Below are 53,073 nucleotides of genomic sequence, written 5' to 3' on the forward strand. Positions count from 1 at the left end.
TCGGCTCCCTTTGAATGGGTGAGTCTTCACTCATAGGGGATTCCATAGGCGAATCCAAAGCTTGTGAATCATGGAGTAGCGTCTCGTTTAACACCACCATTGGAGCCGTTGGAATAATGCTAAATCTCTTACAATGCTTCACCACCTCCCAACATTGGGTATGGTTGAAATTTTTTTTCCCTTGTCCAGTAGCACCATAGCACATTTGAGCTTGCACAATCTATATAAAAAAAATTGAATAAGCAAGGAACTTAAAAAAAATATTGGTAATGCAAAAAAGATAAACATATGAATGAAAATCCAAGAAATATTAACAAAATATAGATAATGCAAGAAACATTCAAATAAATATTAGAAGTACAAGAAATATAAAAATATAAAAATTGCAAGAAACATTCAAATAAATATGGAAATACAAGAAATATTAACAAAATATAGAGAATGCAACAACCATTTATATAAATATTAGAAATACAAGAAATAATAACAAAATATAAAAATTGCAAGAAACATTTAAATACATATGGAAATACAAGAAATATTAACAAAATATACCAATTGCAAGAAACATTAAAATTAAAATTAATAGGACATTAAAATTAATAAAATGAAAATTACAAATAATTTACCTCATCGCTTAGATTTTCCCCGCTTGCATGGTTATTCATCGCTTTTGTGAGGGCATATCTCCATTTCCCCAACTCTTTGTTGAGAAGTTTCCACCGATTTGACAATGCGCTTTCCGTACGGGTGGAACCCGATCTTTCAACAAATTCGTGAAGAATTTTTTTCCACATTTGACTGAATTTCATCTCATTACCCGATATGGGATCATGACTAAGTTGGACCCAACACTCACACAACAAGACATCTTCCATGATGCTCCATACTCCTCCGGTTTCTTGAGAAAAAGCCATAATGATAGAGAAAAATTAAACTTGAAAATGAAAACAATTTAGAGCAAAAAGTGAAGAAAATATTGAATAGAAAGTGAATAATAGTTTGAGGGGGCTGCTGGAAATGGCCTAAATATGCCCCCATCATCCTTCCTCTCTCTCTGCAACCAACAACCACCCCACCATCATGACTAAGTTGGACCCAACACTCACACAACAAGACATCTTCCATGATGCTCCATGCTCCTCCGGTTTCTTGAGAAAAAGCCATAATGATAGAGAAAAATTAAACTTGAAAATGAAAACAAATTAGAGCAAAAAGTGAAGAAAATATTGAATAGAAAGTGAATAATAGTTTGAGGGGGCTGCTGGAAATGGCCTAAATATGCCCCCATCATCCTTCCTCTCTCTCTGCAACCAACAACCACCCCACCATAAAAAATATAGAGAAATAGAGATTTCAAAACACGCGTATGGGGTTTCGAACCCCCATCATCCTCATTACTCTCCAACACCTTATCCATCATCCTAGATACAACTTTGTGATTATATACTATGTCTTTTTATATTTATAATGTTTCTTTTTCTTCTTTTGTTTTTCCTTCTTTTCCGTCTATCTTCTCCTCTCTCTTTTTTAATTTCTTTTCCTTCTCTCTTTTCCCCTCTCTTTTTTTACTTCTCTTTAGTTTTCTCTCCTCTCTTATTTTTTTCCTTTCTTTTCCTTCTCTTTAGTTTTCTCTCCTCTCTTTTTTTATTTTTATTTCTTTCCTTCTCTCTTTTCTATCCTTTTTTTTCTTTTTTTTTCCTTATATTTTCTCTCATCTCTCCGTTTTTTTAATTTAAATTTTTCAGTTATGACTTTTGTAATATGCGATGTTATTATTTATTAACCTGCTATACGACTAAACCCGCACAATTAAAGACAACCCGACACTTACACGCGTTTATTAAATGTATTGTGTTCGGATTGAACATTCTTGACACGTTTAATATTCCGACACGACACCCACCCAAATCCACCACAAGCCATACCCACCGCAACCAAAAATAAAATAAAATAGGGATACAAGAACAACGAATACATTTTTGGTGGGGATGGGTTTGTGGGTTGCGGGGGCAAAAAGTTTGGTAAAGAAGACGACGGCATGGCCTTGGTCTTTCAGGGTTGGATCTGGTATTGCGATTAGATTCAGTCTGTGACGGATCTAAAGTGGTGATTGGGTTGATTCCTCGGTGAATCTGGAGTTTCGGGCTTGTCCGATCTGAAGAGAAAGAGAGAGGTTGTCTTGAGGTGGGGAGACGTTAGGATGGAGGCCTCCTCCTCTCAGTCGAGCCTGTTAGACCAGTATCCTCCTCACCATCATCAAAATCACAACAATCATGGGCAATATTTTAAGGCAATTCCTTATTACAAAGAGACCACATTTTATAGATATGATTTTATATAAACTGGATAAAAATAAAAGGTTGGCTAGGTACGAAGGGAGGAGATTTTTTAGTGGCGATGGTGGAGGGGTGTGGAGAAGACGGTGCTGTTAGTTTTTTAAATTTCCTGTTAATTTTTTCTTTTGTTTTTCTGTATTTTTATGGTTATTTTTCTTTTATTATTAATAGTTGAGTTGAGTTTTTTAAAAGAAAAGGATATTTCTTTTTATTTTTTTGCACATGACGCCTACGTGGCATCCAATTCAACAAACTTGTAGGTCCCATACATGCCACATCAACATTTTTAACAGAATTTTTGATTGACTTGAAGGTGGGGGGTAAAACATCAGTCAAGGAGGTCAGTGGGTCACTTCAACTTTCAAATAGTAAGTAAGATTTACCATAGTTTCAAGGGGCACTACAGTAAATAAGCATTTTTATTTTATTTTATTTATAAGTTTATCAAATACACTATTTCGTTAGATTTATTATCCAATTGGTAATTAGTATGTCTCCTTATGCTTCCTCGGCTATGAGATTTGGACGTGAAAGCGACATTCACTTGCATTTGTGATTTGTTATAGATAAGAATACGGTCCCCAAATTTAACTTTGGAGATTTGGTTTTTGTAGGGCTAAGATTGCTCCCTTTTAATTTGTCTCTAAATCGGCCAAATCCATCAACAAAGCGACCAAACAAAGATGCCCCCACAAAAGAAAAGGACTTGTCAATTTGGCGGGTAGGCCAAATGCCAAAAATACTCTTAACTAAACACCTCAATTTTTAAGTAGGAATATGACATGGAAATTTGGCCGGCTCTATGCTCTATATGTTGGCACCCTATCATGGGGACCAAAGTGGGTTCTCCATTTCCATCATGGATATGACACTTGTTTAATCATCGTTGCATAGACGGTCGAGATTCAATTAATGTATTATTCTTTTTTTAAAAAAATTTGATAAATAAATAAAAAATTAGGTTTTGGGTTGGTATATGGAGCACATTACCACTTTCCAATTAATACAAAATTAGGCCAATGGGGTTTAGCCCGGTGAAAATGGACATTAACTTGTAGATCAGTAGTCTCATATTCGAACACTTTGATAGTGTGTGTGACTTTGACAAACTAAACACCAGAAGAAAATAAATAAATACAAATGTGGGCCTTTGCCTGCCCAAAAATGCCCACAGAAAAAAAAGAAATAAAAAATGAGCAGATATACATGGGTCTTGCAGCACTTTATGGGCCTGGGCCCAAGCAGAAGCCTGTACCAGATATGACCCATCTAATGTGAATTCATTTAATCAATTTTTGTATAGCAGTAAATTCATATCACTAATATGATTAGGTGTTGATGATTCTCGAATGTGTGTTATTTTCAATTGGTTTTATTTCTCTGGCACTTGTAAATATAATTTATTTAGTAAAATTTTTGAGAAGTTAGCAATGCAACGCTGAACAATTTCAAGACATAGAGAAGTTAGCAATGCAAGTTCTGAAGAAGTGACAGGTTTAGTAAGGTGAAGATGATCAAAATTTAAATGACTGTCTATGTCCAGCCATGAGTAAGTATGATGCTGGCCAAAGAAAAAGAAAAAGGATGAGTATTATGACTTATTGGTTTAATGGAGAAAAAAATTACCTAGTCACGTGACGAGAAAAATAGAAAGAAGGGGCATATGAAATCGTTTCAATTCTCAGTTTGATGGGTTGGCTGAGTCAGCTTGTGATGTGGCAGAGCTGGTTGGATTGTTGGTTAGTTTGGGAGAAACTGTTAAGACAGTTGGGTACTTAAAAGACAGAATTGTATGAGTAAAAATGCAATGCATATTTTCAGTACACAAGCTTTCCAGTGAGAGAAGAGACTCAACTAACAAATACTCACACCATTACACACACATATTATCATTAAGATGCTCCCTGAATGTAGTGACTACTAACAATACATCTCGTCCCTCATCTTCCTGAAGCTCTGCTGATATTTTCTTCACCATGGCATGCATCGCATACCACACATGTCAAACCAGTAAAACTGCGGTTTTTTGGATCGGTTGTGGGCTTGGGGTACGAAGAGAGGGTGATGTGGTTACTGTGAGACATTGGAATAGACTAAATCCTTATTCCCAATGACCGTGATATTGGAAATTTCTTTAACAAATTAGGGGTGGAATTTTTGCTAATTGAAGTTTTCTTATTTTAATCGACTTGGGTCATTTGCTCTCCCTCATTCAAACCAACTTGAATTTTGTTACTCCATGCATGAACCACCCTCCTTGTAGGTCTTGAAACCATGTCGCTAGCACTTTTATATAATTTAATTGAAAGATTAAGCACAATAGAATTCTAGCATACAGTATTCCAATAAACATTGCGCAATAAAAATTTGGTTGTTCTTTTTGCAATTGATAGATAAGCAAATTTTTAAAGAAATGTTTCGCAATTATTTAAGTACGCCTCAAAATTATTAGTAGTGAACTACTTACTTTATTTATTTATTGTAAATTGTTACGGTGATACATTTTTCATTCACATCCACAGTTCCTATCTAGCGGCTAAGGAATATATACCTAGCGAAGAAGACGACATTGGTTTGAATTATTGAAGATGCACAACTTTGACATCACGGGTTTAGCAGTTGAACAACTCAAAGCCCTCAGTCTGGCGAAGGGGCCCGTTTTGTTGTGGTATCTGATGGTCCATTCAAAGCTACTGATAGAGTTGAAAATTTGAAATCCTTTGAAAAAATTTCAAGTATTTTCTCAGAATATAAAGTTCAGTGGGTCCATTGCAACGGAGAATCAGAGAGTGGAGGAAAGCTATTTTTATCGCACTGCATGCAGCTCATGGAGCTTTCGCCTTTTTGGCGTTCTTGTAGCCTTTTGAGAAAAAAGAAAAGCAGGAAGCAAAAGATGAAGAGAATCTCTCTCTCTTTTTTTCTTTTTTTAAAAAAAATAAATAAATAAATAAATATTTTGGTTATGGCTTTGGAGATTATCTTCTTGTTCCTTTAAACTGATCGATATCAGATGTGGGTGGGTGAGTCTGTGACTTCTGCGTCAGTTGTCTATTTTGTTAATCATGGAAAGCTTGACTTCATGGAAGGACAGCTGGGCCTCCTCCAATGTTTTTGTCGTGGTTTTATGATATATCATAGTTAATAGGATTTCAGATCAACTTCTCTGCCTTCGGTTCTTGGATCCTATGCTTTTTCTACACTTTGCTTGCTGTGTTTTTTAATCAATTGCATCATTACATAGGAGATATTTCACCTTCCTCATATCCCAACTTTTAACCTTTTTTTTCTCCGTCTTGAATCATTTCCTACGCCAGTTGATTAAGACAGTGAATTCATCCCTTACATTCAAGTTCGAATTCCTTTTCTCGTAAATTAGATTTAGTTATAATAATCTAGAGTACGGTTTGTTTAAAAAAAAATTGAAATTCATTAAATCAGTGTTCTTTCCTTGTTAATTAAGTAATCGTTGTAGGGTTTGGGTGACAGAATGATAATATAAGGGGCTTCTGGATTAAAGTGGGATGAAGAAGTGGGGTGTACAAAGATGGGATGAGATATATTTGGGTGGGAAACTTTATATTTCATTTTTAATCTTTTCTAAAAACAGAATAGACGCAAATTGATTAAATTTTAAATATTCCCAAAAAATATGTTCATAAAATTATCTAAACAATGCAACTTGGTTGAAAAAGGAAAGAGCGGCAACATAATAATCTGTGAAATTAAAAGATATCACGTTTTCTCAATTCATTCCTTCTTAGTTCTCCCCCATTCAGCAGATCATAAGAAAATTAAAAACTTTCTTATGGTTCTTCTAATAAAAAATAAAATCTTATAGTTATACTCCTTTTGCTAGGTTTTCATACCAGGGTTTTTTGAATACACAGTTTCAAGAGTATAAAGACTTTGACATATCAGTTGGAGATGCTCTGAAGTAATAGCCATTATGCTAAAAAGGTATGTTCTTTAATTTCTTCATCAATTTTCATTGGGTTTTGGGTTTGTTATTGAAGTCAATGAATAATGATTTTATGTTTCTGTTTTTGTAATATTGTAATTTGATCACATAGGTGAGGTAACATAGCAATCTGTGAAATTAAAAGATAGCAATCTGTGAAATTAAAAGATATCATGTTTTCTCAATTCATTCCTTCTTAGTTCTCCAAAAAAGAGAAAAAAAATCGTCTTATAGTTATTACTCTCCTTCGACTAGGTTTTCATACTACGGTTTTTGAATATACAGTTTCAAGAACATAAAACAATTTGACATATCAGTTGGAAATGCTCTAAAGCAATAACGACTCTGCTAAAAAGGTATGTTCTTTAATTTCCTCATCAATTTTCGTTGGGTTTTGGGTTTTGAGTTTTGGGTTTGTTATTGAAGTGAATGAATAATGATTTTGTGTTTTTGTTTTTGTAATATTGTAATTTGATCACTTGGGTGAGGTAATAAGGGTACATAATTTACTTTTGTTCGTAAGTGGATTATGCGTTGTCTTCATTTTTGATGTAACCATTTTCTTTTTGTGCTTTTCCTTGTTGATGTTTGCTGGCTACACTCATCATGAATATGAAAGGACAAATTATAATCATTTGTAGATTTGATTAGAAATTTTCCTCTTCCTAAGAGACTATGCCTTTTTCTAGTGTGCATTTCTGATATCATTACAAATTTAAGATTTTGGGGTTCATGAATCATGATGATGGAGATATCTGTTCATGAATACGAGAAATTCTTCAATTCGGTAGCCAGCCACCTGGACTGTGCGACCATCCTCACAGAAGATTAGTGCTCCCATGTATTTTGGTCACACCCAGCCTCACGGTTGGTCCATATCATGTGAGTGTGTCGCCGGGCCCGTATACGACAGCCGCACGTAAGAATCTCCCCTATAAAGACGTATGAAATTAATAAAATAAAAAATTATTCATTGGAATGCAAAATATTAGAAATGTGCAGAATATTTTAAAGAAAAGATAGGCTGTAACTTTTACAATGGATAAAATAGTTGGATTCACGTGTGGAATATACTGGGTGCTTTTCCCTCATTTCTTTTTATCTCCCATAGAAAACAAAACCAAAAAAAAAAAAAAAAAAGGAAAAAAAAGAAGAGAGAATTGGGTGCCTTTCTTTTCTATAAAATATTATGTTGACGTAAGGAAATGAGCGAGCCTAGCCTACCCAATACAAACATGACATGTGGCCATATCTCTCTGCATAGGGCCGGGCCTTATAGTAAACCTCGAAGAGCCAACCACGAGGGGTGCTCTAGTCATACAAATGACAAATCATTTGCTTGTGGTTCAACCACTAAACTCCTAGGATTTGACTAAAATAATAGCAATCCATTGACCTTCTGAATCGAGCAAAGGTGAGTCGACTACTAGTGATTGTCTGTCATCACGATTCCCTTGCGTGCCCATTGCAGAAATTTTCAATTAATACGTTAGCTCGAGAACTTAACCAAGAACGAATACTTACCCTACGCTTGGCCATGGGAGAGCCACGTCAATGATAAGACCCGCCTTAAAGAAGGAGTACATCCCCTTTCAGAGCCGTCGCCTCAGTCACCTCCGATTCCATGTATAAAGTGGCCATTCACTCCTAGGTATGATATGACATGAGTTAGAGGCTGCTATATGCATCGTCTTTATGAACATCATAAGGTACTCATAATTGCTAAGTGACAGCATCCCATTGGTCCTTAGTTTAGACACAACGAGCGATCAGAACTGATGTGATGTGACAGGAGTCATAGGCTACTCTATGCATTGCCCTTATAAACAGCATAAGGTACTCATAACGGCTAAGTGACGGCATCCCATTGGTCCTCAGTTCAAACATAACGGGCCGTCAGGACTGACGTGATAGGCTCAATAAGCGGAGCCGCTGTAGACAACTCTAGAAATATCCCATGTACCTCTATAAATAGAAGGTAAAAGGGCACCGGCTCCTTAATAGAAAGATAGCTTAATTCATATGCAATACCCTTGTAAACTTATTAGCTAAAATCAATCAAAGAATACTTTTCCAATCCTTCTAGTGTTCTTCCTTTCTGTCATCACTCAAGCCGTCTTAATCTTCACAATACAAACATGACATGTGGCAATATCCCTCTACGTAGGGCTGGGCCTTATAGTACTCCTCAAAGAGCCAACCACGAGGGGCGCTCTGGTCATACAAATGACCAATCACCTGCTTGTGGTTCGACCACTAAGCTCCTAGGATTTGACTAAAATACTAGCAATCCACTAACCTTCTGACCTTCTGGTTCGACCACTAGTGATTGTCACTCATCACGGTTCCCTTGTGCGCCCGTTGCAGAAATTTCCAACGATACCTCAGCTCGATAACTTAACCGAGAACGAATACTTATCCTACGCTTGGCGATGGGAGAGCCACGTCGATGATAAGGCTCGCCTTAAAGGAGTACATCCCCCTTCAAAGCTGTCGCCTCAATCACCTCTGATTCCACATATAAGGTGGCTATTCACTCCTAGATGTGATGTGACATGAGTTAGAGGTTACTATGTGTATTGCCCCTATAAACATCATAAGGTACTCATAACTGCTAAGTGACAACATTTCATTGGTCCTCAACTCAGACACAACAAGCGATCAGGACTGACGTAATGTAATAGGAGTTAGAGGTTACTCTGTGCATTGCCCCTATAAACAGCATAAGGTACTCATAACGGGTAAGTGGTGGCATCCCATTGGTTCTCAATTCATACACAATGGGCAGTCAGAACTGACGTGATCGACTCAATAAGCCGAGCCACTCTAGATAACTATAGAATATCCCATGTACCTCTATAAATAGAAGGTAACATGGCACTGGCTCCTTAATAGAAAGATAGCTCAATTCATATGCAATACACTTGTAAACTTATTAGCCAAAATAAATCGAAGATTACTTTGCCAATCCTTCTAGTGTTCTTCCTTTCTGTCGTCACTCCAGCCGTCTTAATCTTCACATCTCACTAATAGTGGGTGGTCAAAGTCCTTACGTTGACTACTGAATTTGCACTGGTTAACATATTCTTTATTATTTTTTTGGGAATATTCTTTATTTGAATGAAGCCAAGCAAAGTAACTTTTTATTTTTTTTGGCCATGCGTAAATGTTTGTTTACCTTGTTAAAAAAGAAAAAGAAACAATTAATCCTGAAAACCCTTTTAGTAGCCAAAATCTTTGCTTTCACTCACTACCATACAATTCTCCTCAGTCTTTCTTTCCCAATATGGTTACTCTGCCTCTTCTCCGGCGACTATTTGTCACCATCTCCGGCTACATCAACCCCCCACCTTCCACTTTCTCACTTTTCTTCAGTAGAATGCTTTCAGTTTAAGCAGCTTCATCCCAATCCTTCTCCATTTCAACCCATTGCCTACTCTCAGTCTGCCCCACTTGTTCTCTCTTATCCACACAGCTTTTGGCCCCTGGTTTTCATTTCTTCAACTGTTCAAGAAGAACCCATTGTCTGTTTTCAGTGTAAAAGTTTCTGTCTTTGGGTCCTCTAGGAAAAGTAGCCCTTGAAAAGCTTTCCAGGAAAAGAAGTAAAATCCTTCTGCAAGCAGAATTTTGAATTTTTTTAGGAGGCAGTCATCGTGGAATGATTCTACTTGGAGATAAGCTGGTTAGTAAATGTTTAAAGTTTCATTTATTTTTCTTTTCCAAATTTCACTCAGCATAGTATAAGTGAGAAACAAACCCATTTCATATCTGTTTTAGTTGCTGCCAATCTATGGTTTTAATCCATAGAAGAAGCTTGTTCCAGAAATGGGGTTTTCTCAATTTCTTGTATTTTTTTGGGGCAGATTTCTGAATTTCTTGTGTAGTTTGTGGCTTTGTAGATTTCCTACATTTATCATCTTTTTAATATTCAGAGATGATGCATCTGCAGCATCATTGTCCAGAGTCTTTAACCTTTTAAGCCCTGAAAGTGATTGCCTTGCCTAATTTGGGTCCCATTTATATCCAGGAATCAATTCAACGCCCACTTTATAATCCCCTAAAATTCCAATTTTTTACTCCTTTACAGCTCATTTTTTGTCACTTCGTTCTCCTGCCTCAATCACTTAGTCAATCTCTGTTTGATTCTACAAATATTGACTGCTCACATGTCAATCTTCTTATGGCCCTTAGAATAATAATGGGATCTTTCTGAGATGGTCATGGTGGCAATCCACACCGGTTTGTTGAATTTCTGGGATTTAGACTGTCTTTTCAGGTACTGAATTCTGAATATTCTGTTCTTTCTTGAATTGTAGGAAATTCATTTTGGTGGTTGTTTCTTTGAGCTTATGATAGAAAGTTTTGAACTTCAATCTTCATTTGGCCTAGAAACATTGAAATCTATCCAATGCCTACGATTCTCTTTTTCTTTCTCTGTCTCCGAGTCGTCTTTATTCCTGCCATTTTAACTTTGCAGTGGGCTTAGTCTTGAAAAGGTTGGAACTAGCCAACCTTTTTTTTTCTTCACATGCGTCTATTTCTACTCTTAAATTTCCTAGTGATTCAGTACTTAATGGCAGGCATTGTTAGGAATAAAATTCCGTTACTTTAGCAATTGTATCTTACCTTATTTGTATTACACTCCACCTTTCGTGGGTCGACCCCAATTATAGCCTAGATTAGATTATAGCCTAATATAGTTTATTGTAATCTCCATATATACTTGTGTCCTTTACAGCAAATTTCTCAAAGGAAAATGTTCATATATCTTTTCCCACTTTGATTCGAAGGCATAGTACTCATTTATTGTTTTTTGTAGGATCTATAAGCATATTCAGATATGCCTGAACAGGACAGACTTCTCCTCAAATTGTGTTTCTTGCTATGTATCTTTGCTGGGTTCCTGCTACATTCTCTTGGCGCTTCAGAGATTCCCTTGGATTCAAAACTTTCTATAGTTGATAAAGACATGTGGGTCTCTCCAAATGGTGATTTTGCATTTGGATTTTTTAACAGTCCAGATGAGCCAAACTATAGTGTTGGGATCCGTTCCAATTCGAAGTCTATTCCGCTTGATAAACAAATTGTGGTGTGGATTGCTGGAGCTGATCTTATTCTTGGTAACAATTCTTATGTCCAACTGACCCAGGATGGTGAACTAATTTTATTTGATTCCTTAAAGGGAGTGATATGGAGCAGTAAAACAAGGCAGTTATCTGTTGTTTCAGCTGCTCTGAATGACAATGGAAATCTTGTCCTATTGAATAAAGAGAAACATATTGTTTGGCAAAGTTTTGATACACCTTCTGACACACTTCTTCCTGGACAGAACTTCTCTATGTTTCAAACACTCCGAGCTGCAAGCAAGAATTCTGTGTCCAGTTACTACACTCTTTTCATGAATGCTTCTGGTCAGTTGCAACTGCGATGGGAAAGTCATGTTATCTATTGGACAAGTGGAAGCCCTTCTAGTTCGAACCTCAGTGCTTTCCTCACCTCTGATGGAGCCCTACAACTCCGCGACCAGAACTTGAAACCTGTTTGGTCACTGTTTGGAGAAGATCACAATGACTCTGTAAGTTACAGATTTCTTAGGCTAGATGTTGATGGTAATCTCCGGTTATACTCATGGGTAGAGCCTTCAAAGTCATGGAGATCAGTCTGGCAGGCTGTTGAGAACCAGTGCAATGTCTTTGCAACCTGTGGCCAACATGGCATCTGTGTCTTTACTGAATCTGGGTCCCCTGATTGCGAATGCCCGTTTAAGCATACAAATGAATCCATTTCCAGATGTTTGATTCCAAATCATCCGTGTGATTCTGGTTCTGACATGCTTAAATATATGCATACTTTCCTGTATGGAATGTATCCACCAACTGATGATTTAGTTGCCAAAGTTAGTTTACAGGAATGTAAGAGTTTGTGCCTGAATGACCCATCTTGTATAGCTGCAACCTTCTCAAATGATGGAACTGCACGGTGCTTAATGAAGAGAACGCAGTATGTTACTGGCTATTCAGACCCTTCACTAAGTTCAGTATCTTTTGTGAAGACGTGTGCATATCCATTAGCTGTAAATCCCAATCATGTGACGACCTCCCCTTCTCCACTCGAGCAGTCTCATAAGTTTTGTTTCCCTTGTGTAATCGGAGTAGCCTCAGGAATGTTCGTTGTCTTTGTTTTAGTTCAATTGGCACTTGGTTTCTGGTTCTTCAGAAGAAGAAATTTGGATAGAAAGAAAGCCGCTTTGGCTTATACCAGCCCCAACTCAAATGGTTTGATTGTGTTATCCTTCTCTGAAATTGAGGAGCTTACAGAGAACTTTAAGCATCAGATTGGGCCAAAGATGTTCAAAGGTGTTCTTCCAAATAAAAAGCCAGTTGCAATCAAAGATCTGAATATAACCATAGAAGAAAGAAAATACCGGAGTGCAGTTTCAAAGATAGGAAGCATTCATCACAAAAATCTTGTGAAACTGCAGGGCTACTGTTGTGAGTTAGATCACAGATTTCTAGTCTATGAATATGCCAAGAATGGTTCAGTGGAGAAATATTTAGAAGATCTTAAATTGTGTAAGAAGCTGACTTGGGGAAAGAGATTTGATATATGTTTAAGTGTGGCAAGGGCCATTTGTTATCTACACACAAGCTGTAGGGAATTTATGAGCCATGGAAACTTGAAATGCGAGAATGTGGTATTGGAGGAAAACTTAGAGGCCAAGGTGACTGAATTTGGACTCGGAAAAGTAGTCAGCGAGGCATCGTGCTCTTCTGCAGAGAGAGATGTAGAGGACTTTGGCAAGATGGTGTTAGTATTGGTTAGTGGGTGCAGAGGAGTTGGGGACCTTTGTGAGTGGGCGTACACAGAGTGGATGGAAGGGCGTCCAGAGAATGTAGTGGATAAAAGAATAAGTGGTGGGTTTAATCTGCAAGAGCTGGAACGTTCTTTAAGAATTGCATTTTGGTGTCTCCAAATTGATGAACGCCGGAGACCTTCAATGAGAGAGGTGGTTAAGGTGTTGGAGGGCACATTGAGTGTTGATCCACCTCCGCCCCCATTTGGTTGTAATGGGCCACCTGAGGAAGAAGAGGAGCCATAGAATCCAGCTATATCGAAAAAATCGTTATTTTTCTTCGAAATACCTTCAGGAGTTTCAAGCTGTGTATAGTAGGACTAACAACAGAATGACAATTTGATCTTGTGTTTTCCTTTTTCTTTGAGAGATAGGCCTAACAAAAGATTTCCTCCCTATCTGGGTTTCCACCATAATGAAATGTCATTTTGTCATATAATTTTTGAATTTCATGTTTAATTTTGAAATATAATTTACATTGTAGTCATATATGCTCTCTTCCAGGGACTAGGAGCGAAATTGGGCTTTTCTCAGGTATGAATTATCATTTGGTTTCCACGATTACATGGCCTATGGCTCTCGGGTTTTTCTTCTTAATGAAGGTAATTATTGTAGTTGGCTTGCATTTTTAAGCCCAACATTTTCTGTATGTTTTTTTTCCTTTATTATTTTACTTGTTCAGTATCTAGATGCAGAGAGGCTTCTGATTCAGTTCAGCTGGTTACTATCAAAGCAAGAGGGAAAATGAATTAATTAAAGATATACCGACAAAATTGTCTGAGGGAACCTTGCCATTGTTAAATCTTCCAGTAATCAAATGCTTCCTTCCCCATATGGACTCGGAGTGAAATTGGTTGGAACAAGCGTGGTAAACTCACTGATATTGATGATTTCAGAGCCGGTTTGACATTGATGTGCTGTGAAAATAATCACTGTCAGTATAAATTTAATATAGCGTACACCATTTATCTTCAAGTCGTGCTAAAGATTCAACTCTTCTAGATCTGTGTTTAATAAATAATGTATGAGTTCATGTTCCGCATCATTTACGAGAGAAAATAAAAAAAGTTCATATAAAAGTAAACAAATCGTTTTGTCATCGTATGATTACTGAGAGTTAGAGGTGGGACTCTGCAATATAATAACGGGGTCGTTTGATTAAAAGAAAAACTAATTAATCTTGACTTAGACTGATTAATTAGGTTGAGCTGCGGATCATTTAGCTACCAAGCTAGTTGGTTTTGCAAACACTTTTAAGTAACATCTTGCCAAAGCTTCCATTACCAGCTAACAGTTTGGCTACTGATCTAGTCTCTGCAGTGGCTGATCCCATGACCACCCAAACCTCCTCGGCTTTGCCTCCTCCTTCGACCCCTCCACCGAAATATGAGGTGTTCCTGAGTTTTAGAGGTCTGGACACTCGAAAAGGTTTTACTGACTATTTGTACAACACCTTAATGCAGAAAGGAATCCACACTTTCAGAGATGATGAACAACTCGACAGTGGAGAACCCATTTCAACGGCACTCTTGAAAGCAATTGAAGAATCGCAAATTTCAGTCGTAATTCTTTCAAAAAACTATGCAACCTCCACATGGTGTCTGGATGAACTTGCCACTGTGGTTGAACTTGCAGCAAACACCAAGACCAGGCTGATTTTGCCTGTCTTCTACGACGTGACGCCATCCGAAGTAAGAGAACAAACTGGAGAACATTTTAAAGAGGCGTTTGCTCAACATGATAAAGATTTCGAAGGCGAGCCAGGAAAGGTGACAAGGTGGAAGGAATCTCTCACTAAAATAGCCAACCGCTCAGGATTTGATGTAAGAAGTTTTAGGTAAGGCAGCTGCTTTTATAACATATTGGTCATTTCAGTTATATATCTTTTTGTAGCATATATGTTCGCCAAGCTAAAATAACATATGACAAGAGGCCAAGGATAAACAAAAATATATCAAGTATCATTACAAAAACTGAAACTGAAAACGAAATATTGGATCAAGTGCGAGAGGGAGAGGCAAGGCTTCAAAGGAAGACCAGTTTGATCAAATATTGGATCCTCGGATCCCTTGAGATGGACATGTTAGGAAGTGTTAAACAAACTTAGGTAAATTGAAATCCAAAATGGCAGTGGAACTTTTCACATACAGTCAAATTGAGGAGATTATGATTAACATATAGTCAGGTTCTTTTTTTTTTTTCCTTGGTTAGAATTTTTTTTTTATTTTAATCAGATATAAACTTCATAAGATAGTAGCCAGAATGGAGAATCCTCAACTCAAATATGAAAGCTACAGAAGAAACATATAGATCAAAACATGCTTCTATTATATATGGCAAAAGTAAAAGATCCCATTTACATGAGAAGAGCTAGGAATAGTCTAGTCAACCCTACCACTATAGTATGACAAATCACTGACCGAAATACTTAACATGATGCTCTAACCTTTTTGCAGATACGAGACAGAAGTGACTGAAAAGATAGTTAAATGGATTTTGGGTAAACTGAATACATGTCACACATTCTCAGATGATTTAAAGGATTTTGTTGGTATTAATCGTGTAAATGAAATTAAATCCAACATGAGTCCGTGTCTGGAAGAAGTTCGGGTAATAGGGATTTGTGGGATGCCAGGGATTGGTAAGAGTACCATTGCAAAAGCTCTTCTTCAGAGTATTCGCAATCAATTCGAAGCTTTCAGTTTCATTTCTAAGATTGGAGAGATATCTAGAAAAGAAAGCTTATTCCATATCAAAGAACAACTTTGTGATCACTTGCTGAATAACAGAGAAACTACAAAGAATGTCGATGATGTGATATGTAAGAGATTTCGCTGCAAACGGGTGCTTATAATTCTTGACAACGTGGATGCGTTAGAACAAATAAAAGCTGTAGCTGGAAGTGATGATGAAGAATTATCTAATCGGTTTGGTAAGGGTAGTAGAATCATCATAACCACAACAGATGAAAGGCTGTTGATAGATTATAATCCAGAAATATACAGGATTGAGAAACTTACTCAAGATGAAGCTCTTCTTCTCTTCTGCCGGAAAGCCTTCAAAAAAGACCATCCTATGGATGGTTTTGAGGACTTGTCTGATGAATTTGTAGATTACATTGATGGTCTTCCTTTGGCTCTTGAAGTTTTGGGTTCCTCCTTATGGAAAAGAAGTGTGGAAGAATGGTCTAGTACATTAGCTTCTTTAAAAGATAATAATTATTCTGGTGAAGAAAAAATTATTGATATTCTTAAAGTAAGTTTTGATGGATTAAAGAATCCAGCACAGCAGGAAATCTTTTTGGACACTGCATGTTTCTTCAGAGGAGAGGATGCATGTCGTATAAAAAAGATATTTGAAAGCTGTGGCTACCATCCAGGAAGCAATATAAACATCCTCTGTGAGAAATATTTATTAAGCATCGTTGGAGGAAAATTGTGGATGCATGATTTACTACAACAAATGGGCAGAGAAATTGTTCGGAGAGAATCCAAAAAGCAAGGAGAACGCAGCAGATTGTGGCATCATACAGATGCGCTTCCTGTACTAAAGAAAAATAAGGTGAGAAATTTAGTAGAATCATACACTACAAACCATTCATATTTTCTTTAGATTAAAAAGTTGTTTTGTGCCAACGGAATCTAGCCCAGTGTAAAGGGCATTGACTTGCAGACTAGAGGTCTTAGGTTCGAATTCCCAGGGCATCATAGTTGTGTGTGTGAGAAATCCCCGTCTCCTGTAGTTTACTAAAAAAAAAAAAGTTATTTCATTGTAACTTCTAATAAGGTATATTTAATTTAAATTTTGAATTTTTGTTTTGCTGAAAAGAATATTTAAACTTGCTTCTATTTTGTCTATATATATAACTTTTCTACTACGGCTATTAGGGGACAGATGCTGTTAAAGGTATTTTCCTAACCTCGCCTAAGCCACAGAAAGTGCACTTGAAGGAAGACCCATTCTCAAACTTGGACAGTCTAAGATTGTTGAAGATTCACAATGTGAAATTTGCGGAATGCCTTGAATATCTTTCAGATGAGTTAAGCTTCTTGGAATGGCACAAATATCCTTTAAAATCTCTGCCTTCAAGTTTTGAACCCCATAAACTTGTTGAACTGAACTTGTGCGAAAGCGAAATAGAGCAATTATGGGAGGGAGTTGAAAGGGTAAGATTATTTATTCTGTCCAGTTCTTACGTTGAATTTGTTCATCAAATTTAAGTCTTTAAGATTTGTTTTAAGTACTTTGGGTTTATAAATTTCTTTACAGCCTTTGAAAAAGTTGGTGATACTCAACCTTAGTGATTGTGAAAAGTTCATCAAGGCCCCTGACTTTAACAAAGTCCCAAACCTTGAGCAGCTAATCCTGAAAGGTTGTACAAGCTTGTCTGAGGTTCCCGTCAGTATCAACTTGAGATCTCTCACAAATTTCATTCTTTCGGGATGTTCCAAACTCGGCAAGCTTCCAGAGATTGGGGAAGACATGAAACAATTAAGGGAACTTCATTTAGATGGAACAGCTATAGAAGAGCTACCAACATCAATCAAGCATTTGAATGGCCTTACTTTGCTCAATCTCAGAGACTGCAAGAACCTATTGAGTCTGCCAGACATCATTTGTACTAGTTTGACAACACTTCAAATTCTTAACCTCTTGGGGTGTTCCAATCTTAATGAGTTACCAGAGAACTTGGGGAGTTTAGAATGTTTACAGGAGCTCAATGCTGGTGGGACAGCTATACGAGAGCTACCAACATCAATCAGACATTTGACCGGCCTTACCCTATTCAATCTCAAAGATTGCACCAACCTTTTGGTTCTTCCAGATGTCCTTTGTACTAGTTTGACATCACTTCAAATTCTCAACCTCTCAGGGTGTTCGAATCTTAACGAGTTACCAGAGAACTTGGGGAGTTTAGATTTTTTACAGGAGCTTGATGCTAGCGGGACGGCTATAAGCCAAGTACCTGAAAGCATCTCTGAAATTTCTCAGCTGGGAGAACTTTTCTTGGATGATTGTAGCAAGCTTCAATCATTGCCAAGATTTCCATTTAGTATAAGAGCTGTAAGTGCACATAATTGTCCTCTCCTGCAATCAAATAAAATAACGGTGTGGCCGTCAGCTGCTGCCGGATTCAGTTATATAAATTGCCACAGTGATAAAGACAAAGCTCATGCAATTTGGTTACCAGATCAACATCTTATGTTGCCATTCTATCAAATATTCTTTGAGGTCCTCTCTCTCTAATCAACTTCGTTTTTCTATCTTTCTTTCGCTTCACACACACACACACACACTCTCTCTCTCTCTCTCTCTCTCTCTCTCTCTATATATATATATATATATATCTAACTAATCAACTTCTTTTTATTATTATTACCTTTCTTTTCATTCTATTTTGTAGCGCACAATTCGTCACGGTGATAGCTTGGAACTTGGTTATCGATCAAATAATATTCCAGAATGGTTGAGCCGTCGTAGTATTGAATCCACCATAACAATATTGCTACCTCCTGATTTAGATGGGAAGAGGAAATGGATGGGACTTGCTCTTTGTTTTGTTTGCGTAGCAGCCCAGAAGTATGATAATTTGGAAGATGAACCACACGTTGATGAGGAATTTGGAGTAAAGTTCAATCGCAATCACCATATTGAACTATGTACAACTGAAGATCCTCATGAATGTCCCCTAGTAATCAATTACCGTGATTGCGATCTAGCTGGACCTTTTATACATTGGTGCTATATACCACGACGTTGTTTTGCGGAAAGTTCGAATACACGATTCATTTCAGCTTCAATTAAACCTGATAGCCTAGGCGTAAAGGTGACAGCGTGTGGGATGAGTCTAATATACTTGGCAGATGTGCCTGAATTTGTCCGGAAATTGAATAAACACCATGAATATTGCTATCACGGAAATCAGATTAAACAAGAAACTACTACAACCCGGATTGTAGGTCAATTGAGAAGAAACGTGGTGTCATTGCTTGGAAAACTATTTGAGGTACCATATGTCTCTCTCTCTCTCTCTCTCTCTCTCTCTCTCAGAGTACTAACATGTCAAGGGGATGACACTATTTTGCTATTCTTCAATCACACGCTGCCATGTGAAATTCTTAACGTGTATGGCAGAATGTGATTGGTTGGGGATATATAGCAAAACAGTGTTATCCCATTGGTATACAAGTTTTTCTCCTCTCTCTCACAAAAAAAACACATACCCAGAAAAAGACTGACGACTTAATTAATGACATCATGAGTGCCGTATATATATGTTTGTGTAGGGATTACAGCGGGGCCTTCCTCATCTCTATGATTATGGTTTTATTTTTCCTCTACGAGAAAGATTACAGTGGTTTAGTGAACAAAGCAGTGCCCCTGGGTGCGAAGTAAACTTACCTCTTCCTCCAAATCTGCACAACGATGACAACTGGGCAGGACTTTCTCTATACCTTGTCTGCACTCTGCCTCCAGGTGTTTCACGTACTCGCACTTTCTATGAGTGTCATTTCTATACACCTATTGAAGGTGTGGGTCACCAACTGATGCATCGGCTAATGTTATATTCCCCCTGGGATGACAATGCGGGGTCTCATCGACTCCTCATTATTCATATACCACGAGTACGCTTTGCAGAACGATTGAATCGCTGCCGTTTCATTCATGCTTTGGTTCGAACTCCAGGTGTGGAAATGTGTGGGATGCGTCTCGTATACAACCAAGATGTGAAAGGCTTAATCCAAACAATTAGCCATTGCACCACCGATCAGTCTGCTTACTACGGAACTGGTGATTTCACAGATACCAAGAAATATAAGGGAATTAGTTTGGGAGCTACAAGTTTGCTAACGAATCTGCTTCAAGCAGCCAACTCCAGCCTGCACAGCTCTGTGAGCGATGTTTGTCCTCCTTTCCAGCCTATAGATTTCAGACCAAAAACTGATTCTGCTGTGGGCTCTCAACACGAAAGTAAAACAGTACCAGTTTCTCAGGATGAAACAGAACAAGAAGAAGATGGTGTGGGAAGTATTTTGTCAGCAAGCGGTGTTCAAACTGAACAAGAAGTACAAGAACAAGAATATACCACTTCAACCGGAATTGTGGATCAATTGAGAAGAAACCTGGTGTCATTACTTGAAAAACTGTTTAAGGTACAAAATCTCTCTCTCTCTCTCTCTCTCTGTGTCTTATACATACCGAAAAAAAAGAAAAAATCTGACGACTTAATTTACTGATATATCATGAGTACCATATATATGTTTTTGCAGGGATTACAAAGGGGCCTTCCGCATATCTATGATTATGGTTTCATTTTTTGTGTACGAGAAAGATTACAGTGGTTTAGTGAACAAAGCGGCGCGCCTGGGTGCACAGTAAACTTACCTCTTCCTCCAAATCTGCACAATGACGAGAACTGGGCAGGACTTTCGTTATACGTTGTCTACACTCTACCTTCAGATGTTGAACTTTCTCGCATAGTCTATGAGTGTCATTTGTGTACACCTATTGAAGCTGTGGGTCCTGAACAAATGATAAATCGTTTGGAGTTACGATCTCATTGGGATGACAATGTGGGATCACATCGACTCCTCATTATTCATGTTCCACGAGTACGCTTTCCAGAACGTTTGAATCGGTGTCATTTTGTTCAAGCTTTATTTGGATGCAAAACTCCAGGTGTCGAGGTTGAAATGTGTGGGATGCGCCTAGTATACAACCAAGATTTCAAAGGGTTCATCGAAACAATTAGTCATTGCACCACTGCAGCAGATCGGCCTGTTTACTACGGAACTGGTGATTTTCCATATAACAAGAAATATAATGGAAGTGTGGGAGCTACAAGTTTGCTGTCGAATCTTGTTGGAGACGCCGAATCCACCCAGCATAGCCCTGTGAAAGATGTTTGTCCTCCTTTCAAGCCTTTAGATGTGCAATCAGAAATTCATTCTGTTGAGGAGCATAGATCTAGAATATTGTTATATGCTGATCAAATGACAAAAAAGTTATGGTCATGGTAAGTTGAATATTTTGATGTATTCTAATTTATGTAAACTTATTTAAGGAATTCCTCAATTGTCCTTTAAATCAGAAACTGTTTCGACATCTAATTGTGTCATACAAAATCAAGGAACACGGTGCTTCAAGAAAGTACTAAAATTTTAATAATTTAATTGAGTAGTCAAATGATACCATATTGAAGTGATTTTTTGTAGAGATAATTTTCGAATGAAAATCTACAAAATATACGGTTTTGATTAATGAAATACAATATATGGTGGGCTCTACAAGGATGTCTCTCAAATAAGCTTATTTGAGGAATCCTTCAACCCAAGCTAGCGTATATATATACATGCTATTTAAAGAAAATAAGAAGGATTTTAATGCCGGTGGCAATTAACATAGTTTTCATGAAATGCAAAGGTTATAACAAACGCAAAGCAATTACAATCAAGAAAAGAAACATATGAAATCCATCATTTATGCTATTACATTGCACTAATGGATTCGTGAAAAAATTGGGTGTCGTTGACGGCGGCGGTGTCTGGTGCTGATGATTGTGATGTTGGTGAAGGGGTTGTTGGGTGGGTGCACCATGTACGTGTCATAGGCTACTTTAGGAAGAAGAGGAGCCACTGAATGTAGGCTGGCTCAGAACCATATAGAATGCAGCTATATTGAAAAAATTGAAATTTTTTTCTTTTTGAAATACCTACAAGAGTTTCAAGCTGTGTGCATATGTATATATAGACATACCAACAAAGTCTGAGGAACCTTGCCATTGTTAAATCTTCCTCCAATAAAATCCTTCCCATATGGAATTGGAGGGAAATTGCTTTAAAATATAAGCATTTTCAGATCTCTCTCTAATAAATAGTGGCAATGATTATGCTATCCATCGTTGACTGCATAAAAGCTTGTGCACCTTCTCCTTGGGAAGCCAATGAAAGTCCATCGTTCACACTTCACACCATCAGTTTTCATTTTTTTTTTGTTTGCTCTCTGCTTCCGCACCATTTTTTTAACACCAGAAATCAAACAAGTTGGCATAAAATAAGAGTAACAGATCGTATTTACACGAGAGAATCAAAGGAGCTCACTTAAAAAAATAAAAAATTAGTTGTCATCATATGATAATTCAGAGTTAGAGGCTGGACTGGGGTTCATAACTAGAATTTAGTCCTTGGTTTCCTTCTGCAATCCACCGACCCCTTAAAATTAGATGACTGAAGCCTGCTGCTCTTTTGGCTGTTTGGCTACAGAGTTCCAAATCTTTTTTATTAAAAGAATACTAATCTTGGATTGTACTTAGACTAATTAATCAGGCTGACCTGTGAGTATTTATTGTCTTATAATGCACTCTGTCAGCTCAGCTACCAAGCTAGTTGGTTCTGCAAACACTTGTATCTTGTATGTACCTTGCGAAAGCTTCCGTTACCAGATAACAGCAGGTTGGTTACTGATTCAGTCACTCCAATGGCTGATCCCATGACCACCCAAACCTCTTCAGCTTTGCCTCCTCCTCCGACCCGTCCACTGGAATATGAGGTGTTCCTCAGTTTTCGAGGTTTTGACACTCGAAAAGGTTTTACTGACCATTTGTACAAGGCATTGATTCGGAACGGAATCCACACTTTCAGGGATGGTGAACAACTGAAGAGTGGAAAACCCATTTCGAAGGAACTCTACAAAGCAATTGAAGAATCGAACATTTCAGTCATCATTCTTTCAACAAACTATGCGACCTCCACATGGTGTCTGGATGAACTTGCGAAAATGGTTGAACTGGCAAACAATGAGTCCAGATTGATTTTGCCCGTGTTCTACAACGTGACGCCATCCGAAGTACGAGAGCAAACTGGAGATCAATTTAAAAAGGCATTTGCTCAACATGATAAAGATTTCGAAGGTGAGCCAGGAAAGGTGGCAAGGTGGAAGAAGTCTCTCAATGAAATAGCCGAACTCGAAGCCGAAGGATTTGATCTGACAAAATTTAGGTAAGGCTGGTTCTTTTAATATGTATGATCTGACAGATTTTAGGTGAGGCTGGAAAAATCTATCAAGTATCATGGTCTAAGCTTTTTTCCTAATTTTATTGGTTTTACTTGTTAGAGCTAGGAATAGCATGGAACAACAAAAACTTAAGAACTTAAAAGTTCCTTAAAACGAGATAGTACCCAAACGAGCCTTGGCTAGCTTTCAATAGAAATCCATTTAGTATTAAAGTAGCAAGGTGTCAATGGAAGGCTTGAAGCTCAATTATATTGAAGAATTCGAGGAGAGATTCACTAATAAAGGACACTATACACTACATTAGTAATCACAGTTGTGTCTAGGGAGTGTTTGATCGTGAGATCAGATAGCTAGATTGATCAAATATTGTATAAAGTCTACCAGAGTATCACTCAAAGAAAAACTCTATAATAGGCCATATAAATCAAAACCGAACACACCATTTTAGTAAAGTATAGGAGAAGCCCGCATGACATTAGAAGGGTGCACGTTGAGAGGCCGGAAATCTAACTACAAGCATGAGGTATACTGACCCAAATACTTAACAGAATGCTCTAACTTTTTGCAGATACGAGACAGATATGATTGAAAAGATAGTTGAACGTATTTTTGGTGTTTTGATTAAAACATTCTCAAATGATGATTTAAAGGACTTTGTTGGAATGGATCGTGTAAATGAAATTAAATCCAAAATGAGTTTGTCTATGGGTAAGGAAGAAGTTCGTGTAATAGGGATTTGTGGGATGGCAGGGATTGGTAAGAGTACTGTTGCAAAAGCTCTTTGTCAAAGAATTCGCAGTCAATTTGATGCTATCAGTTTCATTTCTAAGGTTGGAGAGATATCTAAAAACAAAGACTTATTTCACATCAAAAAACAACTTTGTGATCACTTGTTGGATAAGAAAGTAACCACAAAGGATGTCGATGATGTGATACGTACAAGATTGCGTGACAAACAGGTGCTTATAATTCTTGACAACGTGGATGAATTAAAACAAATAGAAGCTGTAGCTGGAAGTGACGGTGGAGGCTTATCCAATCGGTTTGGTAAGGGAAGTAGAATCATCGTAACCACAACAGATGAAAGGTTGTTGATAGATTATAAGCACCGAGAAATATACACAATTGAGAAACTTACTCCGGATCAAGCTCTTCTTCTCTTCTGTCGGAAAGCCCTCAAACAGACCATCCCACTGATGCTTTTAAGAAGTTGTCTAACGAATTTGTAGATTACATTGATGGTCATCCATTGGCTCTTGAAGTTTTCGGTCGCTCCTTACGGGACAGAAAAGAAGACTATTGGTCCACTAAATTGAAGTCTTTAAAAGATAATAACTACTCTGGTGAGGAGAAAATTATTGGTGTTCTTAAAGCAAGTTTTGATGGATTAGAGAATCAAGAACAGAAGGACATGTTTTTGGACACTGCATGTTTCTTCAAAGGCGAGGATGTATGTCGTCTAGAAAAGATATTTGAAAGTTGTGGTTACTATCCAAGCATCAATATAGACATCCTCTGTGAGAAATATTTAGTAAGTATGGTAGGAGGAAAATTGTGGATGCATGATTTACTACAAAAAATGGGCAGAGATATTGTTCGTGGAGAATCCAAAAAGGAAGGAGAACGCAGCAGATTGTGGCATCATACAGTGGCCCTTCCTGTACTGAAGAAAAATAAGGTGAGAAGTTTAGAAGAATCATAGAGCACTCCCTAATAAATACATCTCTAATATTTACTTAGATTAAAACGTTGTTTATTAATAATTTCAAGATAACATATCCACTTTATTTGAATATTGAATATTTGATTTTATGTTGCTAATAGTATAAATATTTTTCTACTGTGGCTATTAGGGGACAAAAACTGTTGAAGGTATTTTCCTAAGCTCGCCTCAGCCAGACAAAGTACACTTGAAGAAAGATCCATTCTCAAACATGGACAATCTAAGATTGTTGAAGATTTACAATGTGGAATTTTCGGGATGTCTTGAATATCTTTCAGATGAGTTAAGCTTATTGGAATGGCACAAATGTCCTTTAAAATCTCTGCCTTCAAGTTTCGAACCCGACAAACTTGTTGAACTGAACTTGTCTGAAAGCGAAATAGAGGAATTATGGGAGGAAATTGAGAGAGTAAGATTATTTATTCTGTCCGTTTCTTATGTTGAATTCGTTTATCAAGTTAACTCAACCTTAGTCTATGGTATGAATTTGTTTATGAATTATATACTACTTTTGTTTTTATTATTTTATTTTTATGAATTTCTTTACAGCCCTTGGAAAAGCTGGCGGTATTAAACCTTAGTGATTGTCAAAAGTTGATCAAGACCCCTGACTTCGACAAAGTCCCAAACCTTGAGCAGCTAATCCTTAAAGGTTGTACAAGCTTGTCTGCGGTTCCCAACAATATCAACTTGAGATCTCTCACAAATTTCATTCTTTCGGGTTGTTCCAAACTCAAAAAACTTCCAGAGATTGGGGAGGACATGAAACAATTAAGGAAGCTTCATTTAGATGGGACAGCAATAGAAGAGCTACCAACATCAATCAAGCATTTGACTGGCCTTATTCTGCTCAATCTTAGAGACTGCAAGAACCTTTTGAGTCTGCCAGACGTCATTGGTACTAGTTTGACATCACTTCAAATACTCAACGTCTCAGGTTGTTCCAATCTTAATGAGTTACCAGAAAATTTGGGGAGTTTAGAATGTCTACAGGAGCTCTATGCAAGCAGGACAGCTATACAAGAGCTACCAACATCAATCAAGCATTTGACTGACCTTACTCTGCTCAATCTCAGAGAATGCAAGAACCTTTTGACTCTGCCAGATGTCATTTGTACTAATTTGACATCACTTCAAATTCTCAACCTCTCAGGATGTTCGAATCTTAATGAGTTACCAGAGAACTTGGGCAGTTTAGAATGTTTACAGGAGCTTTATGCTAGCGGGACTGCTATAAGCCAAGTACCTGAAAGCATCTCTCAGCTGTCTCAGCTTGAAGAACTTGTTTTGGATGGTTGTAGCATGCTTCAATCATTGCCACGACTTCCATTTAGTATAAGAGCTGTAAGTGTACATAATTGTCCTCTCCTGCAGGGAGCACATTCAAATAAAATAACGGTGTGGCCTTCAGCTGCTGCCGGATTCAGTTTTCTAAATCGCCAAAGACACGATGACATAGCTCAGGCGTTTTGGTTACCTGATAAACATCTATTGTGGCCATTCTATCAAACATTCTTTGAGGTCGTCTCTCTCTCTCTCTCTCTCAAATTAACTTTTTTTAATTATCTTTCTTTTACTTCTATTTTATAGGGTGCCATTCGGCGTGATGAAAGGTTTGAATATGGTTATCGATCGAATGAAATTCCAGCATGGTTGAGCCGTCGGAGTACTGAATCCACCATAACAATCCCGCTGCCTCATGATGTAAATGGTAAGAGTAAATGGATAAAACTTGCTCTGTGCTTTATTTGTGAAGCAGCCCAGAAGCATGATAGTTTGGAAGATGTACCAGAATTTGATGAGGAATTGGGATTAAAATTCACTCGCAATCACCGTATTGAACTCTGTACAACTGAAGATCCTCATGAACGTCTCCTTGCGCTTGATTACCGTGATTGCAATTTCGCTGGACCCTTTATACATTGGTGTTTTATACCACAGAGTGACCTTGCAGAAAGTTCGAATAAGCGCTTGATCCAAGCTACAATTACACCTGATAGCACTGGGGCAAGGGTTACAGGGTGCGGGGTGAGTCTCATATACTTGGAAGATGTGCCCAAATTCGTCCGGAAATTGAATAAACACTATAGTTATTGCTATCACGGCTATCAGCCTGAACAAGAAGAAGATGGTATGAGAAGTATTCCGTTGACAAGCGGGGTTCAAACTGAACAAGATGAAGTACAGGAACAAGAAACTACTACTTCAACCCGGATTGTGGGTCAATTGAGAAGAAACGTGGAGTCATTGCTTGAAAAACTATTTGAGGTACTCTCTCTCTCTCTCTCTCTCTCTCAAACACACAAAAAAATGATGACTGAATTATTGATATCATGATTACCATACATATCTTTGTCTAGGGATTACAGCAGGGCCTTCCGAATCTCTATGATTATGGTTTTATTTTTTGTCTGCGAGAAAGATTACCGTGGTTTAGTGAACAAAGCAGTTCGTCTTCATGCACAGTAAACTTACGTCTTCCTCCAAATCTGCACAACAATGAGAAATGGGCAGGACTTTCTCTCTACGTTGTCTGTGCTCTGCCTCCAGGTCTTCCGCTTTTTCGCACTTTCTATGAGTGTCACTTGTATACACCTATTGAGGCGGTGGGCCATGAGCAACTGATGCATCGCCTAATGTTATCTTCCTCCTTGGATGACAATGTGGGGTCACATCGACTCCTCATTATTCATATACCACGAGTACGCTTTCCGGAACGTCTGAATCGCTGTCATTTCATTCAGGCTTTATTTGGATGTAGAACTCCAGGTGTGGAGGTTGAAATGTGTGGGATGCGTCTTGTATACAACCAAGATTTGAAAGGGTTGATCCAAACAATCGCCCATTGCACCAATGATCGGCCTGCTTACTACGGAACTGGTGATTTTACAGAAACCAAGAAATATAAGGGAATTAGTTTGGGAGCTACAAGTTTGCTAACGAATCTGCTTGAAGCAGCCAAATCCAGCGAGCACAGCTCTGTCAGCTCAGTTTGTCATCCTTTCATGCCTATAGATTTCCGTCCAGAACCTTATAATGAGTACTCCCAACATGAAAGAAAAACAACACCAATTCATCCACTACAGTACTTTGGCAATGCCTTTTATCCTACCAACAAAATGAGCTCAGATCAGAATCAGCTCCTAGTAAAGATTTAATTTGAGCCTTTGCTCTCTCTCTCTCTCTCTCTCTCTCTCTCTCTCTGTGGATCCTGATGTCTTTCTTATATTTTGCAGGACTTTGAACGTGACTTGAAATATAATTCTTGTTTCCCTCCAAATGAGATTGTAGAGTGGTTCGGGCATCAAAGCAGTGGCCCCTCTGTAAAAATCCTTCTACCATCAAATCTATGTGAAGACACCAACTGGATAGGACTAGCTTTATGTGCATACTTTTCAATCCTCGACCACTCAACTACCGACCTTGACAATTTGAATCCTGAAATTTCTCACAACCTTACATGTGTATTGGAAACTGATAAAGGTTGTCTGGAAGCTCTCCATGGCTATTGCACCAACAGTCAAGAATTCGAGTGGTTGTATTGCATGGGAGGATTCATTTGGCTGTCCTATATACCACGATGCTGGTTTTCAGATCAGTTGAAAGAACGACGCCACCTGGAGGCTTCAATTGGAAGTGATCATGGAAGATTGGGTGTGCATAGGTGTGGGCTTCGTCTCATATATCTGGAAGATGAGGAAGGGCTTAAGGAGACCATAATGCACTGCATGACCTCCTTGTCAGATATTAATCAAGGAAAAGATGAGCAAAACCAGAACTGCGAGGCAGGATCATCTGGTATAACTGGCAGCAACATTGTAAATCCCCATATTGAAAGATCAGAGGAGCCCAATGATAAGAAATGGGTATGATTCTCTCTCTCTCTCTCTATTTATGTATCTGACACCTTGTCTCTCCCTTACAGAACTTTGGTTGTCACTCTATGTATAATTCTTGTTTCCCTTCAAGCATCACTCTGGAGTGGTTTGGGGATCAAAGCAGTGGCTCCTCGATAAGAGTCCCACTACCACCACATTTATATAGAGCCACTAATTGGATAGGATTGGCTTTATGCGCATCCTTTTCAATCGTGGATAATCCAACTGCTGACCTAGACAATTTGAATCCAGAAATTTCTCACCACCTAATATGTCACTTGGAGTCGGACAGAGGTACAATAGAACCTCTCCATGACTATTGCACCACCAACGAAGAATTCCAATGGTTGCCTTTTGGAGGATTCATTTGGGTATCCTATATACCACAAGCGTGGTTTTCAGATCAGTTGAATGAATGTGATGTCCTGGAGGCTTCATTTGCAAGTGATCATGAAGCATTTACTGTGCACGAGTGTGGGCTACGTCTTGTATATGAGCATGACGAGGAAGAGATTAAGCAGACCATATTGCACTATATGATGTCATTGTCAGATAAGAAAAGAAAAAATAAGCAATGCCCCACGGGTGATGCAGGATCATCTAGTAGGCCTAGCAGCTATATTGTGAAACCTCATCTCGAAAGATTAGGAAGGCCTAGTGATGAGAAATGGGTATGACTCACTCCCTCCCTCCCTCTCTCTCTCTCTCTCTCTCTCTCTCTCTCTCTCTCACACACACACACACACAAACATATATAACACCTTGAGACCTTGTCTCTCTTTTACAGGACTTTGATCGTCACTCCACATATAACTCATGTTTCCCTTCAAGCATAACTCTAGAGTGGTTCGGCCATCAAAGCAATGACTCCTCGGCAACAATCTCGCTGCCACATAATCTAAACTTAGACAGCAATTGGATAGGATTAGCTGTATGTGCATACTTTTCAGTCCTGGAGCGTCCAACTGTCGACATTGACAATTTGGATATTCCAGCAATTTCTCACCACCTTATATGTAATTTGGAATCAGATAGAGACAGTCTAGAATCTTTGCACGACTACTGCACCACAAACGAAGAATTCCTATGGTTGCATCTCGGAGGATTCGTTTGGGTATCCTATATACCACGAGCATGGTTTTCGGATCAGCTGAATGAATGCGGTGTACTAGAGGCTTCAATTGCAAGCGATCATGAAGCCTTTAGTGTGCAAAAGTGTGGGCTCCGTCTTGTATATCAGCATGATGAGGAAGAGTTTAAGCAGACCATATCTCGTTCTCAGATAAGAAGGGAAAAATAAGCAACACCCTCACCGCCCGTTGAACAGGATCAATGACACTAAGGGTAAACTAAGGACTGGAATAACTTCTCCTCATTAGCAGATTTTGCTACCTTGGGAACTCCTCCTCAATATATTGATGCAGTCAAGCATTCATCTAGTTCTCAGTCGAAGTCCATTATGAAAGTCATTATCTTTTACTGGTTGAATCAATTACAGAGTGGTTAGCTTTTCTTTTTTTTTCTATTAAAAAAAAGTGGTTGATTAAGTATTTGATCATTATATGCGTTTCCACAGCTAATTTAGTATCTATTTTAATGGTGGATTACAACAGAGCACTTCTTCTTATTACAGCTTAATTGGGTAATTTAGGTTAGTTACTAAATGCTGTTCTTCTTTTGAAGCAAAAACAGGGCAAAATAAATACGAATTCATACAAATGAAAATGCATATGACAATTGGGAACCAAAAGACATTCAATAAATAAAAAAGATCAAATTTTGACATACCCGATGTCGGCGAGCTGAAGATTGAGCACGCCCATGATTATTTATTCAACCCTCAAAATTTGTCTGCTACAGAAGCTATGGCTTCCGTTGAAGAACTCTATCAAGTATCAGGACAAACTGAGAAGGAGGGTCCTTCAATCCATTGGCAAAGATGACTGCAAGTGACATCTGGATTTTATACATTCAAATTCTCTCTTACAGCTGAGTTAACTGGAGAAAAATTGAAGTAATGAACCTGTCAAATTGAACTTGTCATACCAGACCTGGCAACTTGTTTTAACTTGTCAAATTGGACTAATTAGTCAAATTAGTGTTCAGTGTTCAGGTTTTATTTTCACTCATTTTTTTCAAAAACTGAAAACTGAAAACATATTTGATAATAGATTTCGTTTTCAGTTTTTAAAAAAAGAGTGCCGTTAAACAAATTTTAAAATTAACTGAGTATATCCTATTACCAAATTATTTATTAAATTACTAATTTAGCATAACATAAAATAACTAAAAAGAATATATTGAATTGTGAAATAAATATAATTTTAATAAGTATACCATACTCACCATACTCATTATATTCAACTCTAATTAAACATAGAGAAGTTTTCATATTACTTGGTGCCCACAAACAATGCCGCAAGCACTGACGAAGGCACAAGGAGATGTCATTGAATGGTGTATAGCATATAGGAAGGGATAGATAGCAATGGTTCTAATCCAGCTAACTTACTTGCAACAGTATCAATCTTTAATGAGTGACTAGAAGATTTTTCCCTTTGCAAAGTAAAAAACGATCTTCATAAACATATGATAAGGCAAACTTCCCACGTACTTTAAACAGATCAACCTGGAGGAAAAATAAACCTGATTCTATCAGCTACAATATAGCCTTCATGACAAAAGAAAAAGAATTAATTTTAGTCACTCAATACAAGTAGATTATAACAAGACATCAAGCTGGATATCAACCAACAAATAATCACACAAGTAGGTTTACTTAATTTAAGGTTGAAGAAGATGAGAAAGTAAGGAACATTAAATAAATTGCAGACATTGATATTTCCACCGGCTTCTCTAATAACATCACCAAAGTCTTCTATGCCCTTACTTTCCTCCCAAAGTAAAAAATTTAAATAAATTATAGACATTGAGATTCATGAGTGTAGAAATTGCAACAAGTAAGAGCTGGAAAAGTATAACACTCATAAAAAAGAAGGATTGGTATTAGGGTGTTGTGTAATACAATGTATTAGGGTGTACCAAGGGTATTTTTGGTAGTTAAATAGGGTGTACTTAGTTAATTTTACATTTTGATTAAAATATTAGGGTGTACTTAGATAATAGGGTATACTCAGTTAATTTTAGGGTTTGTTTAGCAACACTTTAAAAAAATTATCAATTTTCAAAGTCACCCTTATTTTTTAAAACAATGTGTGTGTGTGTATGTGTTTTTTTTTTTTTGGTTACTTTTCTTTGTCATTCACCAAATTTACATCACCATACATGCATTGCACTTCAGTTAACAAAACTCGATATTTGGAACCTCTCAACTTGGCCCGGTGCTGGACTCTTGTGTTCAGCCGTAGACCCAATTCAAGCCTCAAACCTCTAAATCCAAAATTCTCCACAAATTCATCATAACTCCAAAAAAAAAAAAAATGATTGAAAATGTTATAAACTCTTTGTAACATGCACTTTCATTCTTTGATCTCATATTTCCCCAGCGACATGAGCTAGCCGAAAAGTTGAAACGATCTAAAGAGAATCACTCTTAAAAATAATTTTTCTATAATCCCTTTCTATTGCCATAATTTTCCCAAATGGTTGTTAACTGACATGACTCTCCTAAGAACACCCATCAAACTCAACCAATTCTGGAATTATGAGTGAAAAACGCAAACAACTCATAGAGTTTTTGGACTTTATTGACCAAAAAAGACTAAGAATAAAAATCTAAAACGCCATTTAGTCACTCCATACATGTTGCTAATCTTCCTCCGAGACATGACATAGAGAGCGTCATTTAGTCACTCCATAGACCTAACACACCAATCAACAGTAGATCTACCATGACAACATCCCCCTGCACGCACACATCCAAAGTCAGCCTAGATTCATGGCATGAACAATAGATCTGTCAAGGAAGACCATATCGACATAGATCCGCCAAAAATCGAAGAAAGTGAGAATTGGAGAAAAACCCCTTAAATCTTAAGCGCTCTCTCTCTCTCTCTCTCTCTCTGTGGGCTATGGTTTTTTCGTTTAAAAAAATACAACTTTTTAATCTATTAACTTTTGAATGTGTTGGGATATAGAGAAACTAAAAAAAGATAGTTTCTCGTCATATTCCTCCAATGAAATCCTTCCCATATGGAATTGGTGGGAAATTGCTTTCATATGTACGCATTTTCAGATCTCTCTTTAATAAATATATGATATGGGCATGTGAGAAGTGCACTAGTCCATCGTTCACTCTATAATTTTTTATCTTTCTTTGGTCTCAGGTTCCACGCATAAAATAAGAGCGATCCTAGTTTCCTTCTTCGATCTACCTACCTCATCTTCTTGCCACTACACGTGAATAGTGTCAATTTGTGGTTCCACCCATCAAAGTCTACAAGTCTAAGGCAATTACTATTCATTGTACTTTATTTCCTATTTTTTTATACTTTAAACCATTAATTTTGATAAGTTTTTTAGATTATATCGGATGTCACGTAAAATAAGAGCGAGAGATCCTATTTGAATTTTTTTGTTTCCTTAGGGAAAAAATACTGATTTTTTCGATTTTGCAATTTTTTATTTTACCCGAGGAGCTGTTGGCAAAGGAATAATGATGACTGAAGCCCTCCTGCTGCAGCGCTGAGCTTTTTTATTGGCCTTTTGCCCGACTTTTGCCTAGGTGCTCTAATATTCCCATTCTTTTGATTAAAAGGAAGCTAATCTTGACTTAGACTAATTAATCTCTGATTATTTAGTGTCCTGTTCGTTCAAGCCTTGTATTGCACTCAGCTACCAAGCTAGTTTTGGTTTTGCAAATAATTTTAAGTAGCCAAAGGTTTCATTGCCAGGTAGCAGGTTGGTTACTGATTTAGTTTTTATCCAATGGCCGATCCCATGACCACCCAAACCTCCTTAGCTTTGCCTCCTTTCTCGACCCCTCCACTGAAACGTGAGGTGTTCCTCAGTTTTAGAGGTTTCGACACTCGAAAAGGTTTTACTGACAATTTGTACAAGGCCTTGATTCACTACGGAATCCACACTTTCATGGATGCTGAACAACTCGAAAGTGGAGAACCCGTTTCAAAGGAACTCTTCAAAGCAACTGAAGAATCGCAAATATCAGTCATCATTCTTTCAACGAACTATGCAACCTCCACATGGTGTCTGAATGAACTTGTCACTATGGTTGAACTTGCGGAAAACGACGAGTCCAGACTGATTTTGCCTGTGTTCTATGGCGTGACGCCATCCGAAGCTCGAAAACAGATTGGAGTTCATTTTGAAGAGGGGTTTGCTCAACATAAAAAAGATTTCGAAGGAGAGCCAGGAGAGGTGGCAAGGTGGAAGAAATCTCTCACTGCAATCGCCAACCTCTCAGGATATGATATAAGAAATTACAGGTAAGGCTGCTGCTTTTTATTATGTATTTTTTTTTTGGGGGGTAAACATTTCAGTTATATCTTTTCATAGTAGATGTTGGTCAAAACTAGCTCCTTTGATCAAATACGGATCCTCGGATCACCTTTGTTGAGAGGACGGAAAACTAGAAAACATAATAGGTTTTACATGTTTTCGTCTTTAGTTATTACTTGTAATGACCAAACACTTGACATAAAGCTGTAACCTTTCTGCAGAAACGATACAATAGTGATTGAAAAGATAGTTGAACGTATTTTTGGTGTTTTGATTAACACATTCTCAAATGATATAAAGGACTTTGTTGGTATGGATCGTGTAAACCAAATTAAATCCAACATGAGTTTAAGTATAGGGTCTGAGGAAGTTCGTGTAATAGGGATTTGTGGGATGCCAGGGATTGGTAAGAGCACCATGGCAAAAGCTCTTTCTCAAAGAATTCGCAATCAATTCGACGCTTTCAGTTTAATTTCTAAGGTCGGAGAGATTTCTAGAAAAGAAAGTTTATTTCGTATCAAAAAACAACTTTGTGATCACTTGTTGAATCAGCAAGTAACTACAAAGAATGTCGATGATGTGATATGTAAGAGATTGTGCAACAAACGGGTGCTTATAATTCTTGACAACGTGGATGAATTAGAACAAATAGAAGCTGTAGCTGGAAATGATGGTGCAGAATTGTCTAGTCGGTTTGGTAAGGGTAGTAGAATCATCATAACCACAGCATATGAAAGGTTGTTGATAAACTATAATCCAAAAATATACACAATTGAGAAACTTACTCAAGATGAATCTCTTCTTCTCTTCTGCCGGAAAGCATTCAAAAAAGACCATCCTATGGATGGTTATGAGAAGTTGTGTTACGAATTTCTGGATTAACGTTGATGGTCTTCCTCTGGCTCTTGAAGTTTTCGGTAACTCCTTACTGAACAGAAGTGTAGAAGATTGGTCTAGTAGATTGGCTTCTTTAAAAGATGATAACTACTCTGGTAAGAACAAAATTGTTAATTATCTTAAAGCAAGTTTTGATGGATTAGAGAATCAAGAACAGCGGGAAATATTTCTGGACATTGCGTGTTTCTTCAAAGGCGAGGATGCATGCCATGTAGAAAAGATATTTGAAAGTTGTGGCTACTATCCAGGCATCAATATAAACATCCTTTGTGAAAAATATTTAGTGAGTATCGTTGGAGGAAAATTGTGGATGCACAATTTACTACAACAAATGGGCAGAGAAGTTGTTCGTGGAGAATCCAAAAAGGAAGGAGAACGCAGCAGATTGTGGCTTCATACAGATGCCATTCATGTACTGAAGGGAAATAAGGTGAGAAGTTTAGTAGAATCATACACTACTCTCTAATATTTAATGAAATTGAGAAACCAGTTTGCTTTCCAATGCCTATGTTTCAATTTACATTTTTCCACTATGGCTATTAGGGGACAGATGCTGTTCAAGGTATTTTCCTAAGCTTGCCTCATCCAGACAAAGTATACTTGAAGAAAGACCCATTCTCAAACATGGACAATCTAAGATTGTTGAAGATTTACAATGTGGAATTTTCTGGATGCCTTGAATATCTTTCAGATGAGTTGAGCTTCTTGGAATGGCACAAATATCCTTTAAAATCTCTGCCTTCAAATTTTGAACCCGATAAACTTGTTGAACTGAACTTGTCTGAAAGCGAAATAGAGCAATTATGGGAGGAAATTGAGAGGGTAAGATTACTTACTCTGTCCATTTCATAAGTTGAATTTGTTTATCAAGTTAAGTCTTTCAGAGAAAGCTTTTTATGTTAAATTCTCTGCAGCCTTTGGAAAAGTTGTTGATACTCAACCTAAGTAATTGTCAAAAGTTGATCAAGACCCCTGACTTCGACAAAGTCCTGAACCTTGAGCAGCTAATCCTTAAAGGTTGTACAAGCTTGTCTGAGGTTCCTGACATTATCAACTTAAGATCTCTCACAAATTTCATTCTTTCGGGATGTTCCAAACTTGAAAAGCTTCCAGAGATTGGTGAAGACATGAAACACTTAAGGAAACTTCATTTAGATGGGACAGCAATAGAAGAGCTACCAACATCAATCAAGCATTTGAGTGGCCTTACTCTGCTCAATCTCAGAGACTGCAAGAATCTTCTGAGCCTGCCAGACGTCCTTTGTGCTACTTTGACATCACTTCAAGTTCTCAACCTGTCAGGGTGTTTGAATATCAACAAGCTGCCAGAGAACTTAGGGAGTTTAGAATGTTTACAGGAGCTAGATGCAAGCGGGACAGCTATACAAGAGCTACCAGCATCAATCAAGCATTTAACCGGCCTTACCCTTTCTAAGCTGAAAGTCTGCAAGAACCTTTTGTGTCTTCCAGACGTCATTTGCACTGCTTTGACATCACTTCAAATTCTCAACGTCTCAGGGTGTTCAAATCTTAACGAGTTACCCGAGAACCTGGGGAGTTTAGAATGTTTACAGGTGCTTGATGCTAGCGGCACTGCTATAAGCCTTGTACCTGAAAGCATCTCTCAACTTTGTCAGCTTGAAGAACTTGCATTGAATGATTGTAGCAAGCTTCAATCATTGCCACAGCTTCCATTTAGTATAAGAGCCGTAAGTGTACATAATTGTCCTCTGCTGCCGGAAGCACATTCAAATAAAACAACGGTGTGGCCTTCAGCTGCTGCCGGATTTGGTTTTCTAAATCCCCAAAGAAATGAAGACAAAGCTCAGGCGTTTTGGTTACCGGATAAACATCTTTTGAGGCCATTCTATCAAACATTCTTTGAGGTCTCTCTCTCTCTCTCTCTCTCTCTCTCTCTCCTGAACATTTTATTATTATCTTTCTTTCGTTTCTATTTTATAGGGTGCCATTCAGCGCGGTGAAAGGTTTGAATATGGTTATCGATCAAATGAAATCCCAGTATGGTTGAGCCGTCAGAGTACTGAATCCACAATAACAATCCCTCTACCTCTTGATTTAGACGGTAAGAGTAAATGGATCAAACTTGCTCTGTGCTTTGTTTGTGAAGCAGCTCAGAAGCATGATAGTTTGGAAGATGTACCAGAATTTGATGAGGAACTGGGAGCAAACTTCACTCGCAATCACCGTATTGAACTATATACAACTGAAGATCATCATGAATGTCCCCATGTAATTATTTACCGCGACTGCAATTTAGCTGAACCATTTATACATTGGTGCTTTATACCACGAATTGACCTTACGGAAAATTCGAATAGACGCTTGATCCGAGCTTCAATTACACCTGACAGCCCAGGAACAAAAGTGACAGGGTGTGGGGTGAGCCTAATATACTTGGAAGATGTCCCCAAATTTGTCCAGAAATTGAATAAACACTATCTTGGCTATCAGCATGAACAAGAAGAAGATGGTATGAGAAGTATTCAGTCAACAAGCGGGGTTCAAACTCAACAAGAAGTACAAGAACAAGAAACTACTACTTCAACCAGGATTGTAGGTCAATTGAGAAGAAACGTGGTGTCATTGCTTGAAAAACTATTTGAGGTACTCTCTCTCTCTCTCTCTCACACACACACACACGCACACAAACACACAAAAAGAATGACGACTGAATTACTGATATCATGAGTATGTTTGTCTCTAGGGATTACAGCAGGGCCTGGTTTTATTTTTCCTCGACGTGAAAGATTACAGTGGTTTAGTGAACAAAGCAGCACGTCTGCATGCACAGTAAACTTAGCTCTTCCTCAAAATCTGCATAACGATGAGAAATGGGCAGGACTTTCTCTATATGTTGTCTGCAGTCTGCCCCCAGGTGCTTCACTTACTACTCGCACTTTCTACGAGTGTCATTTGTATACCCCTATTGAAGCTGTGGGCCATAACCAACTGATGCATCGCCTAATCGTATCTTCTCCCTTGGATGACAATGAGGGGTCACATCGGCTCCTCATTGTTCATATCCCACGCGTACGCTTTCCAGAACATTTGAACCGGTGCCATTTCATTCAGGCTTTATTTGGATGTAGAACACCAGGTGTGGAGGTTGAACTATGCGGGATGCGTCTCGTGTACAAGGAAGATTTGAAAGGGTTGATCGAAACAATTACCCGTTGCATCAATGATCGGCCTGCTTACTACGGAACTGGTGATTTTACCGATACCAAGAAATATAAGGGAATTAGTTTGGGAGCTACAAGTTTGCTAACGAATCTGCTAGAAGCAGCCAAATCCAGCGAGCACAGCTTTGTAACCGAAGTTTGTCCTCCTTTCATGCCTTTCGATTTCCGACCAGAATAGAATCTGCTCCCGGTGAAAGTTTAATTCGAGTCTATAGGAGAACTGTATATGTATATTATCAAATATCAGATTCTATAACAGTAAAATCTGTGATCCTTCCTCCAACAAATTTGGTGTCGGAGCAAAACCGATCCTTCTTCTGTGTTAACAATGACATCAAATTCAAATTCCTCAACCATTGGCAATGTCCTGAATTTAATGCCTATTTTTTTATGGAGAGAATTATGATCATTGGAGCCTACAAATGAAGACTTTGTTCATTTCCCAGGACCTTTTGGGATCTTATCCAAGATGGTTACGAGTAACCAAACACTTCATCTGCAGGAAAACAGACACCAGAAAAGTAACAGGCTTACAAGGAAAATAGGAAAAGAGATGCCAAGGCTATGTTCCTAGTTCAACAAGGAGTAAAAGCGAATATCTCTTTCCAAGATTTCTTTCAGCAACAACAAAAAGTGATCTCCATGAAACTCCAATCCTTGGGCACTTGGGATATTCTCAAAATTGAGTTCGAAGGTTCACAAAAAGTGATCTCCATGAAACTCCAACTTAAGGCCAACATTTTGGTTATCACAGGGGTTGTTTTTCTTGTTAAAGAATGTTATTATTGTAGATGGCTTGAATTTTTAAGGCCAACATTTTCTGTTTTTTTCTTTCTTAAATTAAGTTCGAACTTGGGTGCCATTCTGATTCAGTTCATTTTTCAGTTGATTGGTTTTCTTGCTTCTGATTTCCTTTGGATCAAAAGTAGAAGATAACTCTTGAGCAAAAATAAAATGGTTTATGTACTGGAAATTTTTTCTTTTTTCTGCTGCTCAATTCTACTATGTTTTTCTTGTTGTACAAATAGGTAAAATGAGTATGCTTCGCCTGGGACAGTTTTGGATTGGTTCTCTGAAATTAAAAGAAAAATGTTCCCTTCTCTTCTCATCAAAAAAAGAAAAAGAAAAATGTTATCTGAATTAAGTGAGGGAGGCCAAAAACAGATATTAGTGTACCAAATACCAATGCTTCAAGGTGGTGGATTTGGTGAAATTGTAGAAGGTGTGGAGTTTGCCATCTACTTGCTTGAGAAGGCAATCAATGACACTCCGGGCCAATTTTTGGCTAGAAGCAAAAACTATTACTATATATTGAATATATTGTAATCTCATATTTGTTTTTATATAGTCCCGATCACCTAAGAACTTAAAAATGAGGTCGTTTAAGGACCAAATTTACTCTAATGTTTCATCTTAGTCCAGCTCACGTAATGTTTTACTCTAATGATTTATGAGTTCTTTCATAATTATGATGTTATGTAGAGTTTTGAATTCAGATTGTATTCCATTGTGTAAATATTACAATATTTATAATTGCACAATAAAGATATAAACGGTAAGAGCCTTGAATGGCAGTAAATACAAGTTTGGAAAATAACAGATGATGGCGTGGCTTGTGAAGCGGTTTAGTGAGAAGATCCGCAGGTTGATCAACAGAGGGGATGAAGCAGACTTGATAGCTCCCAAGGATCACCTTCTCGCGAACAAAGTGGTAGTCAAGTTCAATGTGGCGAGTACGAGCATGGAATACCGGGTTTGCCGCCATATAAGTTGTGCTGAGATTGTCACAATGCATGAGAACTGGAAAAGGCGTCGGATGCCGAGTTCATGTAATAGGGAACAGAGCCAAGAAGATTCGGCGCAGGCATGAGCAAGAGCACAGTACTCGGACTCCGCACTAGAGCGCGAAACTGTTTGTTGCTTTTTGGAGCACCAAGAAATGAGATTGGAGCCCAAGTAGATGAGGTAGCCGGTTGTTGAACGACGGGAGTCTAGGCACCCAGCCCAATCGGCATCTGAGTAAATAGTGAGATGAGTGGAAGGACTTTGGGGTGTTAAATGAAGGCCAAAGTCAATGGTGCCCTTAACATAGTGGAGAATCCTCTTGACGGCAACCATGTGAGGAGAGCGAGGAGTGCTCATAAATTGGACCACAATATTGACTACAAAGGAAATATCTGGGCTGGTAAGGGTGAGGTATTGAAGACTCCCGACAAGTTCACGGTATTACTGTAGGAGAAGCGAGCAAGTCACCATCACGGCGGTTAGAACAGTCTTGGCCGTAAGAGGAGTGGAAGCGGGCTTAGCATGTAAGAGATTACTTTGTGTAACAAATCATGAACATACTTCAGCTGATTGAGATGAAGGGCGCCATCATGAGAAACAACCTGTAAACCCAAGAAGTAACTAAGAGGACCAAGGTCCTTGATGTCAAATTGGCAGCTTAAAAGAGATATAAAATTTTGTAAAAGAGAGGAATCACTACCAGTAATCACAATGACATCAACATATAAGAGGAGGAAGATGCTGTGGGATCCTTGCCGGAAGATAAAAAGTGAAGAGTTTGCCAAACTTTTGGAAAAACCAAGGGATAAGAGGAAGGAGCTGATACGATTAAACCATGCATGCGGAGCCTGCTTGAGGCCATAAAGAGACTTGTGAAATTTATAGACATGAGAGGGGTGAGCAAGGTTCACAAAACCAGGGGGTTGGACCATGTATACGTCTTCTTGAAGGAACCCATGAAGGAAGGCATTCTTGACGTCAAGCTGCCGTATGGACCACCGGCGAGAAACAACAAGGCGATAACGGTGCGAATTGTGGCTAGTTTGACAACAGGGCTGAAGGTTTCAAAGTAGTCAATGCCAGGGCATTGATGAAATCCATTAGCAACTAGGTGTGCCTTATAACGTTCAATACTACCATCAGAGTGATGCTTAATGCGGAAGACCCATTTGCAACCGACTGGAGTATGTGTGGGAGGTAAAGGAACAAGAGACCAAATCTGATTTCGCAGCAAGGCATTGATTTCTTCAGACATTGCCGTGCGCCATGATGGATGTTTAGAAGCCTGAGAAAAATAAGTGGGTTCAACATCGTCGATGCATTAAAAAGCACGAGGACCGTATCAGAATCGTGTTGTCGCGCGATTTTTAGGTGAGAGATGCCATCACGTAGTCGTGTGTGCATGGGATGAGCAGGTGGTAATACAAGTGGTGGAGGAGCTGGGTCCAAGAGGCAAGAGAAGCAGTGGATCGCGCAGTTCCATAGATGGTATCACGAGGCCTTTTAGAATACATTTGGAGCAAGGGTGGACTAGCGCAAAGGAAGTTACTTGAGTTGATGAGAGGTCTTTGTGCAGGTCAGGCAGTAGGTCTTGTGCTTATGTGGGTTAGGGACTACGGCTTAAGGAAAGATGGAGGTGCCAGAAGCTTGTGGAAAGGTAAAGGTGCTGGAAACTTGTGGTAAGGTGGAGGTGTCGGAACCTTATGGAAGGATGGAGGTGCTGGAAGCTTGTGGAAGGGTGGAGGTGTCGGAAGTTGGTGGAATAATGGAGGTGTCGGATGCTTGTAGAAGGATGGAGGTGCCAGAAGCTTGTGGAATAATGGAGGTGCCGGAAGTGGAAATGTCCTGCGTGGGCATTAGTGGTCCAGGAGGGGCCGCATGTGCTGGAGAGGAGAGGTAGAGTCCACAGGATGAAAATTTATTTCGGTATACTCTGAGGAGGATGAGACCTGCAAATGCTGAAAAGGATAACTTGTTTCGTTAAATAAAACATGTCGAGAGGTATATACATGACTAGTGGAGAGATCGAGGCAGCGATAGCCTTTATGTTGGGTATTGTAGCCAATAAACACACATTCAGTGGTACGGTTGACAAGTTTGTTTTCTGTGTAAGCACCAAGATGTGGGTAGCAAAAACAGCCAAAAGTCCTAAGATGAGAATAGACAGGAGGTTGGTTAAAGAGTTTGGTGTATGGGGTTTGCCATGATAAAATTGGGGTGGGTAGGAGATTGATGAGGTGAACAGCAGTGAGTGTCGCGTCAACCCAAAGTGTGTGACGGGCATGGGCTGTAGTGAGGAGGGTTCGAATTATTATGGCAATGTGGAGGTGTTTACGTTCAGCAATGCCATTTTGTTGTGGGGTGTGGGGACATAAGAACCGTTGTTGAATGCCTAATTTGTGATAATAGTGAGTGAAAGAGTTGTTTACATATTCAATGCCATTGTCACTTTAAAGAAACTTGATGGAGGAATTGAAGATGTTATGTATCATGGAGACAAGAGTTTGAAAATGGTGAAAAACCTCACTTTTGCGACGCATGGGATAGATCCATGTATACCTGGAATATTCATCTCTAAATAGTACATAATACCAAAAACCAGTTGTAGAAGGAACAGATGACATCCAAACGTCAGAGTGAATAATTAAAAAAGGGAGAGTGGGCATGAATTTCATGAGTAGAAAATGGTAATTGAGTAGATTTGCCAATAGCACAAGGCTTACAAAATTCCTTATTTAATTTGAAACCTAAATAAGAAGAAAGACAAGACAAAACAGTGGAAGATGGATGACCAAGACGACGATGCTAAGAAGTGGAATTAATGGAAGTGAGGGCATGCTTGACGGGGGAGGTGGATGGAAATGAGATAGGATAGAGACCATCTTTACATGGGTCCTGAAAAAGAAGAGTACCAATTTGTAAGTCATAGATTTGAAAAGAATTGAGATTAAATACAAAGAGACAGAATTATCACGAGTAAAGCGAGCTACGGAATGAAGATTAGTACGGAGAGAATGAATATGGTAAACATTACGGAGAGAATATGCAGAAGAACCTAAAGAAATAGGGAAGAGTACCAGTGGATGAAAAGGTTAGACAATCACCGTTACTCAAAAAAATGGAGTCATTACCCATATAGGATTGAGGGTTCAAGGTTGGTGGCAGTACCAGTCCTATGATGGGTTGCTCCGGTGTCAAGATTCTAGGTATTTTCATAAGGTTGGAGAAATTGTGCACTGGCAAATGGAGGAAAAGTTTTAGGGCCACGGAAGCAATGGGGACATATTGCGTGAGTGTCTTGGGCAGCGTTACACATGGGGCATCATGGGGCCTAGGAGGCCAGGAGCTTGGGACCGTTCTTGTGGACAATAGGCCATGAGGCAGATGACTGGGAACCAATTGCTAGTCCAGCGGATTGGACGTGTGTCATGCCAACCACGGTAGGGACCAGAGAAGCCATTGGAAGACCACGGTTGGAATTGATGCTTGCTACGAGTTCCAACCGCAACCTCCACGTCCACGACTGCCGCGACCACCGTTGCGGCACATCCTAGTGCCACGATTAGAAGAGCCACCACGATGAGAGAGAAATGGTTGAGGACTGAGTGGCCATGAGAATCTTAGACTGGCTGGTGTGAATAGGATCGGTGCGAGGAGTCTGAGCTTCATATGAGAGTAATCGAGCACATAGGTCAGCAAAATCAAGAAGAGGAGGAAAGTCTAAAAGAGCGGTAAACAACATTTTGTAATCAGGACCCAAGCCACAAAGGACGCCAATGACAAGATCTTTATTGGAGACGGGCTCATTGATGGCAGCAAGAGAGTCCACAATAGATTTAGCTTGAGAAAGGTATTGGTCCACAGTTTGTGTTCCTTTTTGCAAGTCCATGAGTTGTGTTGGAATAAAAAAAAATCACAAAAAAAAAAAAAATTGAAACGTGGGATTGGACACCCACAATTTTGATACCCATTATTAGCCACATCTAGCAAGCAGCAAATTGAGGGTAGAGAGGTGAGGGTCTAAACCAATGAAAATTCTTAAGAGAGGTTAGTGGCTCCTATTTTTGGGGGAGTTGATTTTTCAGTTTCTTTGTCTTATAAAGAGGACATCAGTAAAGAAAAAAAAAGAGAAAAGAGAAGGAAACGACATAAGAAGAAAACTGATCAGGAGAAAAATTACAAGAGCACAGACACAAGAGAATACTTTTCACAGGTATACTGAGTCTTTCAATTAGTTCTTATTGGGTGGCAACCCTCAAATCATTATCTTAGATGATGAATCCATATTGGGTGGCAACTCTCAAATCATTTTCTAGGATGATGAATCCAGATTGGGTGGCAACCCTCAAATCAAACTCTTGGATGATAAATCCATAATGGGTGGTAACCCTCAAATCATTTTCTTGGATAATGAATCCATATTGGGTGACAACCCTCAAATCAAACTCTTGGATGATAAATCCATAATGGGTGGCAACCCTTAAATCATACATATGAACGGAAAAGCCATGAGAGGATTCCTATCCAACAAAGCTCAGCCGAGCAAAAGGAAATCATCCTGAAACAAAAAATGGTGTTCTAAGTGTTAATTCCAGAATGCACAAAAAAAAGAGGCGTGAACTACCTCTTGGACTCTCTAGCCACTCCTCTCCAGCTCTATATGAGAAAGCCTTTACTTTTCACTGAGTAAACTACATAAAAAAAAAAAAAGGAAATGAAAAGGAAGTTAGTCATGAAGAAAAGAACAGGCAGAAAAAATGGAGATCTGCAAGAAAAGTGGCTGTTCGCCACTTTGTGTTTCTCAAAAAAAAGAAGATGAAACAACCATGTTTTTCTTTTACTAGAGGAAAGCTGGGTGCATGCAATAAAAAAATAAACCAAGAAGAAAGTCAGCACGATTCGAGGGTTTGGCTTGGTGCTGCGTATAGTAGCAGCAGACAAAAAAAATGGCCATCGAAAAGAAAAACGTTAAAGATAGCACGTTGGTTTTCCTTTGTATGGGCTTGGTGTGGCAGGTTTGGTGTTGTAGATAACACCAATAAATAAATTAAAAAAGAAAAGAAAAGAGAAACATAAACCAAAAAGAAAGAGAAGAAGAAAAGTCAAAACAAAAAAAGAGGAAGGTGGTTGACGCCGCTTTGTTGGAGATTGGAAGAAAAGAAAAAAAAAGACACAAGAAACTTGGTGTTGCAGAGAAAAAAAAAGAAAAAGACAAAAACAAAGGTTGGAACCTCTTGATATTTGTGTCAGTTTTTCTTCTGGTTTTCTCCTTTGTTTGCAAAGGTTCTGTACTTATTGTGACTTGGTGTACTCTTTTGAAGACGGAAGAGATGCAATATTTGCTTTCAATTTGGACTGTTCTCAAGCACTCCAGATAAACATAGGAGTGCAAGGTCCGACTTACTTGGAAACAAACTCTACAAAGAGTTGAGTAGTTATCAGGTTGCATCAATGGGCTGCTTGACCAAAGCTTTTCTTGGGCTCCTTGTTCGTAGGCTAACTATCAACAAATATCAAAGGACCGAGATAGAAAAATGGGCTGCCAAAAATAATTGCCCATTAACTCTCAAAAGCCCATAGTATTTAATGGGTGATCCAAATAATTACCCATTAAATTTACATAGGCCCAGATTTCCTATCATATGGTTAATGGATCAATTCAACCATCCTCATAGCCATATTTGGGCCCAAGTCCAAATAATGTTAATTTTAGAAAATTAGTGGGTTAATTAAAATTGCTCATTATTTTTCTTGGACATTAACAAAAAGGAAAAATGGTACAAAACCATCCAATTGTTCCCATGGGTCATCTACCCATGAAAATTCCAATGAGATTAAATTTGAATCTCAAAGACACCAACTCTAAATTATTGGGCCATACTTACCCATTAATTTCTAAATCTTGGAACTACGCCGGTTTGATCCCATCAAGGGTACGTAGGCAATCTAGCATCCCAATAGACGTAACCGCAACCAAATCCCCACAAATTAAATATCTACCTTTACACAAATCAATTCCGAACAACGTTGGTTTGATCCCTTTGAAAGAGTACGTAGGCAATCTAGAGATTCAATCCAGATGCAACCATCCCAAACACAATTCCATATCGAATCTCTGGCTTATTCAGCTAAATTCACTCAAACACTCCTCAATCAAATTTATTCAAATTCTTCCTTTTGAAATGAGTCATCAATTCATTGCCAATCTTTGAACTACAAGTGGCTTGATTCCCGCTAGGGATACGTAGGCATCTTGAGGTTGGACTTGGGAGCAGCTGCAAAACCAAACATACACGTTATATTTCTTTATGATGGAATCAAAGGGTTTTCCCTTGTAGCAAGGGATTGTAATTAAGAGACTTGCATCTCGAATGGGTCGAACCTAAAATAATAAAATCCCATTAATTAATTAATGGTTGTGAAATTATGTTGGGAGGTTCACATTTTCCTTAAACAAGTTGAAAATGGAGGATTGACTCGCTAGCCACCGAGGTCTGAGAGAAGTGGCATTATAAGCAATCCCAAATTGCTTTTGAGGAGTCACAACCAATGGTGAGAGCCAACACTGATTCAGATAAAGTGCTGGTGAGATAACTGTAAATGAGTTGGTCTTGTTGAAACCATGTTTCATAGGCAGGATTAGGTTGATGAGGAGCAGGTGCTTGGTCAGGAGAGGATGCGGGTAGGGGCTAGAAGGGAGAAGGTTGAAGAGATGAGCCATCAACATATTTCCACAAGCCATGGCCAATGAGAAAAGGTTTGATTTGTCGAAGACAGAGAAAATAGTTGGTGTCGGTGAGCTTGATGAAATGGGAGGAGTGGGGACCAGGAAGAGAGGTGGAGGAGAGAAAAGGGATCGTTTAGGCTGATACCCAGTAGAGTTTTGAATTCAGATTGTATTCCATTGTGTAAATATTACAATATTTATAATTGCACAATAAAGATATAAACGGTAAGAGCCTTGAATGCAGTAAATACAAAATATTTGGAGAGTAAGTCAACTATTTTGATTAAGAAGAATCTGTTTCAGATTCTTCTTCCTTGATGAGTGTGTGTGGTTTAACATGTTATATTTATTCACTATGAAAGGATTGCATTAGGGTTTGGTGCCTGAGACTCAGCACTTGGGGGGGTCAACCTACTATAAGATTGGGGAGATTCAAAATGCTCCTTAAGATGCATTTGCTTGCAAAAATGAACCCAAGTCAAACTCCAAGACTTGCATGTGGTTCTTGGTGCATTTTCTGCTGGCACCCTGATGTATTTTCAAAGAAAAACCCTTCAAGCTCAATACTTTAGAAAAACACCCTGATGTACTTTTATATGTGAACAATTATCAACACATATTTCTTAAATTGGTGTGACATCAACTTGCCTGGAATGATTACACAGTAATAAAATAAATAAACACAAGTTGAAAGGTAACAGTGTTAGAATTCATAGTTTTTGTAATCAATTTTGTATATTTTGGATGTTTTGGGAGGAAGAAATTAGAGAGAATGAGATTTTTGGAGCAACAATATTGCTGAAGGAGCTATGTTTTCATTTCCACTATCTCAGATATAACCGTTAGAGGAGAGAGAGAAGAGAGATTCTTCTCTAACTGATTTACACAGGAAATAAATCCTAGCCCTTGATCCTATCATCCTATGAGATGAATACACTTGTCTTGATCTGACAATTACATCCTAAGCCACTTGGACTATGATCCAACGGCTCTCAATACAACCAGAAAAATTAAAACATATAAACTAAAATTCAACAAAACTTTGACTTTTGACTCTAAGAACTTCAGCTGAAGGGTTACACATCAACACTCCCTTCCCTTTGGCTGATTTCACATCAAGTAGTTCTCTTAGATGCACAAAACAATCCTTGGACAAAGCCTTGGTTAGGATATCTGCAATCTGATCTTCTGTCTTGCAGTAGATTAGTTCAATCTCCTTTGCTTGAATAGCATCTCTAATGAAATGAAACTTTTGACTAATGTGTCTGGCTTTCTGGTGGAAAACTGGATTATTTGCCATTGCTATGGCAGAGGTATTATCACACAGAATTTGCGTGCCTTCTACTTGCCCCTCTCCAAAATCTTCAAGTATAAACCTTAGCCATTTAGTTTGTGATGTTGCTTCAGTAGCACTAACATATTCTGCCTCTGCAGTGGACAAGGCCACTGTGTTCTGTTTAATTGATGCCCATGAGAACATACCAGATCCTAGTGAATGCATATCCTGAAGCACTTCTTCTATCATCTTCACTTCCTGCCCAGTCACTGTCACAATACCCTATTAAGGTAGCTGTCTTCCATTTTATAAATTCAATTCCAAAGTCAAGTGTGCCCTGAATGTATCTCAATAACTTCTTGGCTGTTCCCATGTGTTTTCTAGTAGGATTATGCATGAATCTAGCAAGCAAGCTAGAGGCAAACATTATGTCTGGTCTGGTAGCTGTCAGATATAGCAGGCTGCCTACAATTTGTCTGTATTCACTCTCATTTGCTGCCTCACTACCATCTTCCTTACACAGCTTCTCATTTGCAACTAGTGATGTTACCACAGTCTTGCAATCCTTCAATCCAAATTCTGGTATAGCAGGCTGCCTACAATCTTTCTGTATTCACTCTCATTTGCTGCCTCACTACCATCTTCCTTGCACAACTTTTCATTTGCAACTAGTGGTGTTACCACAGTCTTGCAATCCTTCAATCCAAATTTCTCAATAATCTTCAAGGCATATTTCTTATGATGAAGATGTATTTATCTATTTGTACTACTCCCATGCCAAGAAAATGGTGAAGTAGTCCCAGATCAGTCATTTCATAATGTTGCATCATATCATTTTTGAACTCTTCAAGTAACTTTGAACAACTTCCAGTATAGACAATGTCATCACATAGAGTGAAACAATAAGAATACCTGAAGGTTCACTAGTTTTGACATAGAGTGTTGCTTCACTAGGACTCTTCTTGAATCCTGCCTTGTTGAAATAAGAATTTATCTCATCATACCAGGCCCTTGGAGCTTGCTTTAGTCCATACAAGGCCTTGTTCAACTTATACACTTTGATCTCTTCATTTTCCTTCACAGGACCCTGTGGCTGCTCAACATAAACCTCTTTCTTTAAAACTCCATTCAAAAAAGCAGATTTTACATCTAGTTGATCTAGTTTCCATTTCTTTTGTGCAGCAAGTGTTATCAAGGTTTTAATAGTGTCCAGTCTTGCTACAGGGGCAAACGTCTCATTATAATATATTCCAGGCTTCTGAGAGTAGCCTTTTGCCACAAGTCTGGCCTTGTTTTTCTACATAGATCCATTAAAATTTAGCTTTGATTTATAAATCCACTTGACACCAATGATTGGCTTGCCAAATGTTCTATCCGCTAGCTCCCATGTATTATTTTTCTCAATCATTTCTAGCTCAGCCTTCATTGCATTTTTCCATGCCTCATCAAGATTAGCCTCTTCAAAACTCTCAAGTTCCACAATGCACACATTGCATTGAGCCATGATTTCATTCAAACTTCTCAATTTCTTAGGTGTGTGATCAACAACTTGAGAGCTTTCAAGTCCTTCATCCTGCAGTATAGTACCTTCATCCATTTGAGTTGGTGTATCCAAGCTTTGACTTGATTCATCTTGCAGTGTAGTACCTTCTTCCATTTGAGTTGGTGTATCCAAGCTTTGACTTGGTTCAGAGTTTTGAGTCTCAGCAGGCACAGAAACTGTCATTTCCCCTGCACTTGCACTTTCCCACTTCCATGAAGCATTCTCATCAAAAACCACATCTCTAGACAGAATAATCTTTCTAGAGTTTGGATCAAATAGCCTGTACCCTTTTTCACAGATTCCATACCCCACAAAGATGCACTTGTCACTATTTTCTTCAAGTTTATGCCTTAGTGTTGAAGGAATGAGCACATGACAAGGAGATCCAAACACTTTTAAATGTGCAATACCTGGTTTTTTGCCAGTATAAGCCTCAAATTGTGTCACATTCTTGAGAGATTTGGTAGGACTTCTATTTAGTAGATAGACTGCAGTATTCACAGCTTCTGCCCAAAACTCATAAGGAATACTCTTCACAATACTTGTTGAATTCACTTGACAAAAACTCTCCACCTTTGTCACTTCTCAAACCTTTCAGTTTATATCCACTTTGGAGCTCAGTCATGGCTTTAAATTTTTTAAAACATTCAAATGCACTTGACTTGTTTATGATGAAATACACCCATGACATCCTAGTACAATCATCTGTAAACAGCAGAAAATACTTGTTTCCCGAGATAGATTCAGTCTACATTGGTCCACAGATATCTGTGTGAACCAATTCCAAAGGACATGTAGCTCTCCAAGTGGACTCCAATTGGAAGGAATCTCTGTGTTGCTTTCCTAGCCTGTAGCCTTCACACATCTACTGAAATCTACCCCAAATGAGGTAAGCCATGAACCATGTCTTGACTCTCAAGCATTTTGATGCTCCTTTCATATATGTGTCCCAATCTCTTATGCCATGTCTGCAAACAGTGTGTAACACTTGCCTTTAAAGCCAGATCACTTGTAGACATCATTGTAAGAGGAAAACATTTGTTATTTGTCATTTGAACTCTAACAATAAGGTTATCCAATGACCAAGCATCATAGATATTCACCACATTTCCTCTAAACACAAGATAATATCCATGCTCCATCATCTGTCCAATACTAAGTAGATTTTCTTCAATACTAGTACAAGCATCACTTCTTGAATGTGCTTCCTCCCCAATTTGGTGTCTATCACTAGAGTCCCTTTTCCTGCAACTGGAACTATTTCTCCAGTTCCCATCTTTACTTTAGAGGTCAAGTTCCTTTGAATATGACTAAAAGTCTCTCATCACCTGTCATGTGGTTACTACAACCACTGTCAATGTACCATGAATGATTCACCTTCACATCAGTTGCAGCATTGCAGGCATAAAACAAAGTACTAGTTTCTTCAACTTGATTTGCATAGTTCAACTTCTGTACATTTTTATTTCCATGGCAGTCTCTGATCATATGTCTAAATTTCCCACATCCGTGGCATTTGGGCTTCCCTTCAAACCAACACTTTCCATAGTGCAGTTTATCACAGTGTCTACAAGCTACTTTGTTTCCATCATTAGATTTCCAGTTTTTCTGAGATTTTTGGTCTCCAGAAGAGGCTCCATTCTTAGAAGTTTTCTCTTCAATATTCAAGCTAGTAAAGGCCTTTTCTGTAGAGTTCTCAATAAGCCGATCCTATCTGAGCTCAAAGCTCTTCAGAGAAGCAACCACCTCTTGAATTTCAAGAGTCTCAAGATCCTTAGAGTGTTCAATCACAAAGCATATAGGATCATATGATTTTGGCAAACTAAACAGTAATTTCTGCACAACTCTCTCTTTAGATAGTTCTTCACCATAACTCTTCATTTGATTCAATATATCAAACAATCTAGCAAGATATACAGATAGAGATTCACTATTTTCATGCGAGTATATTCAAACTCTCTATGCAAACCTTGCAATTTTACATTTCGTACCTGTTTGTCTACTCTAAATTCCAGCTTCGGAGTATCCCAAGCACCTTTTGAGGTCTCCTCGTTAACAATTCTGGGGAAGAGTTGATCTGAGACAGCACTTTGGATCAACCCAAGTGCGCAAGCATCCTTCATTAGAACCTCAGTCAACGTAGGCTTCTCAGCAGCCTTAGTCTCCTCTATCTCCTTCTTCTCCTTCTTTGGATCTGAAGCACCGAAACCATTTTCAACTAAATCCCACAATCCATGAGATTTCGAGGATGGTTTTCATCCTAATGCTCCAGAACTCATAGTTTTCTCCATTGAAAACTGGTGTGTGAAACTCAGTAGTGCCCGATCCTGCCATATTAGACATTGGATTCAAGAAATCACAACTTCGTTCATCGAGTGAGCTCAAACCCAGCTCGAATTGATTTCGACTCCTTGTTCACAGATTCACGCCCAACTCAAGTAATCGAACCTGGCTATGAGGCCATGTTAGAATTCATAGTTTTTGTAATCAGTTTTGTATATTTTGGATGTTTTGGGAGGAAGAAATCAAAGAGAACGAGATTTTTGGAGCAACAATATTGCTGAAGGAGCTATGTTTTCATTTATATAAGATATAACCGTTAGAGGAGAGAGAGAAGAGAGATTCTTCTCTAACTGATTTACACAGGAAATAAATCCTAACCCTTGATCCTATCATCCTATGAGATGAATACACATGTCTTGATCTGACAATTACATCCTAAGCCACTTGGACTATGATCCAACGACTCTCAATACAACCAAAAAAATTAAAACATATAAACTAAAATTTAACAAAACTTTGACTTTTGACTCTAAGAACTTCAGCTGAAGGGTTACACATCAACAAACAGGCAGCAAAGGTCAACTCAACAATACAGTGGTATACAAATGTAGAAATATAGACAAAAAGGAAAGATTGAAGGCACCAAATCTTATCAGCAATGAAGCCAACTACGGAAACCAAGTTGATGTTCAATTCACAAACAATTTCAATGCATTTTCTGTAGCAGGCTGCATGCATACAAAGTCCTCCTTTTTTCAATCAGTGTTGCTTATGCACTTTCACTCTGTAAGTCATCCACGTTTACTAAAACATGAGGAAAGTAAAAAAAAATCATTAGAGATACACTCGGTAATGCAACTAACACAAATATATTACAAAGATTAAAAAAAATAAAAATAAATTGAAAGATGAGAGCGTGAGATATTTTCGTGAGTGCGAAAATCACCCCCTCCGTCCTAAACGCAATCCGGGTACAATGCAAAATATGCTCTTAATTTTCAGGATCATAACCACCCAAGTTGTGCTCTTGGACAAAAAGATAAAAGGGTTCTAGATGTCGAAACCATGAACTGGACATACTATATGATCGTTTTACGAATCAGGAATTGTTTTTCACAAATGCTTGGAGAAATAAATAATTATAGACATACCAACAAAGTCTGAGAAACCTTGCCA

General features: G+C 38.4%; 3 protein-coding genes, 1 long non-coding RNA gene and 1 pseudogene across 6 annotated transcripts; 4 read left to right on the forward strand and 1 right to left on the reverse strand.

Moving 5' to 3' along the window:
- Window positions 1–9,480: 9,480 nt before the first annotated feature.
- On the forward strand, window positions 9,481–13,641 carry LOC103339367 (curculin-like (mannose-binding) lectin family protein / PAN domain-containing protein). Of its 2 annotated transcripts, XM_016796128.2 has the most exons (3): window positions 9,481–9,979; window positions 10,489–10,573; window positions 11,117–13,641. In XM_016796128.2, the coding sequence occupies exon 3, from the start codon at window positions 11,138–11,140 to the stop codon at window positions 13,394–13,396; it is 2,259 nt and encodes a 752-aa protein (XP_016651614.2). In that variant the 5' UTR covers window positions 9,481–9,979; window positions 10,489–10,573; window positions 11,117–11,137; the 3' UTR covers window positions 13,397–13,641. The 2 variants fall into 2 exon arrangements, with proteins under 2 accessions (XP_016651614.2, XP_008240872.2); XM_008242650.3 differs by lacking the exon at window positions 10,489–10,573 and having other exon boundaries at window positions 9,482–9,979.
- Window positions 13,642–14,445: 804 nt separating this feature from the next.
- On the forward strand, window positions 14,446–21,256 carry LOC103339369 (TMV resistance protein N-like). Its single transcript, XM_089042637.1, has 7 exons — window positions 14,446–14,987; window positions 15,607–16,711; window positions 17,038–17,316; window positions 17,420–18,382; window positions 18,555–19,157; window positions 19,438–20,304; window positions 20,422–21,256. The coding sequence occupies exons 1-7, from the start codon at window positions 14,482–14,484 to the stop codon at window positions 21,169–21,171; spliced, it is 5,073 nt and encodes a 1,690-aa protein (XP_088898763.1). The 5' UTR covers window positions 14,446–14,481; the 3' UTR covers window positions 21,172–21,256.
- Window positions 21,257–22,627: 1,371 nt separating this feature from the next.
- Window positions 22,628–30,275, forward strand: LOC103339370 (disease resistance-like protein DSC1; annotated as a pseudogene). The gene is made up of 9 exons (XR_016122640.1): window positions 22,628–23,148; window positions 23,733–24,842; window positions 25,018–25,296; window positions 25,437–26,408; window positions 26,478–27,155; window positions 27,248–28,033; window positions 28,124–28,753; window positions 28,813–29,436; window positions 29,553–30,275. The product of XR_016122640.1 is annotated as a disease resistance-like protein DSC1 (transcript).
- Window positions 24,650–30,999, reverse strand: LOC148914760 (uncharacterized). The gene is made up of 2 exons (XR_016122641.1): window positions 30,554–30,999; window positions 24,650–24,827 (listed from the first exon to the last, which is right to left on the reverse strand). It is a non-coding gene; the product is annotated as an uncharacterized LOC148914760 (long non-coding RNA).
- Window positions 31,000–33,532: 2,533 nt separating this feature from the next.
- On the forward strand, window positions 33,533–38,692 carry LOC103339372 (TMV resistance protein N-like). Its single transcript, XM_089042892.1, is given in 8 exon segments — window positions 33,533–34,170; window positions 34,405–35,062; window positions 35,064–35,510; window positions 35,624–35,902; window positions 35,995–36,966; window positions 37,043–37,705; window positions 37,806–37,818; window positions 37,821–38,692. Coding segments are annotated over 8 exon segments (4,191 nt in total). The 5' UTR covers window positions 33,533–33,652; the 3' UTR covers window positions 38,462–38,692.
- Window positions 38,693–53,073: the final 14,381 nt, after the last annotated feature.

Source organism: Prunus mume, linkage group LG8 (genome assembly GCF_029339155.1).
Source record: "Prunus mume cultivar Tortuosa linkage group LG8, ASM2933915v1, whole genome shotgun sequence".
Taxonomy (NCBI): Eukaryota; Viridiplantae; Streptophyta; class Magnoliopsida; order Rosales; family Rosaceae; genus Prunus; species Prunus mume.

What these genes read in the sequence shown, in the direction of transcription:
- LOC103339367 (XM_016796128.2), top strand. Translation starts at nt 11,138, where the DNA reads ATGCCTGAACAGGACAGACTTCTCCTCAAATTGTGTTTCTTGCTATGT.
- LOC103339369 (XM_089042637.1), top strand. Translation starts at nt 14,482, where the DNA reads ATGACCACCCAAACCTCCTCGGCTTTGCCTCCTCCTTCGACCCCTCCA. An exon ending in CTGTACTAAAGAAAAATAAG is followed by an intron (nt 16,712 to 17,037) that starts GTGAGAAATTTA and finishes TACGGCTATTAG; the next exon opens with GGGACAGATGCTGTTAAAGG. An exon ending in TATGGGAGGGAGTTGAAAGG is followed by an intron (nt 17,317 to 17,419) that starts GTAAGATTATTT and finishes ATTTCTTTACAG; the next exon opens with CCTTTGAAAAAGTTGGTGAT.